The 67,513-nt window shown below is 33.4% G+C and overlaps 12 protein-coding genes and 1 long non-coding RNA gene across 17 annotated transcripts; 10 read left to right on the top strand and 3 right to left on the bottom strand.

Annotated features, from left to right (window-relative positions):
- Positions 1-3,606: 3,606 nt before the first annotated feature.
- Positions 3,607-5,025, top strand: LOC132804384 (UPF0481 protein At3g47200-like). Its single transcript, XM_060818675.1, has one exon. It carries the CDS (start codon positions 3,607-3,609, stop codon positions 5,023-5,025), a length of 1,419 nt encoding a protein of 472 aa, XP_060674658.1.
- Positions 5,026-10,897: 5,872 nt separating this feature from the next.
- Positions 10,898-12,625, top strand: LOC107422646 (uncharacterized). Its single transcript, XM_016032121.4, has one exon. The coding sequence runs from the start codon at positions 10,898-10,900 to the stop codon at positions 12,623-12,625; it is 1,728 nt and encodes a 575-aa protein (XP_015887607.4).
- Positions 12,626-14,894: 2,269 nt separating this feature from the next.
- Positions 14,895-17,216, top strand: LOC112491543 (uncharacterized). Its single transcript, XM_048470907.2, has 3 exons — positions 14,895-15,143; positions 15,941-16,089; positions 16,934-17,216. The coding sequence occupies exons 1-3, from the start codon at positions 15,044-15,046 to the stop codon at positions 17,009-17,011; spliced, it is 327 nt and encodes a 108-aa protein (XP_048326864.1). The 5' UTR covers positions 14,895-15,043; the 3' UTR covers positions 17,012-17,216.
- Positions 17,217-21,298: 4,082 nt separating this feature from the next.
- Positions 21,299-23,615, bottom strand: LOC132804531 (uncharacterized). 2 transcript variants are annotated; one of them, XR_009639719.1, is made up of 5 exons: positions 23,283-23,615; positions 23,068-23,162; positions 22,888-22,992; positions 22,686-22,736; positions 21,299-21,943 (listed from the first exon to the last, which is right to left on the bottom strand). It is a non-coding gene; the product is annotated as an uncharacterized LOC132804531 (long non-coding RNA). The 2 variants fall into 2 exon arrangements; XR_009639720.1 differs by lacking the exon at positions 23,068-23,162 and having other exon boundaries at positions 21,301-21,943.
- A 4,494-nt stretch (positions 23,616-28,109) lies between these two features.
- On the top strand, positions 28,110-29,282 carry LOC107433457 (UPF0481 protein At3g47200-like). The gene has a single exon (XM_060818674.1). It carries the CDS (start codon positions 28,110-28,112, stop codon positions 29,280-29,282), a length of 1,173 nt encoding a protein of 390 aa, XP_060674657.1.
- An 8,899-nt stretch (positions 29,283-38,181) lies between these two features.
- On the top strand, positions 38,182-38,913 carry LOC132804382 (uncharacterized). Its single transcript, XM_060818672.1, has one exon. It carries the CDS (start codon positions 38,182-38,184, stop codon positions 38,911-38,913), a length of 732 nt encoding a protein of 243 aa, XP_060674655.1.
- A 5,094-nt stretch (positions 38,914-44,007) lies between these two features.
- Positions 44,008-45,729, top strand: LOC107407164 (UPF0481 protein At3g47200-like). Its single transcript, XM_060818671.1, has one exon. It carries the CDS (start codon positions 44,314-44,316, stop codon positions 45,727-45,729), a length of 1,416 nt encoding a protein of 471 aa, XP_060674654.1. The 5' UTR covers positions 44,008-44,313.
- Positions 45,730-46,511: 782 nt separating this feature from the next.
- LOC107422691 (uncharacterized) lies at positions 46,512-48,507 on the top strand. Its single transcript, XM_016032174.4, has 2 exons — positions 46,512-46,800; positions 48,169-48,507. Exons 1-2 carry the CDS (start codon positions 46,552-46,554, stop codon positions 48,241-48,243), a joined length of 324 nt encoding a protein of 107 aa, XP_015887660.3. The 5' UTR covers positions 46,512-46,551; the 3' UTR covers positions 48,244-48,507.
- A 5,954-nt stretch (positions 48,508-54,461) lies between these two features.
- Positions 54,462-54,998, top strand: LOC132804381 (UPF0481 protein At3g47200-like). Its single transcript, XM_060818670.1, has one exon. It carries the CDS (start codon positions 54,462-54,464, stop codon positions 54,996-54,998), a length of 537 nt encoding a protein of 178 aa, XP_060674653.1.
- Positions 54,999-55,097: 99 nt separating this feature from the next.
- On the top strand, positions 55,098-58,369 carry LOC132804380 (uncharacterized). Its single transcript, XM_060818666.1, has 3 exons — positions 55,098-55,532; positions 56,494-56,874; positions 58,177-58,369. The coding sequence occupies exons 1-3, from the start codon at positions 55,098-55,100 to the stop codon at positions 58,249-58,251; spliced, it is 891 nt and encodes a 296-aa protein (XP_060674649.1). The 3' UTR covers positions 58,252-58,369.
- Positions 58,370-58,790: 421 nt separating this feature from the next.
- On the top strand, positions 58,791-61,273 carry LOC107422649 (transcription factor DUO1). The gene is made up of 3 exons (XM_016032124.4): positions 58,791-59,418; positions 59,576-59,813; positions 60,445-61,273. Exons 1-3 carry the CDS (start codon positions 59,240-59,242, stop codon positions 60,916-60,918), a joined length of 891 nt encoding a protein of 296 aa, XP_015887610.2. The 5' UTR covers positions 58,791-59,239; the 3' UTR covers positions 60,919-61,273.
- Positions 61,274-61,392: 119 nt separating this feature from the next.
- Positions 61,393-63,119, bottom strand: LOC107422704 (uncharacterized). The gene is made up of 3 exons (XM_016032205.4): positions 62,292-63,119; positions 62,059-62,167; positions 61,393-61,935 (listed from the first exon to the last, which is right to left on the bottom strand). The coding sequence occupies exons 1-3, from the start codon at positions 62,823-62,825 to the stop codon at positions 61,724-61,726; spliced, it is 855 nt and encodes a 284-aa protein (XP_015887691.3). The 5' UTR covers positions 62,826-63,119; the 3' UTR covers positions 61,393-61,723.
- Positions 63,120-64,628: 1,509 nt separating this feature from the next.
- LOC107422689 (MATH domain and coiled-coil domain-containing protein At3g58370) lies at positions 64,629-67,079 on the bottom strand. Of its 4 annotated transcripts, none has more exons than XM_048479463.2 (6): positions 66,851-67,079; positions 66,163-66,292; positions 65,828-65,997; positions 65,435-65,588; positions 65,165-65,322; positions 64,629-65,001 (listed from the first exon to the last, which is right to left on the bottom strand). In XM_048479463.2, the coding sequence occupies exons 1-6, from the start codon at positions 66,858-66,860 to the stop codon at positions 64,823-64,825; spliced, it is 801 nt and encodes a 266-aa protein (XP_048335420.2). In that variant the 5' UTR covers positions 66,861-67,079; the 3' UTR covers positions 64,629-64,822. The 4 variants fall into 4 exon arrangements, with proteins under 4 accessions (XP_048335420.2, XP_060675053.1, XP_048335419.2 ...); XM_060819070.1 differs by having other exon boundaries at positions 64,629-64,998; positions 65,435-65,720; positions 66,851-67,078; XM_048479462.2 differs by having other exon boundaries at positions 65,435-65,720; positions 66,851-67,076.
- Between the last annotated feature and the right edge of the window lie 434 nt (positions 67,080-67,513).

Below are 67,513 nucleotides of genomic sequence, written 5' to 3'. Positions count from 1 at the left end.
AGAGTCTGCAGATTTAGCAGTGGCCTACACTGACTTAGAGCCTGCAGAAGTTTTGGTAGTGTCCACAAGTCAAAATCATACTGAATGGGTGTTGGATTCTAGCTGTTCTTTCCACATGTGTCCTGACTTGAGTTGTTTCAACTCATATACTAAGTGTGATGGTGGCCAAGTGTTGTTAGGCAATAATTGATCATGTTCAGTAACTGGCATTGGTAATGTGCAGTTGCAATTAGTAGATGGTACCATTAAGACCCTCACAGCAGTAAGGCATGTACCTGATTTGAAAAGAAATTTAATTTCTCTTGGCATGTTAGATGAATCTAGTTTGTCCTGTAAAGCAGAGAATGGTGTCATGAAAGTGACCAAAGGATCACTTGTAGTAATGAAGGGACAGAAGAAAAATGGTTTATATGTCTTACTTGGTAAGCCATTAGTTAATTCGAGTAATGCTTCTATAAGTTCACCTGCTGATAAAACTGCTTTATGGCATAAGAGATTAGGCCACATTAGTGAAAAAGGCTTGTATTACTTGAATAAACAGAATGTTTTTGAGAAGGATATAGTCAGTAATTTGGAGTCTTGTGAAACTTGCATTTTGAGCAAATAGCATAGGCTCAGTTTTAATTTGAGCTCAAATAGGGCCAAATCTGTCTTAGATTATGTACATGCTGATTTGTGGGGACCTGCTAGAGTGCAAACATAGAGTGGAAACAGATATTTCTTGTCCATAATTAATGATTACTCTAGAAAAGTCTAGATATACTTGTTAAAGGCTAAAAGTGAGGTTTTTTCAAGGTTTAAAGAGTGGAAATTGCTGGTTGAAAATCAAACCAGCAAAACTGTTAAAATTTTAAGAACAGACAATGGTCTTGAGTTTTACAGTCGAGAATTTGATGACTTTTGCAAATCAAATGGTAATCTAAGATTTAATCCACAAATTCATCTTGCAAAGATCTGGTGTATGCATGAGGTCAACACTTGGAGAAGACTTAAGCTAATTTGATGGATAAGTCTCAGAAGAGCAAAACGCATCGTTTTATTTACTTGGAAATAAATAAGGACAAAGTGGTCATTTCCAGTATACTGTAACAGAATAACAGCAAGCTACGCGTCTTAATCTAGGTGAGTCTTCATAATAAGTTGGACGACGTCGTTTTGAAGCTGGTGTGTAATATATATGCACAGAACTCTTTCTCTTCGATGGAAGTACCAGATATAACAGTTTTCTTCAAGATTGTGAACGAGAGAGGAGCTCCAAGATTCATGTTTACCTTTTCTTCAATTGTATTCTTTTCTGAGTGAAAAAACATCTCTAAGTGAGATTGAGTGAATGTACAAAGTTGAAAGGGTGTAGAAAGGGCTTCGGGTTTGTGATTGTATTTTCTATGTGAAAACCTATTTGTATACAAGTGGTGATAGTTTGTGTAACTACTGCAAGATCAATAAGAGACCAGAAGCTCTCACCGGAGCAACGAGGATGTAGGTCATCTTGGCCGAAACTCAATAAGTTGTGTGGTGTTTGTTTTGTTCTGATTTTCTAACAATACCTCCCATGAACATATTAGTATACCATCAGTCCATTCAGCATATATTATATACATACCACTAGCCCAGTAGAAAACTAGAGAAGAGGATTATGACATATATTTTTCGACTAAAGAAAGACTTTGACTTAGTTGCCAATTACATACTTGGAAAGACTTTGACTTAGTTGCCAATTACATATTTGGTGCTTATCATCTAATATTTTGCCAATATTAATCTAGATCATATTCAAGCTTCTCTCTTTTTTTCTTTTTTCTTTTTTTTCTTTTTTTTTTTAATTTATACATCTGTTTATGTAATATACCTCTCATGTATATATTAATATACCACCAGTCCATTCAGCAAATATATATATATATAGAATACTAGAGAATTATGACTTTTATTTTTTCGACTAAAGAAAGACTTTGACTTAATTGCCAATTCATATTTGGTTCTGATGCTGTTACCGATCATGTGTGATCATGCTAGCATTTCACCCTTCTTAAACTTGAGCTTGAGTTTAAGATTTTTTTAGTCACAAAGATGAAATAAACTCAAAAAGCCTTTTCTTGCATCCTTTTAGAAGACAAAAACTTAGAACTTTTACATTTTAGTTTTTCTTATACTATTTTGTTTTATATATAAGGCATTGTTATATAAGACGCGCACCAAATCCTTATCATAACATATGCATTACCAATTTTTTCATAATAATAGACTGATTGAGATAGGTTGTGCACACAATATAATTGGATCTAAGCGTTTTTTAGTAAAACTTAGAATATATATACCTAAATTTTCTTATTTAGAAGTCTAGCAGATGCCTTAATAGGCGTCTATTAGCATATGAAAGCTGGACAATAGGCTTGTAAAAGCACATTAAACCAGATAAATCAATAGAGATCTAAATAAGAGAAAAACTATATATATATATATATATATATTTATATATGGATATAGTACTGCAAGTTCACAGATAATAATGCAAGGAAATGAATCTTAAAGAAAAAATGTAATAAATTCCTTACAATTGTATTAATTTGTTGTTGTTTATTGGCCTCCTTCATGAATATAAAAATAGTGATTGAGTTGGTGGATGGCATATGCAACAAAATATTTGGTCTTTTTGCCTCTAAATTAAAGAAAATAGGAAGTAGAAAACTCGGAAACATGGTAATCTACTGGCTTAGATCAACTGGGAACTGTTGACTTGACTCGACTCTTGTTATAAATTATGATTTTAAAGGGGATGTACACAAATATCCCCATTCCCCAATTTTTATTTATTAATTTTTTTTTTTCAAAAAATGAGGAGTTACACAGACCGTATCCCTCTGCCTCTAGCGCCCTTCTCCCAAGTCCCAACTTCTGATTCTTACTAGATCTTCACGGTCATTTGCAGCACCTAACGTCGGCTGAGATATTATAAACCAGTGGTTAGTCCTATCACTTGTTGTTATTGAAATATACTTTGATTCTTTATCTTTTTATTTTTTATTTGTAATCAGGTATGAGTCCTCATTTATATCATAGAAGTAGGCCTTAATTTTGTAGGGAGAGATGAGAAGGACACCTACGATGTTTATAAAACCATTTCTCTTTTCTACTAATTAATAATATTTCTCAGGTTCTTCACTTTGTTAAATTTTCTTCATGGTCTCCATTCTCTCCAATTCTTCACAAGTGAAGATAGCATGCACTTTTTAGCGGTAAACATTATATGGTTCATTATTTTACTATTTCCTTGTTAACATATATGGTCGATTAAGTTGCAATGCAATACAAAACTTATTACTTAATGAATAGCCTCAGACTGAATCAAAGGGGTTATGCTTGGATATAATATCAGAATTGATAATGGGAAATATATATATATATATATATATATTTAGTATAAGGAAATCAAAGTTAATAGTATGACCATGCATGATTCAATTATCTGTTATTCTTTCTACAAATTAAACAGAGTGGTGTTCTGTTCTTTTAGAACAAGTTTGCATTTTCTGATGATTTATTGTAATCTGCTTTATTTTCTATAGGTATCAGGGGAAATTAAGGATCTTCGAAAGTCGTTTATAAATGGGAGAAAAGAAGGCTTGCCCCGATGAGGCAATCTTAATAGACATTCCAGAGGACTTGGAACCTGACCTGAACTCTACATGTTGGATCCACAGAGTTCGTAGGAAGCTCCGTCAGGTACATGAAGCAGCTTACACTCCCCAGCTAATTTCCATAGGCCCTTTTCATTACGATGAACCGAAACTGAATGCCATGGAACAGCACAAAACCAAATATCATGATCAATTCTGGAAACGGGACTTCAGTAAACATATTAGGGATAATGACATCAGAGACTTCATCGAAGAAGGGGCTCGCCGAGAACGAATCTGGTGTAGCTATGCAGGGAGCTTTGAGCTTAGGAATAATCGGGACATGTTCTTCCGGGTTATTCTACGAGATGTCTGCTTCGTCTTTGAGCTATTTTTGAGAAACTATGAACATGTGCTTGATAATAATGACAAGCCTGAGGAAATGAAGAAGGACATACAGGACTACATATTGAAAACTCCATGGCTAAGGAAAGCTATAGAGCTGGACTTGATAATGCTCGAAAATCAGCTCCCTTATTTTATTTTCACAGAATTATTTGACTTCATCCTCAAAAAACAGCCAGAAAATCAAGGGAATATGAATATCCCTCCTTATCTATCAAAACATTGGAAGGAAAGCGAATCCCATGATTTCTTTATTAGGATTACATGTGAATTCTTCATTGATTATTACAGGAATGGAAAAGCTACAATAAAGAAGCCAGGAGAAGTGGAATTGCAACAGTTGAACGAAATCAAACATTTCACTGATTTGGTCAGACAGTTCATGTGTCCAGATAGTGGGTATCCTCGAGGTCCACATGTCAAAACCAAATGTCTATACACTGCAAAACAACTGGATAGAGCAGGGGTGAACTTTGTGCCGAGTGAAGACCATTCCTTAGCTGACATACACAGAACAAAGGTTACATACAACTGTTTCTGTATAGGTTGGAAGTATTTGAAACTGAAGGTTCCTAAACTCAAGATAGAAGACGACACAGAATGCCTTACGAGAAACATTATGGCTTTGGAGCAGTGTCTTTATCCATGTGAGGCTCACATATGCAATTATATTTCGCTGCTGGATCAACTTATCAACACTGCTGAAGATGTGGAATTACTGGTTGAGAAGGATGTTGTTCAGAACTTTCTAGGCAGCAATGATGCAGTTGCCAATTTGTTTAACAAAATCTGTGACCAAATTGCAGAAACATCTTTCTGCTATGGAACCCTCTGTGAAGATCTTAATGACCACTATAACAATCCGTGGAACGTTGCAAAAGCGACCCTTAAAAGCGTCTACTTTAAGGATATTTGGACTGGGAGTTCCTCTATCGTTGCTTTTTTTGTCCTTGTATTCTCAATTGTCTCGGTCATTGCAACCATCAAGGATTTGTTCTTCTAATTTGAAATAAAAACTGAGCATCGTAGGATATCCAAATGTGATCGGAAAAATCCTGATGAATGAAAATGATAATTAGCTAGACACAATCTATGTGAGAATAAAATGCGGTTTCTTAATACAAACAATTATGTTTGTTCCAGTAGTAAACGTGAATGATTTGTCAATTAAGAAATTTTAACAAAATGATAATAATTAAATTAACATTTCTCTCTCCCCCGCCCCCACCCTTTTTTTTTTTTTTTTTAAATGGTCTTGACTTAACAATTCCAAAAAAGATTGTGGTGTATATAGTTGATGTACCAAAAGTTAGGACTTTGGACTGGTTCACCTTAAACCCACTGTCCGTGTACAGCCCAAAAGAGAAGCCCGTTTCTGTTCTCGGACTGCCTCAAAGTAAGAAAGTGTAGGACAGAAGACAAACACAGATCAAAGGGAGGTCATCAGAGAAATTGAGAATGAATGAGATGGTGGAGGAAGAGGCGGTGGACGACAAGGAAGGCGTTGTCGTTGTCGTTGTTGGTGGTAGGAAACATGGGAGGCAGCCCAGTTGTGATGGGCCATAGTGTCTTTCAGAAGAGGTTATGAAGGGCACTCAGACCTCCGCCCTTCAAAGCCTTCGCTCTTGTCGCCGTCTACGTCGGCTAAATGTCATTTTATTCTTATTATTTTTTTTTTGGCACAAGAATGGAAGTAATTCTACATTTGAAGAAAACCGAGCTTTCTCTATGGAAACTACCATTTAAAGTAAAATTATAACTGTCAATTTATGGAAAGTTGCCAAGACAACTAGTGTAGAAGTAATTCTACACTATTAATTCCACATTAGTTGACAAGGCAACTAGTGCAACTAGTATTGTTGCACGATTAATTCCACATCTATTAAATTTGTTAACTAAAATTTTGATAAACCATAAATTAGCATTATACTATTAGTTTTTCCTTATATAATTGTAAAAAATAAATAATTTATTAACCATGCATATATTATTATATTATTATTTATTAAAATTTTGATAAATATAACATTGCTTATTGTTGCATATTAAAATATAAATATATATATATATATGTATAGATATAATATAAATGAAAATGTTCAATAAAAAAATGATAAATATCAACTTTTATGGGGCAAATTTTAAAACACAAAAAAAATAAAATAAAGGGAAATAGGCCATAGCCAACCCATAATATCCGGTTGTCAATTGAAAAAAAAAAAAAAAAAAAAAAAAGCAATGGTAACGTTTCCGGCATAGCAAGGAAGTACGATCCCTGTCTCATTCTTGATGAATTTTCTTTAGAGGAGCTGCCTCCTCTCTTTTGAACCCCCCAAAAAAAACAAAAAAAAGAGAGAGAGAGAGAGGAAGAAGATGCCTTCTGTCTTGTTCGCTCATGTATCAATTGAAGAGGGCGATGTCTGTCCTTTGCGCAAATCAGGTGATCCTTCAAATTCACATATAATATGAAAACATATGTGACGATCTTTTTTTCGTTTGAGAGAATTTATATATATATATATAAATATGACCATCTTTTTTTTATGATGTAGTGTCATATTTTGATTCGTACCAATTGATATTTAATATAATAATAATTCCACCAAACTCTCTCATATTATTGTGGCAAAAATAAATAAAACGAGGCCAATCATCTGTTTTTATAAGATATGTTAAATAGTATAACTAAACAAAAAAAAAAATATATATATATATATATATACACATCAATATTACATAAAACTATTAGAGATATACATCTATATTATATAGGCAATAAATCCTTCCAATTTTGTGCTGATTTTAAAAAAAAAAAAAAACAAAAAAAAAAAATCTTTTTCCATGGGTGTTAAAGGATATTTTTCATTCTTTAACCCATTTTGTAATCTACGTACTGATGGCAGATGCTCTAATTAAGGACTATCGAATAATTTTTTTTAATTAATATTTGTTTATTTTTTTTATTTATTCCACGAAAAAGAAGGACTGATTTTTACCCCAAAAAAAAAGAAAAAAAAAACACAGAAAATTGAAAAGGACTTTAAAGTCACAAAAATCCCTGCACAGTATAGAATATGTAGTAGTTGTAGTGTGTGTGTGTATATAAATGTATATATATATATATATATATATATTTTTATTTTTTTTTTGGTTTTTGATCCTGTTACATATTTGGAGTCGGTACTTTTTTCTTTTTCGCATTCATTATCTAGTTAGGAGACAGTACTTGTAACTCAATATATTGCGTTAAGTCTATGGGAAAAAAAGAGTCCTTCGGGAGAGCCAGTGGCAAAGAAATAATTATAAATATTAACTTTTAAAGAGCAAGTAATAAAAATTAATAACATAAACAAACAAAAATTGATGGGCCACCGTGATAACCGGTTGGCAATTAAAAAAAAAAAAAAAAAAACAACAACAACAACAACAGTAAGCTTGCCGGCACAGCAAGGAAGTGCGATCCCTCTTATTATATGTCAATTTGAAGAATCACCTGATTTACACAAAGGACTGGACATCATCCTCCTCCCGAATGGATAAATCAGCAAACAACATAGGAGGCAGCTTTCTTTTCTTTTCTTTTTTTCTTTGGTTAAAAGAGAGGAAGCAGATCCTCTTCAGAAAATTCATCAAGAAGGCACAGCAAGGAATTATAAGTGTTTCCTTACATATGTAATTTTATTTTTGATTTCTTAAATTTTGATACGGAGAAACGCATAATATGTAGAAGGTATAGTAAACTATTTTTTTAAGGCTAAATGGCATATTTTGACAAGTGATCATGATCTAGACTTATTTAATGGTAGTTCCAATCCCAAAAGATATGTATATCATGCTTGGTTAATATTTTCCATCATTTCTAAGTCATTTTAATCTGTTTAGCTGGCAATGGTGTGATTTGAATTTAAATTTTGCAGAATTTTAAATTTTGATATCATATTAAATTATCATCTGATTCTAAAAATTTAAACTATTAAAATGTAATTTATTATATATATTAAGTTTTGTTAATTGTAGTCAATTTGTGTAATTCAAATGTTATATTTAAAAATAAAAAAATATTTGTTTTCTTCATTTTCTGTTTTTTGCAAACATTTAATACATACCATGCTACATCAATATCATATATCATAAAGTAATCTATCCAGCCCACCAATGTAAAATTTTAAGCGAATCATTATTATTTTATAAAAAAAAAAAAAAAAAAAATTGTCTTACAAGGTGGGACAATGCAACTTGCAATATATGCTCTCTCTCTCTCTCTCTATCTATCTATATATATATATATATATATTTATTTATTTGTAGACCATTAAAGGTGGTAACTTAGTGAAAAGAAATCGATTTACTTTAATATTTTTGGATTTAAAAATTTAAATTTAAATTTTGACAAACTTCATTGTTATTTCAAATAATTTCATATCATTAATCCGCATGATATAGGATTTCCATTTTATGACTATGATACTATCGTGAGATATATTTTTTTATTATCAATATATATATATATATATGTATTTTGTCTATATATATATGTATACTTGTTGACAAAAGTTAAATTATGTTTATTGCCAATCCCATATGTAATTCTATTGGTTGGGGCTACTAGCGTGGTATGCTTGCGTAGTAAATAATTTCTCCTTATGGAGGGTGTAGACCCTTGAAAGCTGCTGTCTGCCTGTCTTTGGCCTTTTCGTCCCTATATATAGCTTCCCATTCTTGTCACTATACCTGGCAATTCGGGTTGGTGGGTCGTGTTCGTGTCAACCCGTTTAATAATCGTGTCAAAAATGCCTAACCCGAACACGACCCATTTATTAATCGTGTCAGGTACCTAAAACACTAACCCGACCTGTTTATAAACAGGTCAACACGACACGACCCGTTTAACACGATTATTTTAACGGCTCGTGTTGACCTATTAACCCGTTACCCTGAAATTGACCTATTAACCCGAAAACTTACCTATTAACCCGTTAACCCGAAAATTAACCTATTAACCCGAAATTGTTTTTTATTTTTATGTTTTTGTTTTATTAAAGATGTATTTTTTGTTTTTAAAAAATTAGTAATAGAAAATTATTTTTATAAAATTTTTAATTTATAATATTTTTTAGTTATTAAATATTATATTAGTGATAAAATATTAATTTAAAATTAAATTTAAATGGATTGTAATAGGTATATAATCGTGTCGGGTTGAAACTGACACGTTTAATAAATGGGTCGTAACGGGTCAATTTCGAGTTAAACAGGTCAACCCGAAAATGACACGATTAATAATCGTGTTAAACGGGTTGACCCGATTATGACCCGAACTCATTTATAATAAACCCAAACCCATTTATTCCGTGTCGTTTTCGAGTCGTGTCGCCGTGTCATGATCTAAATTGCCAGGTCTACTTGTCACCACTTCATCACACACTTGTGACTTGCGGCATCAAGGGACTCTGACAAGTTTTTTATCCAACGTCGGTTAGTCGTCTTATCATTTTTGTGCCATAAATTTCTGTCTGTTTTTCTTTTTAATTTTATATTTTTTTAAATAGTATTAGTATCCTATATGGCTTCGATGGATGGATTAATACTTTATTATTTTAGGTAGAAAAACTAAGCTATATGCCATTTTGCCTCCATTTACACAAAAATTTACTTTGTTCATAAAGAATGTTAAAAATGTCAAACAAAAATTTAAATTTTGAATTGTTTGTAGTCTTAAATTTCTCTATTTTAGCAATACTAATTGATACGTCAACCATAAACGGTACATTATTAATGCAAAATTATTTGTGTAAAATCCCTCTTATAAAATTGAGAGAAGAAATTTCACTTTATTAACAGTAAAGGAGCTCCTTCTCTCTATATCATTACTTATAAACCATTTTACTATTTCTACTGTTTTCAAACCTGTGAAGAATTTTATTTTATTTTATTTTTTGGGCGGGCGCGCAAGGAAAATACATATTCATTGTTTTAGTTGCAGGAATATTAGATGGCCGTTTTTGGTATAATGGTGGTGAACCAAAGTGGTTATTTAACTGTGATAGGATATATATGAATTTGGTGACAGAACTAAGAGAAAAATTAAAGGAACGAGAGTCACATAGTTCAATTTTCATTTCACCTTTTTCCTAATGTATTTAATTCCAACTGAGCCAATTTTCTGAAAAGTTGAGAATATACTTAGATTAAGCAAAAATCCTTTAGGCGTGTGAAGACAGAGACCACACCGGTCAGGTCATGACTCTCTGCAATTTGTGGGCACAGATTCTCATCTTTATTTATTTTTCTTAATTTGCACTTAAATAAATGCATAAAAAGAAAATGGGAACCAACTCATGCTTTTAATTTAATTCCTTCAATTGTATCGAATAACTGTGTTTTTTTTTTTTTTTTTTAATGAGTTGTATAAAAAATGTGGGGACAGAAATGGAAGAAGATTTTTGGTAAAAAAGCATAAAGTAATATGATTGCAAAGGTATTTTTATCTAAAAAAATTATTTTTATCAATGATTTATATATATATATATATTATATATTTATTTATTTATCAAATATCAATGATTCAATGTTGATTTCAATGTTTAAGTATAAATTTGATTCCATTTCACCTTCTTTTTTATTCCACTTTTTTCTTTTCCAATCCATTAATGAATCCTGCAACTAAACGTCATCTTATATTTTTCCAATTTTAAGGAATCATGAACAATAGATCATCTTTATAAAAATAAATAAATAAATAATAACTGTAATTTTTTTTGTTGGTCCATAAAATAAAGCTCTACCTTCATATATCTAGCGTAAGGTATCCCCTAATTAATTTACGTTGCTTGTTTTGTCATTTATGGACTTGTTGAAGCTGGGGAAAGGGAAATATGGAAGAAGAGAAGGTTTTAAAAGACTTCCCTGATAAGCAGATAACAATCGACATTAATCCAGAGGAATTGGAACGTGCAAGGGTGTCCCCTGATAGGCTTCCCATCATGAAGAGTCCAGAGATATTGGAACCGGAACATCACATTGACAAAGATCTGCGTGCAGCGCTGCAAGGTAGGTGTAGAGCGGTGCCCTCTGTTACATTTAGGCCTGAGGAATCGGAAGCTAACGGGGAAGATCCGAGTGATTGGATCATCTACAAGGTTCCCAATAAGCTCCGGAAGATACGTCCAGCAGCTTACACTCCCCAACTAGTTTCAATTGGGCCTTTTCACCATGGCGTATCAAACTTAAAGGCCATGGAACATTATAAAGCCAAGTACATGGAAAAATTCCTGAGACGGTCCATCTGTAATCATATTAACGAGGAGGATTTAATCCACGAGATCACGAACACGAAAGAAGATGGGAAACTTGTGGAAAAAGCCGAGCGTAGCTATAAAGAAGAGACCTTTGAGCCTGAGAATAAGAAAAAGTACAGAAGGGACTCGAAAAAGTACTGGGAGGACCCGAAAAATATTTTACGAGATGCCTGCTTCATCCTTGAGCTCTTCCTTAGAAACCACGAAAATCCATTTTCACCTCCCGATGAAGAAGATAATAAAGAAGACGAGAAATATTCAGGGGAATACATATTAAGTCCATGGGTTAAGGCATCTATAGAACAGGACTTGATATTGCTGGAAAATCAACTTCCCTTTTTTGTTCTCACTCGACTGTTCAACTTCATCTTCAATCATCCGTCGATAAATATTAATAATATCCCTGATTGTCCACCAGAGCTAAAGAATAATGAAGGTGATCAACTTGTCGATTTCTTAATACTAATTACCTGTGAATTCTTCAATGATTATTACAGTTATCGAAAATCTTGCACCGAGGAGAATTCCAAAAATAAACCTTTCTCCGAGTACTCCGAGGAGGAAAAGAAACAATTGGTGAGCGAAATGAAACCTATCAAACATCTCACTGATGACAAAACAGAAGAGTTTCCCAAGAGTTCTTATGGTTTGACCCGCTGTCTCTATTCTGCAAAGCAACTGGATGATGCGGGGGTGGCGTTTGGGCGTCCTAAAGATGCTACATATTTAACTCACATAAAGATTTGGCCTGATGTTAAGGACGATGATAAGTGCTGCTGGTGGAATTGCCGCGATCGCTGTTGGTGGAATGGCCGCGGTTGCTGTTGGTTAAATGGGTGCTGTGGGATTAATTGTTTGGAATTGAAAATCCCTCAATTGAAGGTAGATAACAACACCGACTGCATTTTCAGAAACATCATGGCGTTGGAGCAGTTTGTTTATCCAGATAAGCCTCGTATCTGCAATTATATTTTTCTGCTGGATCAACTCATCGACACCGTTGAAGATGTGGTTTTTCTGATTGACAAGGGAATCATTGAGAACTGGCTTGGCAGTAACAGGGACGTGGCTGCCTTGGTTAACAAACTCTGCGACCAAATTGTGACCCCGCGTTTCCTCTATACTGATATCTGCGACAAACTTAACAAGCATCACAACAAAAAATTGAATGTTGCCAGGTCAACTCTCAAGAGGGTTTACTTCAAGGATATTTGGACTGGCAGTTCCACTGTCGTAGGGCTTGTTTTCCTTGTGTTCTCCCTCTTCTCTACCTATTCTACCATCAAGAATCTCTTCTTTGTATGAGGGAAAATATGTCAATTAGCTACCTACCTAAAATATCAAGTGTGGTTCCTTACTAAGTCGACTGTTTTTATTTCTTTTTAATTTTGTCCAGATGTACGTGTCAAGTTTTGTTGATCTTGCAATTATTACTATTTATGTTCTTGAACCCAAAATAAATTATATAAATAAATAAAGCAATCAAGCATGAGCATATTTTCGCTAATAATTGTTTTTTATTTTCAATTTGCATCATATAAAAGGCTTGGGGAAAAAAGAAAGGGTTGATTGAATATTCACTGAAAAGAAAAGTGTAAATTTTTTAATTTATTTTTAATTCAAGTTAAAGAAAAGAGCCACATATGTGAAATTGAAAATAATTTTTAGAAAACTTAATTATACTAATAAGGGATTTGAAATCTATATGTTAAAAATTAAAATATTACTATTTTTCCCTACAAGCTTACAGAAAGTGGCTGATAATAAGTTTATATGATTTAAGGTGAAAAAAAAAAAAATTCCATCCCGACATTTAATCACTCTACAATCCAGAGGCAATCAAGCGTTTTGTTTGGTAATTTATGGCAACTGCAATGAGATTTAAAAAGTGCCATTTTTCATTCTTGGGGGCACAATAAAAGCTACTATTTTTTCAGTGTAATGATTTAAATTGAAATCCCCTCACCCTCACTATCCCCAAAAAAAAAAAAAAAAAATCAATTTTAACTGTATACTATTACAGATAGAACAGAATAGCGAACCCTTAAAAGTGTGTAATTTTGGGGTAGTATTTCTAAGTATCGTGGCATTTTTTTTAGTACCATTGTTCTTAGTTGTTTCGGTCATTGTAAGCATCAAGGATATGTCTTCTAATTAAATAACATTTGCCAATTTAATATCTTGAAATTTTCCATCTCCTTTTTTGCCAACCTAACCGAGTAGGATAAATGACGAACATTATACACTGCGCCCCCTTAACAAAAATTCAACTCTATGAGTATCGACTAAGTGTCTTATAGTGCCAAAACGGTATTAAAAATTCTCAATCATTATTCATGTGCTTTATTTTGTTATCTCTCTAGCTATTGTTTTTTCATACCACATTACCGCTACCGTCATCGAGTTTGGAAGGGATAAATATGTAAAATACAAACCACCTCGCAATCTTGTGTAAGTGTCTTGTTGGCTTGGGACTTGGGAGTTCACCAAATATATAACGAGTTTACACTGCTATTGTCAGATACTGCTAATTTTATTTCTAAGTCAGTTTTAGAAACCAAAATTTTTACCCAAAACATTTACCCCAAAAAAAAAAGTCTGTTTTAGGAAGTCGGTTTTATAAATATAACTTATATAATCATTTTAAAAGAAAATAAACAGTATGTGAGTAGAAAGATATTGAATTATAAAACAACAAAATAAAAATGAAACTAAAAGATAAAATTTTAAGAATCTAAAAATTGTATTTTTAGGGGGAAAAACAATCTGGTGTAGAACGAAGGTGGCATGCAGAAACAAAAAAAGAAAAAATTAAGAACACATGGCCACACTAACTTTTCTTTCCTACCGATAGCATCTCTGCCTCAAGTTCCTGTATGCAGCCTCCAAATAAAAAATAAAAATAAAAGAAAAAACGCAAAAAAAAAAAAAAATAACAACTTCCATTTCCAACTTTTTACGAACACATAAAAACATTTTTTGTTTTCAAAAAAAAAATAAATAAAAGCGAAATAGAAAAGGAGGTGTCATTTGATAGTATGATTACTTTTTATTTTTCTCTATTTAATAGTATATAATTAGCTCATATAAAATGTTATTTAAGGATAGTTATCGTTTTGTTAAACATATTAAACAAATAAGAACTGAAAAAAAATGAAAATAAAAAATATTAAATGCCAATACAATTTAAAATTATATTCAATTATATATATATATATTAACTTTATAACTAACTTAAATGCCTAATAAACTTTAGCAACAGCTAACAACATTTAGACATAGTAAAAGATAAAAACCGAAACTAAAAATCAACGCATATTATGTATCTAAGAAAAACAAACCACAAACAAAAGACGGACTTTAGTAACAAATGGGCCTGGACTCCAATAACAAACGGGCCTTATTAACAACCCGTTAATAAAAGGGGAATTTGGCCCAATACCCCCATAGGATCGAGCTTCATGAATTTTGCCCCCTCAATTCATTTCTTTTTTGATCTACCCCTTAATATCCCTTATAACCCTCAAACAAAAAACAATTACTTACATATCCTTTTATTTATTTTAAAATATAAAAAAAAACCACTTGGTGAGCGCAAAAACCCATGGCGTGAGAACCAGAGGCCGTATCATCGAGACCATTTTGTGGAGATCGCGGCTTTTCAGTCAGCCGCCGGCGCGGTACTGTGTGATCTAGCGCAGAGAAAGTTGAAGATTGAAGAAGATGGCATGGAGGCAAATGCTCTTCAAGGGGAGCCCAATTTCTCAACCCCTTTCACCAACTGGGTTCGCTAGATTCTTCTCCAAGCCATCCCCTTATGCAGGTTAGTGATTTTTTTGTCCTGGGTTTAGTAACCCATAAAAAGATTTTCTTACTTTCTGTTCGGTTCCCAGAGCAAGAAAAGAGAATTGATAAAGAAGAAAATTTTTCTGGGTTCTTGTGAATTTTGTGATTTGAACTTTGTAAAAAAATTGTCGATAGAAAGAGAGATCCAAGTAGCTGTTTTTGGCTGCTGAGTTAGAATCGAAATGGGTAAAATTGAATTTTATGTGTAAATCCAGGATTTACAGAGTGAGAAACTTGGCTGGTATTGAAGTTAATAGATTCACAGATAGGAAACATAGAGGAAAAAATGATGAATAAGGTTGATTATGCTTAGTTTCCCGCATTGTTTGGTTGGTGAGAAAGATGGGGAATAAAGGAAAAGGAAATATTGGTTTATAATTTATTTATCATTATTTGAGAAACTTATCTATACCAAGCTGATTATTGAATGCTGAATAACTCTTTAAGTTGGAAAAAGAAACATGGTTTTTGTTTCAACGTTATTATAGCATTGAAAAACCGTGTTCACTCTTGTCTGGTTGCTAAATGACTGATAAAGATGAAGAAAAGCAGAATTTGATGTTCTCTGTTTTGGTGATTTTACTTTTAGTGACTGGGAATTAATCCTACAAATCATGTTTTATGTTGGCTCAAGTGAGCAAGATTCATGCTTCCTGATGAGTGATGTACTTGAGCATGAAAGTTTATATGAAATAAAATTTGTTAGAATTAGATTAGATTACTGTGAAAGTGTTATAGTCAGTAGGAGATCTAAAGTTGTTGCTTTTGTTGCAGTGAAAGTTGGAATTCCAGAATTTTTAAATGGAATAGGCAAAGGGGTGGAATCCCATGCGGCTAAGCTTGAAACCGAGGTGGGCGACTTCCAGAAACTGCTTGTCACTCGGACGCTCAGGCTGAAGAAACTTGGCATCCCTTGCAAACAGGTATTTCCTAAATCTTTATCTACTATATATGCACATACTTGAAGCCCTCTGCCTTTTGGGTATATTATAATTCTTTCAGTATATCCATCAATACATCTGATAGTATTGCAGATCAGAAAATTTGGTTATAGATTGCTTGCTTAAATCTAAGTGAAAGATTTCATGAAAAGTAGGGTGATTAATTTATGTTTATGGTTTCTTAAACTCTTCTAACGAAGAAAGTTTAGGGATGCTTAAAGGAAACTCTGACTATCCGGGAATGGTTAATTTATCTTTTAGTTTGGCAATGGTACTGCAACTTGAAATCACCTTAGTTCTGGAGTTTTGTTCTTTGTTCTGTTCCAATGGTTGCAAATATTTTTGTTTTACTGGGCAAAAGTGAAAATGTTTCAGGAAGACAGCATGCAGAATTGCTTTGAGAGCTGTCATTTATATCATACTGGTAGAAAGAAAAGATGTTATTTAACGAAAATGTTTACCAAAATTGAAATGCAGTGCCGGAGTATGTGTTGCTTTATATTTGGTAATGATATAAACTTTCTAAATACTGACTCAAATGAGTTTAGGCTTCTTCCCTAAGTGATGTAATATTTTCTTGTCTTGTTGTACTGACTTTTGCTTCTGAAATACTGTAGGCCTTGTCTTCTTCTTCATTTCTCTATCTAAGAAGAAAGAGTTAAAAGTAGTGCATATATTTTTTGTTCTGCTACTTGTTAAATTTGTTGGTGAAAGGCGTAATGAAAGTTGCGGTTTTCTTTAGGATTAAGTTCTTTGGGACTTAGCTTCATTTGATGGTTTGAAGAGATTAGATTACTTATATCTGAATATGATTTTTGTTTTTCAGAGGAAGCTGATATTGACACATGCCCACAAGTATAGGCTGGGACTATGGAGGCCTCGAGCGGTACCAATGAAATCCTAACTAGTTTAGGACTAGCTTGGTTATTGAGAATGTATCAAATGTCACATTACAGGTGGAACTATGCAGGTTTTACTTTTGTTTCTTAGTAAAGATGTCATTGCAGAGTGATGTAGGAAACATGCAGAATTTGATGTCATCTGGTGTTCAACGTTCACAATGCCTTGATAAGCCCATTATCATTGTGAAGTTTCGAATTATTTTGATATCCTTCTGGTTCAAATTAATTTGTTTAATTGTCAACTTTATCCCGGATAACCAAATAATAGGATAAATGAGTTTTAATTAGTTCAACTTAGTTTAAAAAACAAGTAAGAAGTTGAATTAGTAATGAATATTCATCCAGCAATAATGTTTACAGTAGTAGCAGAGGCATAGACTATGCAATAGAATTCTCCGTTATTGTATTCTGCTGTTTCTGCTACATGAAGAAATAGCTCTTTAAAAACTCGTTACAACCTCAAACTTGGTACTCTGTTCTGTAAGCCAAATTCAGCTCTCTCTGTTTGTGTCTCGAAACATAATACTCATCTAAATGGTAGTCGAACTCGAGACCTTATGTCTAAGATAAATGGAAGAATTCAGAGCTCCTTATCATGCTCAAAGCCAAACAAGTTGCTTTCATCTATAAAATAAAAGCGAAAATCATATAGTAAACTAAGAAGCAACATAGGCATAGTATCTTCAAACTTAATCGGCCTCAAAACTCCAATTGAATGGAGTTGACTGAATACACAATTGGTTTTAAAGACTGCCATAATGCCAGTGACAACTGATGTACATGCTTGGAGTCTTAGGCACTTCAACATTCTCATCATATCTTCTGATGTATACAAATTCTACAATGGACCCAATAGAGGTACCTATAAGATAAAACATAAGGTAACTTCTGGTTAGAACTCACAAAATCCATGTTAGCAATAGCTGCAGACAGTTTATATGAGAACTCGACCGATATAGAGAAAACATACGTGGGTAGAGAGGAGCAAGGTCCAGATGGGTTGTTATGGGTACAAAACTTGCTTCATGCCATCGAAAACCACTACATTGCTCCCTGGTTTGTAGTTCGTTTACACTGCAATCACATCTGGAGCAAGTTCCCGAATTCATAAAAAGCCTATTACAATGTATCGTGTAGTCACAAAGATTATAACATGAAAACTATTCTCAAGCTTGCGAACAAAAAACATAGGAGAAAGTACTTGAAACAGGTCATACTCATGAACAGATACACAAAAGTACTTGAAACAGGTCATACTCATGAACAGATACACAAAAGGATGACAGAACATTTGGTTGCTAATTCATGCCTGCCAGTGCTACGTGTGGTGACAATATGTATGAGATTGGTTCCCCATACAGCCTGATCGAAAGATGAATTCATATTGCCCACTGGAGTAATTATAAAAAAATACAACAAAAATAAAGGAAAAAGATCGATGGGCAAATCGTACATGAATCCATATGGTTTTACAATTTTGAAGATGAACACAGGAAACTGCATCACATCATACACGAGAACCCAAGATACCTGAAAGTTAGAAAACAAATATACCAATACAGTTATCTTCACCTTGTAAAGTTACCCTAAAACAAGAGACATAACCCCAATAAGCAGAGGTATCTTTACCTTGTAAAATTATCACAAAGCAGAAGATAATGGTAACAGCCATCGCAATCAGGTTGATATTGGGTGATGATACACGTCACCTCCAATTGTAGCACCAATAGTTGGCGCTAAAGATGTTAGAGCTAAAGATGCGTCCAAAGCTGGGGAGCATTCTAGTGGCCCTCCAGATTCTAATTTCAGGGTATGCAATTGTTACTTGCACGCAAATTTATATTTCATATGTTGTACTAATATATGTTGACTTATGTTTTGGATATTGATATTGATTAGCTTGCTTGCTTGGAGGCAAAAGTTGATGAATTAAATAAAGAGATGGCAGCGTTAAGGAAGATGTTTAGTTCTGTTATTGACCAACAAAAGCATCAGGTATCATTTAGACAACTTAGTATACTTTACTTTAGTGCTTCAGTATTATTAAATTACATATTGTAATTCAGCAATTACAATTTTTCCAGAGGGCATTTGTAGTTTCCCGACAGTTTCGTCGATAATTTCCCGAGGGTGAACAGTCATCAATTTTTTGCAAACTTTGATACACTTTTATGAAATTTTTTGATTTTCTCTCCTTAGTACAATTATAGAATCCATGTTTTGCATGTTTTTTCATTCAACACACTTTAGGGGCCTTGTGGGGTCCAAAAAATTGGCAAAACAATACGTACTGTACATCATCGGGAAATTACCGGCGAAACTGTCGGTAATTTTTCCAGGGGGCATTTGTAGTTTCCCGACAGTTTCGTCGGTAATTTCCCGAGGGTGAACAGTTAGCTTATTTTTTGCAAACTTTGATACACTTTTATGAAATTTTTTGATTTTCTCTCCTTAGTACAATTATAGAATCCATGTTTAGCATGTTTTTTCATTCAACACACCTTAGGGGCCTTGTGGGGTAAAAACAATTGGCAAAACAATACGTACTGTACATCCTCGGAAAATTACCGATGAAACTGTCGGTAATTTTTCCAAGGGGCATTTGTAGTTTCCCGACAGTTTCATCGGTAATTTCCCGAGGGTGAACAGTTAGCTTATTTTTTGCAAACTTTGATACACTTTTATGAAATTTTTTGATTTTCTCTCCTTAGTACAATTATAGAATCCATGTTTTGCATGCTTTTTCATTCAACACACCTTAGGGGCCTTGTGGGGTAAAAAAAATTGGCAAAACAATACGTACTGTACATCCTCGGGAAATTACCGACGAAACTGTCATTAATTTTTCCAGGGGGCATTTGTAGTTTCCCGACGGTTTTGTCGGTAATTTCCCGATGGTGAACAGTCATCAATTTTTTGCAAACTTTGATACACTTTTATGAAATTTTTTGATTTTCTCTCCTTAGTACAATTATAGAATCCATGTTTTGCATGTTTTTTCATTCAACACACCTTAGGGGCCTTGTGAGGTAAAAAAAAATTGGTAAAACAATACGTACTGTACATACTCGGGAAATTACCGACGAAACTGTCGGTAATTTTTCCAGGGGGCATTTGTAGTTTCCCGACAGTTTCGTCGGTAATTTCCCGAGGGTGAACAGTTAGCTTATTTTTTGCAAACTTTGATACACTTTTATGAAATTTTTTGATTTTCTCTCCTTAGTACAATTATAGAATCCATGTTTTGCATGCTTTTTCATTCAACACACCTTAGGGGCCTTGTGGGGTAAAAACAATTGGCAAAACAATACGTACTGTACATCCTTGGGAAATTACCGACGAAACTGTCGGTAATTTTTCCAGGGGGCATTTGTAGTTTCCCGACAGTTTCGTCGGTAATTTCCCAAGGGTGAACAGTTAGCTTATTTTTTGCAAACTTTGATACACTTTTATGAAATTTTTTGATTTTCTCTCCTTAGTACAATTATAGAATCCATGTTTTGCATGCTTTTTCATTCAACACACCTTAGGGGCCTTGTGGGGTAAAAAAAATTGGCAAAACAATACGTACTGTACATCCTCGGGAAATTACCGACGAAACTGTCATTAATTTTTCCAGGGGGCATTTGTAGTTTCCCGACGGTTTTGTCGGTAATTTCCCGATGGTGAACAGTCATCAATTTTTTGCAAACTTTGATACACTTTTATGAAATTTTTTGATTTTCTCTCCTTAGTACAATTATAGAATCCATGTTTTGCATGTTTTTTCATTCAACACACCTTAGGGGCCTTGTGAGGTAAAAAAAAATTGGTAAAACAATACGTACTGTACATACTCGGGAAATTACCGACGAAACTGTCGGTAATTTTTCCAGAGGGCATTCGTAGTTTCCCGACGATTTCGTCGGGAATTACCGAGGGTGAACAGTATACTTATTTTTTGCAAACTTTGATACACTTTTATGAAATTTTATGATTTTCTCTCCTTAGTACAATTATAGAATCCATGTTTTGCATGTTTTTTCATTCAACACACATTAGGGGCCTTGTGGGGTCCAAAAAATTGGCAAAATATGCCGTACTGTACACCATCGGGAATTACCGACGAAACTGTCGGTAATTTTTCCAGAGGGTATTTGTAGTTTACCGAAGATTTCCTCGGGAATTACCGATGGTGAACAGTTATTGACAAGAGAATCATGTACAAAAACTGAAAACAAAATCTGAATATGGAAGAAATTGGATCCTTTCACAAATATGGAAGTTTCCTTTTTTTTTTTCTTTTTTGTTTATTACATTTTGGTATCTTTTTTTCTACAAAAATCCAGCTGAACACAACTCTATAATTCCTATGTTCCAAGATTATGTATAAGATTCGAAACATATTGGATACAAAGTCCTACAAGGTAGCAGACACGGCAAGACTTTGCTGACATACCTCATGCTGAACCAGAATCCTGATATCCCAAACAAAAATATATAAAAGAAAGAAAAAATTTGTGAAAAATTAAGTGAAAATTCAAACTCCAATGCCTGTTATCAACTGGCCCAGCGTGAAGGATTCTTTTCACATATACCAGGTTAGGCCATCTGCCTCTGTGCTAATAAGCCTTTGCAATTCAAATTTTTTTATGATGCTGAAGAATGATGCCTAAAATTCACACAGCAGCATGCATCTCTAGCCATCTTCGTGCTAAGATTTTCAAATTTGTTCAGAATGCTTTGAAGCAACCTGTGTGTCCACCGTTCTTGTGTCATGCTTTCTCTTGCTTCGTCTCTTTGATCTAGATGTGCGGGTCTTTGTAGGATGCTTTACAGCATGCTCTTGGATGCCCAACACTACATTTTCATTGGTAGGGAGTTCAGGAGGGGCATCAGGCCATGGTGTGCGTTTTGATGGTACATTGACCTCCAGAGGAGGATCAATTATCCATCTGTAAAGAGACCACACTAATGTCAAATGCATGTGCATAGGAAGAGATTCTGCTAAATGAATTTTAATTAAATAGGCAATTGACTGTCATGATTTTTGTGTGTCAATGATATATATTGAAATTTAGATGGCTTGATGAGGGGTGGGGGGAAAAAAAGCATTTCCATATGACAAAATTATTGACTAAAGGTAAAGATTTGCTGAACCAAAGTAAAATAAAAAGAAGCATGCTACATAAAATCATAGTACAATTATATAAGTCAATTGTTTAAAGGATTGTAGTCAAATTGCAAGTAAGAAAGCCCTTGGGAATGAGGTCAGAGGACTGAACAGAAATACATTGAAATGCCACACCAATACCACTTGACCACTTGAAACAATGCAATGACATTCACTTGAAAAGAGAAGTTGAGCATCATTGTCACATTCACAGGTAGGTTACTAATTTTAAGTTCTACCCATGTGTGATATTCAAAATCACAATTTCACAGCCACAATTTTATGCTTTGAAAATAAATTAGAGACGCATAGTACTTAGAAATTGAAGGATATAACAGCAGAAAGTTTAACATGACAAGATTATTACAAAACATTTCTACCAATTGTATATGATCATTGGCACTGTTGACTCCATCTATGCTTCAAATTTTTAAACAACCATGACAGCTTTCAGAATGCAAAAACCATATGCACTATAAAATGGAAAATGGATTGGAGACACAATAGGAAAGAAGATATGGTACCTGTAGGGCCAAACCATAACCGCCATTCACATCTTGCTCGAAATAAAGTAACTGGAAAATAAAGCAATTAGATTATAAATTTAATGTCACACCAGCAACACAAAAGAAAATGCGGATGCAGAGAGAGAGAGAGAGAGAGAGTTCATAGTCATCAAACATGGTATATAAACAATTTAAATGCAAAAATATGAAATATACATACCTTAAATTTGCTTTGTGCATTTGAAGTAACTCTTTCTACAATACCACACTCGGCTTGTTGCTCGTTGATCGTAACACCAAAGAAATGAGCATTTTGCTTATCCACCTGCAACAAAACAAAATCAACCAAACGGAAAATTCCAGAAAGAATGAAAGTCCATGATAACAAACATGAAAGCACCTTTCCACTAACTGATGATAGAATGGAATGTATCCCTACTTGGCTGTACTCCATCCAGCATCATATCATCATACATATCTCTCAGCAAGAAATGCCTACCACCACCGTTATTTAAAAAAAAAAAAAAACCAGAACACAACTTTCACAATTTCTCCCAAAAAAAAAAAATTTCCCAACACCACTAACAGAAAATCAAAATTAGAGCTGTTGCCTACCTGTTGCTTCTGCTTCTGCTCCTAGGGCTCTCTAAAATCCTGCAGTTTTCTCTCTGAGTCGCCTCTTCACCATCTCCTTCAAAACGCGCAGTCTCCACGCTTACAATCCGGCCGATTCATGAAAGGAAACAGAGGGCTCCTAAGGTCTGGTTATGGATAAAGAGATGGAGGGGAAAAGTCGAAGAAAGGAAAGAAAAAAACATATAAAAAAAAAAAAACACATAAGGGTATTTTGGGATTTTAAAAGATTGGAGGGGTAGATCAAAAAAGAAATGAATTGAGGGGGCAAAATTCATGAAGCTCGGTCCTATGGGGGTATTGGGCCAAATTCCCCTTAATAAAAATAAACAGATTAATGAAATGATGTAGAACAAAGAGATTAAGACTCTTTTTTGGATAACATATAATAATATAAGTTATATCACGCAAACCAAAAAAAAAAAAAGAAAAAAAAAAAAGATCGATCTGATCACCATATTGACCTTGCAAATGTAAATGCAAGTTTTTATTTTACTCATTTTTGTATTGTTCCTCTTAAAGTAAATTACCATAACCAACTACCATGAATTTCCCCTATTGCCACATGGCAAATTGCGTATTCCCCATTTTTCACATATTGTAAAAGAAGAAACACACTTGGTCAGTCCAGTCTTTGGACGCCTATAGGTAAAAATATTTATTGATGACTTTAATTTCTTCTAAATTATTTAGGACTTTATTTCATTTCTTTAAACATTAATACCACATAACTTGATTAGCTGTGCAGTTATATTTTCCTAATTCTTAAAAACAATGTACATTTAATTAACAGTTAAGATGTAATTTTCGTTTGCACTTTAATTAATGACTAAATATTTCTCAAAAGAAAAAATAAATAAATAACCAAATACTAGATTATAGGCAATAGCAAATAGGTGCAAAGTAAAGCAAATAAATTTGAACTATTTATAAGCAAAAAAATAAAAATAAGTCTTTTAACAGCTAATTAAAAATACACTGTACTTAAGCATTCCAACTAAAATTGCATGTTAAAAAAAAAATAAAATTAAGGACTAAAGTAATCATGAAAATTTCAGGAGCATTAGTACAAGAAATCTAAATCTTAATTAAAGTAACTTTTTTAAACCAAATTTTACATTAATTTTTTTCTATTCAACAAATTTTATTTATTCATTTATTTTATGTTACTTGAGTTGTACGATATATGAAGGTTCATGATAAAATAAAGTATGTATCCAATAGTGAGAATAATTTGACTTTTTTTTTTTTTTTGGTGGGTTAAAAAGTTGTGAGGACAGTAATATAGACTTAAGTTTAATCGATATTTCTAAATAAATAATTTATTAACCACATTGTTATTATTTATTAAAATTTTGATAAATATAACATTATTCATTGTTGCACATTAAAATATAAATATATATGTATATATATATATATAATATAAATGAAAAAATTCAATAAAAAAAGTGTAAATGTTAACTTTTACAGGGCAAATTTTAAAATAGAAAAAAAAAATGAAGGGAAACAGTCCATAGCCAACCCATAATAACCAGTTGTCAATTAAAAAAAAGCAATGGTAACGTTGCCGGCAGAGCAAGGACGTGCGATCCCTGTCTCATTCTTGATGAATTTTCTTTAGAGGAGCTGCCTCATCTCTTTTGACCAAAAAAATAATAAATAAATAAGAAAAATTTAAAAAGATGCCTTCTGTCGTGTTCGCTCATGTGTCTGTTGAGGAGGGCGATGTCCGTCTTTGCGCAAACCAGGTGATCCTTCAAATTCACATATAATACGAAAGCATCTGTGACAAGCTTTTTTTCGTTTAAGAGAAAATATATATATATATATATATATATGACCATCATTTTTTTCGTGCCAACTGATATTTAATATAATAATGATTTCACCAAACTCTCTTAAATTATTGTAGCAAAAAATAAATAAAATGATGGCCACCATCTATTTTTAGAAGATCTATATAATGGTATAACTAAACAAATAAATTAAAAACAATCCATATCAATAATAAAAACAATTATTATCAAAAATATATAATTTAAAACAACCAAAAAAAAACTAAATAAATAATATATATGTATACACATCAATATTATATAAAACTATTGAATATAAACATCTATGTCATATAGACAATAAATCCTTCCAATTTTATGCTTATCGAAAAAAAAAATATTTTTTTATGCTTGTTAAAGAATATTTTTCATTCTTCACCCCACTTTGTAATCCATGTAACTATTGTAGATGTTCTAATTAATGACAATCGAATAACTTTTTTTTTTTATTTTTTATTAACATCTGATTAATTTCTTTTATTAATTCCAAAAAAAGAAGAACTGATTTTTACCCATAAAAAAAAAAAAACAAAAACAAAAACAAAAGGGAAACACAGAAAATTGAAAAGGACTTAAAGTCACAAAGTCCCTGCACATTTTAGAATATGAAGTAGTAGTAGTTTATATATATATATATATATATATTTGTTTTTGATGATGTTATTTATTTGGAGTCAGCACTTTTTTTTCTTTTTGGCATTCTTTATCTATTATTATTATTATTTTGTTTTATTTATTATTTTTTTTTGGGGTTGTGGTAATGGCATTCTTTGTCTAACTATTGTAACTCGATATATTGCGTTAAGTCTATGGAAAAAAGAGTCCTTCGAAGATAGCCAGTGGCAAAGAAATAATTATAAATATTAACTTTTAAAAAGCAAATTATAAAAAATAATAACATAAACAAACTTAAACAAACAAAAATTGATGGGCCACCGTGATCACCGGTTGGCAATTAAAAAGAAAAAAGAAAAAAGCTACTACAACATCAACAAAGGTAAGGTTGTTGGCACAGCAACGAAGTGCCGATCCCTCATATTACATGTCAATTTGAAGAATCACCTGATTTACACAAAGTACAGGACATCATCCTCCTGAATCGATAAATCAGCAAACAACATAGGAGGCAGCTTTCTTTTCTTTTCTTTTTTTCTTTGGTCAAAAGAGAGGAAGATGATCCTCTTAAGAAAATTCATCAACAAGGCACAGCAAGGAATTATAAGTGTTTCCTTATATATGTAATTTTTTTTTTTCCCTTAAATTTTGATATGGAGAAACACGTAATATTTAGAAGGTATGGAAAACTAATTTTTTAAGGCTAAATAGCACATTTTGAGAAGTAGTTATGATCTAGGCTTTTTAAATGGTAGCTCTGATTACAAAATATATGTATGTCATGCTTTCTCAATATTTTTCTTATTGGTAAGTCATTGTTGGTAATGTTAGTGACTTGAACTTAAATTTTTGAAATTTAAAACTTTGATATTATATTAAATTATCATTTAATTTTAAAGACTTAAATTGTTGGAATGTAATTTATTATGCCTATCAAGTTTGATCAAAAGTAGCTAGCTAAGTCATGTAATTCTAATGTTATATTTGAAGCTAAATTTTTTTTTTCTTTCTCATCTAATCCATTAAATTAAAATTTTAAGCAAACATTATTATTTATTAAAAAAATAAAAGAAATTTTCTTACAAAGTGGGACAAGGCAAACTGCAATATATATATATATATATATATTTGTAGATCATTGAAGATGGTAACTTAAAGAAAATAAACCGATTTATCTTCATATTTATGAATTTTAAAATTTAAATTTAAATTTTGATAAATTCTATTATTGTTTAGGATAATCTCATCATCAATTCCTATGTTACAGTATTTCGGCCTGATGGCTATAACGAAGGCTATTAGATCAGCAGAAGGCATCTTTTTTTATTGCCAAAAAAATATATATACATATTTGTAGACAAATGTTAAATTATGTTGATTGTCAATCCAATGTGTGATTCTATTGGTTGGGGTTACTAGCATGGTGGTATGCCTGCGTAGTAAATAATTTCTCCTTACCTTGAAAGTTGTTGTGTGCCTGTCTTTTACCTTTTCGTCTCTGTATAATTAACTTTCCATTCTCGTCACCACTTCATCACACTCGACTTGTGGTAGGACTCTGCAAAGGGACTCTGCCAGTTTATTATCCAACGTCGGTTAGTTGTCTTATCATGTTTGTGCCATAAATTTCTATCTGCTTTTCTTTTTAATTTTTTTAATTTTATTTTTATTTTTTTAAATAGCAATAGTTTCCGACATGGTTTCCATAAATGGATTAATACTTTATTATTTTAGGAAGAAAAACTAAGATATATACCATTTTGCCTCGATTTGCACCAAATTTGCTTTGTTTATATAGAAAGTTAATAATGTCGAACAAAACTTTAAAGTTTGTACTGTTTCTAATCTTAAATTCCTCTATTTTAGCAATACTAATTGATACATAATTAATGCTGAAGAAAATTAATACTAAATTTCTCTTTTAACCATAAATGATACATTTTTATTTAAAAAAAAAAAACATAATGTATATTTAGTTTTTTGGTCAACCATAAATGTTGCATAATTAATGCAAAATTATTCGTGTAAAATCCCCTTATAAAATTGAGAGAAGAAATTTTAATGTTTTAGTTGCAGGAATCTTAGATGGCCGCTTTTGGTACAATCGTGGTGAACCAAAATGGTTATTTAACTGTGGTTGGATATATACTAGGAATTAGGTGACAGACCTAACAGAAAAATTGAAGGAACCAGAGTCATATGGTTCAATTTTCATTTCACTTTTTTTCCTAACGCATCAAATTCTAACTGAGCCAATTTCCTGAAAAATTGAAAACATATATAGGTTCAAATTATTTACTCTGCCTATACTAAATTGATAAAATATTTTCAATTCGTTTTATGCATGTCTACAGACATGGGAGAGATAAAGCCTTGTATAATAATTGACATTCCAGAGGAGTTGGAACCTGACTTGAAAAAAACATGTTGGATCCAGAGGGTTCCAAGGAAGCTTCGACAGGTAAACGAAGCAGCTTACACTCCCAAACTGATATCCATAGGCCCTTTTCACCATGGAAAACCAACACTCAATGTCATGGAAAACCACAAAACCAAATATTACCACAAATTCTGGGAAAGGGACTTCTGTAAACATATTAGGGAGAAGGATATTATCAGAGATTTCACCGGAGAAGTAACCAATCGCCGACAACGCATCCGGAATATCTATGCGGGGACCTTTGATCATGTGAAGGACATGAACCACTTCTTGGAGGTGATTTTGCGAGACTCCTGCTTCATCTTCGAGCTCTTCTTGAGAAACTTCGAAAATCGGCTTCACGATAAGAAGCCAGAGGATATAACTGACTATATATTGAGAACACCATGGCTGAAGACAAGTATAAAACTGGACTTGATAATGCTGGAAAATCAGCTACCATATTTTGTTTTCACCGAACTATTCGACTTCATCCTCGAAAACCAGCCGCAGAATTTGAATAACATCCCTCCTTATCTATCCAAAAGCCAAAGTGAAAGTGAACGCCACCATTTCATTATGAAGATGACCTGCGAATTCTTCAGTTATTATTACTACTCGTATGGAAAAGTAACAACATCCAAATCCCTTGTCTTCATTGCTGATTCGTTCGAATCCGACGAAATGCAACGCTTCAAGGACATCAAACATTTCACTGATTTGGTCAGGCAGTTCATGCGTCCAAGTAATTATGTTCCTAGTTCTGAACATGCCAACTGTCGCCATAGTGCAAAGGAACTAGACAGAGCAGGGGTGGACTTTGTGCCATGTAGTAACAGGTTCTTAACTGACATAAAGTTTAATGAAAAGGGTAACATATTGGAGGTCCCTACATTTGAGGTGACAGACTTCACAGAGTGCCTAATAAGGAATGTCATGGCGTTGGAGCAGTGTCTTTATCCTTTTGAGGCTCAAATCTGCAATTATATTTCCCTGCTTGATCAACTTATCAACACCGATGAAGATGTGAAATTGCTGGTTAAGAAGAAGGTTGTTGCTAACTGGCTAGGCAGCAATGATGCCGTTGCCCACTTGATTAACACGCTTTGAGACGAAACTCTGTTTTGCAAGTCCCTACTACGGTGAAATCCACAAACAACTTAACAAGGTTCACGAAAATTTTTGGAATGTTACCAAGGCAACACTGAAGAGAGTTTACTTCACGGATATTTGGACTGGCAGTTCTACTATTGTCGCTGTTGTTGTTGTTATATTCTCAATTTTTTCAGTCGCTTCCAACATCAAGGATTTGTTCTTCTAATTAACTCGCAGCATTCAAGGTCATCAATTCCTTATGAATGAAAAATGGGAATTTAGCTGGATATGATCAAATAACAGCACGTGTTTCCCCTTGAACGGTTAAATTTGTTTGTTTCTTTGTTTAATCTAAGACGTGTGTGTGTTGTTTGATGATTTTGGTTCTTTTTTTCGGATGTATGATATCGTAATTTGTCAAAAAACATAAAAATAAAAATAAAAAAACAAATGTAATGTTTTTTTATTTATTTATTTTTTTGATGAATAAATGATTTTCTATTCTATGACTTGAAGAATAAATAAAAGAAAAGGAATTGAACTTGGACAATCTAGTCATAGTCTAGTCTGAAAAATGTCATTGGGTCCGCTACTGTACATAATTGGGATGAGCCCAAAATATAGCAGTGCCTGGGTCGGAAACTTTAGTCTTTAGACCCAAGTTAATTCGTATGCCATTGATTCACCAATGTTCTTTTATTTTTCTATTTATTAGAAAAAGGTTTTCGGGAAATCAGGAAAATAATTATAATAAAAATCAATCTTCTCTTTTTAAATATTAATATTTTTAATTAGTTCTTGAAAATAAAATCTTCGTTATGTTCAAATCCTTTACTACTATTCCAAAAGACTGAGGTGTGTATATAGTACAGTTTTAGTTGGTCTTAAGCCCATTCTAGGTGGAGGGCCCAAGTTCAGCATGAGCCCGCTTAAACCTTACACAGACAGACAGGCCTCGCTTTGACAAAGAGAAGAGGAGGAAACTGAGAGAATGCATAAAAGGTCGAAGGGAGGGAGAGCAGAGAAATTGAGAGAATGAATTGTTGAATGAGATGGTGGAGGAGGAAGAGGTAGTAGACGTAGACAACAAGGAAGGTGGTGGTGCTGGTGCTGGTGCTGGTAGTGAGTCGCATTGGTGGTGGGGTATGGCAAGCGCAGCCCAGTTGGGATGGGGAACAGTGTCGTTGAGAAGAGGGTATACGGGGCACTCCAACCAAGTGCCCTTCAAAGCCTTCGCCGTTGCCTCCCTCTTCATTGGAGATGCTGTTAGAGCATATCCAATAGGCTTTTTAAAAGCTTCAATTTCTCCATTTTAAAGAATCACATTCATATGTTATAACTTTAATAGAATTTTTAAATTAAGAAGTTAAGTTAGAGAGTGAGGTTTAACTCTTTATATTTAGAGTCAAATCTCACTTTATAAATAAAACTTTTAATACAATTATTTATTATATCTATAATTTTCAATGCACAATTAATAATTTTATTTAATTTCATATTTCTTTTTTTACTTACACATACACACACACATATATATATATATACATACACACACATATATAAGCAATTTGTTGTTGTTGGATGTTGTAAAAATAAAAAATAATTATTTATTAAAAAATAAAAAATAAAGGGTAATGATATAGAGTGCTTTTGGAGTTGGATAAAAAATTTTACTCTTTATTTATTATATTCTCTCATATGTTTTTTATTTACAGTATCTTCAATAAAAAGCATTTTTTTTTAAATTAAAGAGCATCATAAAAAGAATAAAGTTTTATTAGGTTGATCAAAAAACTCTTTTAACTCTTCGTTTTGGTATTTTCTATAATCATTAATTATTGAATACTACAAAATAAAATAGTAAATATATGTTTCTATAAAAATTGTGCTCATGGTGGTGTTGAAATTTGTGTAACACCAAATAAAAAATGATATAAAATACAAATAGAAAATAGTTTTCACAATCTATATTTGAAGAATCAGATCCAATCAAAAATAAAAATACAAATATAATGTAATAAAACAAAATAAAATAAAAAATAAATTGAAGGGCTCTTTTTTAAGATTAACTTTTTAAAACAAAAAGTATGAAGAAATAAAAAGTATGACGGAAATACTCCAACCCTTTTGGATTGATGCTGATCAGAAAGCTGCTTCTCTCATCGCCCATTTTGATTTTTCTATAAGTAGTACATCTCATACACTGTCCTCACCACCAGCTTTCTTATTCATTATCATGCATTTTCAGCATTAACAATTTATCAAGTTCACTACATTTTCCCATTATCGGTATGCTATCTATAAAAATATATAGACACATAGTTTTATACATATAGTATACACATAGACCTGCATTACAATATGGGCATCGGTAATTTCTTAGCATCGAGAGATTGATCCACTCATATCATAGCAAAATTATTATTATTGTTTATTTATTTTCATCTCTAAGTTTCCATTAAATGGAGGGTTAAACATCAAGGGTCATGGTTATATGGCATATCCCATTAGGAATGGGAGAGTCAATTTATAACATTGCTTATTGCTAACATGCTCTGATTTGTTTACCTTAATTTGTTAATAATCTAACTTCTCAGTGTCATGATGAAAGTAGATTATATGACCTCAATTTTGTGTAGGGAGAGGGAAAGACTAAAGCAGCCTCCTAACACAGCGTTTAGAGTGATCAGGAATTTCAAGTTACTTGACCATTTACTTTAAGAAGAGTAAGGACCTCCTCTGCTCCCTGTCACTCTAGATAAAACCATTTTACTTAATCGTCGTTGTTTTGATCTGGTGGAGTCGACAGTTTCTTTTAAGCAAGGAAAAATAACACATATTCATTACTTTAGTTTCGATTATCTCAGCTGGCCATTTTTGGTAATAGTTGTGATGAACAAAAAGTATGTTTTGATTGGATGCCAAGAATTTGGTAAGAAAACTTTTGGTAAAAATTGAAAGAATGAGAATCATGTAGTTCAACTACTTCCGTTTCATTTTTTTCCCACTGCATATCCAATGGAGCCAATTTTCGAAAATGTAATAATACTAAATTGATTTGTTGTTGATTTGTTTTCTGTATGCTCTACGGATATGGAAGAAAAGGAGGCTTGCTCTGAGCGGACGATCATAATTGACATTCCAGAGGAGTTGGAACTTGATTTAAACAAAACATGTTGGATCCAGAGGGTTCCAAGGAAGCTTCGACAGGTAAATGAACCAACTTACACTCCCGAACTGATATCCATAGGCCATATTCACCATGGAAAACCAACACTCAATGCCATGGAAAACCACAAAACCAAATATTACCACAAATTTTGGGGAAAGGTGATGCGAATCTGTCCGAGCCCGCACAATCAACAACTCGTTGGGGTGCTGATCCGATACGGATGAAGACTAGGCCAATCACTAGGACTCAACCTAAGAGTTTTAAGGACAACCTTGCTGCCTTTATCTAGGGGACTTCATAATCAGCCTATTTGGCATCCTAAAAAGCATATGGAAGCTGATTTGGAGCCTAAATTGGTTAACGATTGGTCAATGTCAACTTAGTCAAAAAGATAGTATTTTAGTTTCCTAATTTGGTTTCTACTTTTTGTTTTAGGAAATTACCTTTACTTTTTTGTTTTTATTTATTTATTTGTTGGAAAAATAAGTTTAGAAAAGTTATTATTTTATTATTTTCATTGTAAATTAATTAATTTATAATTCAAAATAAAAGAATTAATTAATCCAAATTAATTTAGAAAAGGAGAGAGAAAATTCGACCATGCTTAGTTTCCTAATTCTATTGGCCGGTTTTTCCTTTAGCTTTTAGGGTTTTATTTTGTTTTCTTTTAGCCTTTAAAAGGGCTTGTTTTTAGGAAGAGTACACCATTAATAATATTCAGAATTTATTTTGTGAGATTAAATTTCTCTTTGTTCTTTTGAACACCTAAAACACCATTAGTGAATGATTATTTTAATTTGACTTATCAATAGGATATCCATCACCTATTGTGGCATATTCATTATACCAAGGTTTCTAATCATAGGTTGATTAGGGGTCAAGGTAACCATTAGAACTTGAACATAATTAGATCCGAGCTAATATAATACAGGTTTAGGCATAGGTCATCCTAGGTTCGTATAATTTGGTATCAGAGCCGAATTTTGTGCAGGTTTGATCTATCTTTATTTGCTTTATTTGTTTTTGTGTATTTTAGCATTAGGTTGAGGTTACTTCTACCATCATCACGTTCTGCATATTCAAAAAAAAAAAAAAATCTCATTCCTAGTTGAATTATGTTCTCTAGGTTTTATCGTTTTTTTTTTCCCCTAGTTTGTTGGTTGTTTTTCATCATTGTTCTTGTTAATTTGGTTTTTTTTTATTTTTCTTTGCTGTTTTAGTCTCAAACATTTGCATTCATATATTAAAAGAAAAAAAAAAGAGAGAGAGAGAAAAGAAGTGTGTTTGCGGCAACATATTAAAAAAAAAAAAAAAACTGCACATTTGTATTTTATTTTGGAGGTCAAGGGTTTGGTGGTTATTTGGTGTTGGAATTGCAAATTTTGGTGTTAAATCTACCTACTGCAGTTTTTTTTTAAGTTCTGCGAGTTAAAAAAAAAAAAAAAAGAAGAAAAAGTCGAATATAAAAAAAAAAAAATTGGTTTGTTGATTTTGGTGATGAAAATTTGTTGCTGGAAATTTTCTTGAAGCTGATGATTTGTTGATATTTATTCAAAATTTGGAATTTCTGGAGAATTATTTTTGTTTTTGGATATTTGAATTTTGGGTGCTTAAATTATTTGGATTAAAATTAGTTAAAGGATTTGATACAAAACTTGAATTACAAGAACAACAACCAACACTATTCTTTAATTTTGTTCGAAATGATTCTTGTTCCTGTTTGAAATTCTTTTTCTAAACTTTTATTCTTGAATCCTAAAATTCTTACCATCTGGTCCAGTTCTTCTTGATTCCGAAATTTCCCTTGTTAATTTGCTTTATTTTGCCTAAAAAAGCCAAAAACTAGAATTTGCCAATTCATTCAATATTGCTTGTTTTTGCTACTAGTTTGTTGATAAGTTAAATTAAAATATACTTGTGATCTAATTGCTGTTTTGTGGGTTTTTTAATTAGAGCTTTGAGATAATTCATTGAGAGGTAAAAGGCAAGAGTGTGTGAGCTTAAAAGAGGGTAAAAGCCAAAACTAGTGTGAAAACACGATTGTCGAGACCTTGATTGAGTGAAACACGTAAGGGAGTGACTTTGATGAGGTCTTATTTTATTTTTGTATTATTCATACTAATATGGCAGATTCAAGAGTGAGAGGAGGAGATCAACCAATGAGAATTAATGAAGAAGCATCCATAGGATTAAAAGGAGATTCCCAAGGAGGGCTTAATACAAGGTTTGATGCTCATGGGAGCCGAGGTCGAGGGTGAATTAAGGAAGAATTCAGGGAAGACAACTTTGGAGATGACTTGGATGAGGGATATGATAAAATTTTTGAACCTCAAGGAAGACCAATCCATGGGAGACCAACAAGGAATGATAATGATAATCTTGGGAATATAAAAGTAAACATACCACCTTTCATGGGAAAAAGTGATCCAGAGGCTTACTTGGAATGGGAAAAGCATATGGAAATGATTTTTTATTGTCACAACTATTCGGAGGCTAAGAAGGTGAAATTAGCAGTAATGGAATTTGGACATTATGCCCCCCAATGGTGAACCAATGAGCAAAACACCCAAAAGAGAGTTGGTGATGACTTGATCACTACATGGCGACAAATGAAAAAGGCCATGAGGAAGTGACTCGTACCATCACACTATCATAGGTTGCTGCATCAAAGACTTCAATCTTTATTTCAAGGAACTAGGTCCTTGGAGGATTATTACAAGGAGATGGAGATACTTATGATGAGATTGAGCATGAATGAAGATAAAGAAGAAACCATGGTAAGGTGTCTTAGTGGTTTGAATCATGAAATAGCCAATCAACTAGAATTGCAACAATATGTGGAATTTGAGGAGATGTTGCATGTGGCTATTAACTTAGAGCATCAATTTAAGAGGAGGGCTGTAGGCTCACGGTTTGGAGATGTTTCCAACAACGGAAGATCAAATCCAAGTGGCTGAAAAAACAATCCTACCTTTGAAAATAAGCCAAAGCTTAAAGTTGGAGATGAAAGTTCAAATCGGCCAAAAAGGGAGTCCAAAGCCGAATCTGTCCAAGCACCAAAGAAAAGGTAAAATCTGATCCTAAACCTTCAAGATCTAGAGAAATTATTTGTTTTAAATGCAAGGAACAAGGACACATCACTAGCCAATGCCCAAATAGGAGGATTATGGTGCTGAAAGGTAATGGCGAACTAGAATCCGAAAGTGAAGAAAGTGATGCTGAAACTGAAATTGAAGATGAAGAAGTTGGAGATGATGGGCATGATGAATCCAAAACTCTCAAGGCATTTAGGGCTGATTTGATTTTAGTAGCAAGGAGGGTTCTAATTGTGTACAAGGATGAGGAAAATATCTTCCACACCCGATATGAAATCCAATGTAAGATTTGTAGTATGATTATTGATAGTAGAAGTTGTACAAATGTAATTAGTAACATGTGGTTGATAAATTAGGCTTAAAAACTATTAAATATCCTGAACCATATAGATTACAATGGCTTAATGATAGTGGTGAAATGAACGTCAATAAACAAGCCAAGGTAAAATTTAGCATAGATAAATATGTGGATGTTGTTTTGTGTGATATTGTGCCTATATATTCCGGACATATTTTATTAGGTAGACCATGGCGATTTGATAAAGACGCTACTCATTATGTTTGACAAAATTGTATTGTTTTTAGATTTGAAGGTAAGTTGGAGCCATTGACTCCCAAGGAAGTATATAGAGACTAATTATAAATACAACAAAGGAGGGAGGCCGAAAAACTCAAGGAGAAGGCTAGTATGTCACCAACGGCTTCACCATCCATCCAGAAGGTAAGTCCGAGCTTGCTATCTAAGGTAAGCATTCTAAAACACAAATTAAGTGGAAAAAAATGAGAGAGCAAAAGTAGAGTGAGAAAAATAGAGAAACCCAAGAGCCATAGTGAGAAACCCGAGAGAGAGGAAAGATGTGTGGTGGCTGAAAGAGAGAAAGGAAAAGAAAGAAAAGAAAGAAAAAATAAAAATTTTTATTTGAGTTTTGGGGATGTTAATAAAGATATTTTGAGTAAGAAACCATTGCTAGTCATGAATTATAAAGATGCTTATTTAAAAATATTTTTGTTGCATAGAACTTTATCTTCCTTGTTGAGAGCTTTACTTTATGGAAATTCAAAGTTTTAGGAAAGATTGTTTGCTACTATTAAGTGTGATTTTAGCCAAAATGAGCTTGTATTTCTAGTATTTGTTGTGATAGTGTTTGACCCAAGAGATTTTGTTTGGTTTCATTTAAGAAAGGAGAGGTTTCCCAAGCAAAGAATGTCCAAGCTTATACCGCATGGAGATGGTCCTTTTCAAGTCTTGGAGTGGAATAATGAAAAAGCCACAAGCTTAATTTATCGGGTGAGCATAATGTTAGTGCTATATTTAATTTCATTGATTTATCTACTTTTGCTGTAGGTGATGACTTTGATTTGAGGGCAAATCCTTTTCAAGAGGAAGGGAATGATGCAAATCCGCCCGAGCCCGCACAACTGACAACCCGTTTGGGTGCTAACGCGATACGAATGAAGACTGGGCTGATCACTAGGGCTCAAGTTAAGAGTTTTAGGGAGACACTTGCTGCTTTTATCTAGGGGGTAATTCATTCTCAAGAGGACTTGTCCATATCCAAAGATCTAAGACCTGTTTTGGGCATACAAATGGTGGAAGCCGATATGGACTCGGGTAGCGGTTTTGGTGCATTTATGGATTCTGGACAGTGGGAAATGGGGTCAAATCTTCTTGAATTTACTTGATATCACTAAGAAGTCATGGCAACTAGTCAAGGCCGAAGCTAAACTGGTCATTTAAGTGGTATGCGCATGAGAGAGAAATTGGCCGGGTTTTGTCGTATTTTCTGCTGGCTTTACTGTGTTTTGCTAAATTGGATTTTTCTCTTTCCTCCAAGTGAGAGCAATGTGTGAGACATCATAATCAGCCTATTTGGCATCCTAAAAAGCATATGGAAGCTGATTTGGAGTGTAAATTGGTTAAAAATTGATCAAAGTCAACTTAGTCAAAAAGATAGTATTTTAGTTTCCTAATTTGGTTTCTATTTTTTGTTTTAGGAAATTACCTTTATTTTTTTGTTTTTATTCATTTATTTTTTGGACAAATAAGTTTAGAAAAGTTATTATTTTATTATTTTCATTGTAAATTAATTAATTCTTAATTCAAAATAAAGGAATTAATTAATCCAAATTAGTTTACGAAAGGAGAGAGAAAATTCGGCCATGCTTAGTTTCCTAATCCTATTGGCAGGTTTTTCCTTTAGCTTTTAGGATTTTATTTTGTTTTCTTTTAGCCTATAAAATGACTTGTTTTTTAGGAAAAACACACCATTAATAATATTCAGAATTTATTTTGTGAGATTGAATTTTTCTTTGGTCTTTTGAACACCTAAAACAGCATTATTAAATGAGTGTTTTAGTTTGACTTATCAATAGGATATTCATCACCTATTGTGGCATCTTTATTATACCAAGGTTTCTAATCACAGGTTGGTTAGGTGTCAAGGTGACCATTAGAATTTGAACATAATTAGATTCGGGCAAATATAATACGAGTTTAAGCGCATATCGTCCAAGGTTCATATCAAAAGGGACTTCTGTAAACACATCAGGGAGAATGATATTATCAGAGATTTCACCGAAGAACTAAGTGATTGCGAACCTCGCATCCGTGGATAGCTATGGGGGGACCTTTGATCATGTGAAGGACATGGACCACTTCTTGGAGGTTATTTTGCGAGATTCCTGCTTCATCTTCGAGCTCTTATTGAGAAACTTCGAAAATCTGCTTCATGATACGAAGCAAGACGATATAACAGACTATATATTGAGAACACCATGGCTGATCGATTGTATTGGGCTGGACTTGATAATGCTCGAAAATCAACTACCATATTTTGTTTTCACCAAACTTTTCGAATTCATCCTAGAAAACCAGCATGAGAATTTGAATAACATCCCTCCTTATCTATCTAAAAACCAAAATGAAAGTGAACGCCACCATTTCATTATGAAGATGACCTGCGAATTCTTCAATGGTTATTACTACTTCTATGGAAAAGTAACAACATCCGAATCCATACGCTCCATCTCACAATGCTTCCAAGACATCAAACATTTCACTAATTTGGTCAGGCAATTCATGTGTCCAAATAATTATGTTGCTAGTTCTGAATTTGCTGGCTGTCGCTATAGTACAAAAGAGCTAGACAAAGGAAGGGTGGATTTTGTGCCATGTGCTAACAAGTTCTTAACTGACATAAAGTTTAATAAAGAAGGTAACATATTAAAGGTCCCTCGTTTTTTGATAGGAGACAACACAGTGCCTCATGAGAAACATCATGGTGTTGGAGCAGTCAGTAGTGTCTTTATCCATATGACGCTCATATCTGCAATTATATTTCGCTGCTGGATCAACTTATCAACACTGTTGAAGATGTGAAATTGCTGGTTGAGAAGAAAATTGTTGATAACTGGCTATGTAGCAATAGCGCAGTTGCCGACTTGGTTAACAAGCTTTGCGATGAAATTTTTGCGGCGAAATTTTGGAATCAAGTTTCCGCTATGGTGATATCTGCATACAACTTAACAAGCTTCATGAAAATTTTGGAACGTTACCAAGGCAACACTGAAGAGAGTTTACTTCAGGGATATTTGGACTGGCAGTTCTACTATTGCTGCTGTTGTTGTTGTTATATTCACATTTGTCTTAGTCATTACCAACATTAAGGATTTGTTCTTCTAATTAGCTCGCAGCATGCAAGTAAATATATCAATTGGACAAATCTTCATGAAAGAAAATTTGAATTTAGCTAGATATGATCAAAATGAAAATAATTTTTTAAATGTTTTCATTAGAACAGTTATGTTTGTTTAATTTGACAATAAGTACTTTCAAAATTGACTATTTATTCCTTTGTTAGAGGTTTTCTACAAATGTCTGCAATCGAATAAATATCTTTACAAACGAATGGATCAGATCGAATTGGAAAATGGAAAGATTTGTACAAGTTATACTTTTCATCATCATTTTGTAGAAGACGTGCGTATAGTTGGTCGATTTTCTTGTATGTATGAAATGGAAATGTGATTGGGTAGTTGCTGTAAGGTAAGATGGATTGAGTCCAACAAAGCATTAGCTAGGTTGGAAACTCTAGCTTTTGACCCAAGCTAATTCGTATGTTAGTCATACTCTATTCTTTTTAATTATAATTATTAGAAAAGGTTTTCAGGAATCAGAAAAATAATAATTAAAAAAATCATCCATCTCTTTTTTTAAATAATTAAATATTTGTGATTTGTTTGTAAAAATAAAATCTTCATTTATTTCAAAATCCTTTACTATTATTCCAAAAGTTGGGGTGTATAGAGTATAGATTAATTTGTCCAAAGCTCATTCTATGTGGAGGGCCCAAATCTAGGATAAGCTCCATTAAACCTTACACAAACATACAGGCCTTTCTGACCTCATCCGTGTACTAAGAAATACAAGGAGGAAATGAGAAAATACCAAAAAATTAAAAAATTAAAAAAAGAGCAAAACAAAGGGAAAGCACAGAGAAATCGAGAATGAATGTTGAATGAGATGGTTGAGGAGGTAGTAGACGTAGAAGACAAGGAAGGTTGTGTGGGTGGTGAGTCGCATTGGTGGTGGTGTGGCGAGCGCAGCCCAGTAGCCTTCAACCTAATGCCCTTCAAAGCCTTAGCCGTTGCCTCCCTCTTCGTCGGCTCCGCTGCCTCTACCTCCATCGCTTCCCTCCAGGCTTTCGGCATCCACAAGGTCAAGTATGATTGTGTTAGAATGGAAGTAATTCAGCATTAGGACAATCAGAAAACTGAGCTTCCTCTAGGGAAACTATTATTTAAAGTGCCTAGTGAGTATTATCCAAGAAAATTAATACATATATATATATATATATATATCATATAAATGAAAAAATTCAATTAAGAAAAGTGTGAATATTATCTTTTATAGGGCAAATCTTAAAATAGAAAACAAAAAAAAGACGGAAAATATGCCCATAGACAAGTTGTCAATTTAAAAAAAAAAAAAAAAGCAGTGGCAACGTTGCCGGCACAGCAAGGAAGTGCGATCCCCGTATCTATATATATATATATATATATATAATATAAATGAAAAAAATTCAATAAAAAATTGTAAATATTAACTTTTATAAGGAAAATTTTAAAATAGAAAAAACAAGACGGAAAAATAGGCCCATAGCCAACCAATAATATCCGGTTGTCAATTTAAAAAAACAAAACATAAAAAATAAAAAGCAATGGTAACGTTGCCGGCACAGCAAGGAAGCGCGATCCCTGTATATATATATATATATAAATGGAAAAAAATTCAATAAAAAAGTGTAAATATTAACTTTTATAGGGTAAATTTTAAAATAGAAAAAAAAGAACCTCACTTTTGACCAAAAACAAATAGAGCCAAAAGAGAAAAGATGCCTCCAGTCTTGTTGGCTCATGTATCTGTTAAGGAGGACGATTTCTGTCCTTTGTGTAAATCACGTGATCCTTCAAAAAGTCACACATAATATGAATATGTCACGAGCTTTTTTCGTTTGAGAGAAAATATGCTACCATCTCTTTTTATGACATGGTGACATATTTTTATGACATGGTGACATGTTTAATATAATAATAATTCCACCAAACTCTTTTAAAATATTGTGGCGAAAATAAATAAAATGAGAGCCACCATCTATTTTTACAAGATCTATTAAATGGTATAACTTAAAAAAAAAAAGGTTAAAAACAATCCATATCAATAATAAAAACAATTATTATCAAGAATATAAAATTTAAAACAAAAAAAGAAAAGAAAATATATATATACACATCAATATTACATAAAATTATTAGAGATAAACATCTATTTATATCATATTAGACAATAAATCCTTTTAATTTTGTACTTATCTTAAAAAAATATTTTTACATGGGTGTTAAAAGATATTTTTCAATCGTCACCTCACTTTGTAAGTAGATGCTCTCATTAATGGCAATCGAATAACTCTTATTTTTTAATTAACATTTGATTTATTTCTTTTATTTATTCCACAAAAAGAAGAACTGATTTTTACCATAAAAAAGAAAAAACGAAAAAAAAAAAAAAAAAACAAAAACAAAAGGGAAACAAAGAAAATTGAGAAGGTCTTAAAGTTACAGTGTAGAAAATACAGTAATAATAGCTTTTATATATATAAGGCATGGTTATGGTGCGTGCGGTGCGGATCCATATGCGGATGGGTAAGCCCCGTAGCATTATCCTATATATATATATATATATATATATATTTGTTATGTGTTTTGCTTTTTATTGTGTTGCTTATTTGGAGCAGTATTCTTTTTCTTTTTGGCATTCTTTATTTATTTATTTATTATTATTATTATTGTTTTTTTAGGTAGTGGCATTCTTTATAGGACACACAATACTTGTAACTCAATGCATTGCGTTAAGTCTATGGAAAAAGAGTCCTTCGTAGATAGCCACTGGCAAAGAAATAATTATAAATACTAGCTTTTAAAGAGCAAATTATATAAACAACAACAACAAAGGTAAGGTTGCTGGTACAGCAAGGAAGTGCGATCCCTCATATTACATGTCAATTTGAACAATCACCTGATTTACACAAAGTACAGGACATCATCCTCCTGAATGGATACATGAGGCAGCGCCCCGCCTTCTCCATATTTTTTCTTTTTTTGAAAATGTTCAAAAGAGAGGAAGCAGATCCTCTTAAGAAAATTCATCAAGAAGGCACAGTAAGGAATTATAAGTGTTGAATTATAAGTGTTTCCTTATATATGTAAATTTTATTTTATTTTTTTCTTAAATTTTGATATGGAGAAACGCATAATATTTAGAAGATATGGAACACTAATTTTTTAAGGCTAAATAGCATAGTTTGAGAAGTAGTTATGATCTAGACTTATTTAATGGTAGCTTTGATCCCAAAAGAAATGTATCTCACGTTTTGTCAATATTTTCCATCATTTGTAAATCATTTTGGTATGTTTAGTTGGCAGAGGTCTAACTTGAATTTAAATTTTTAAAATTTGAAACTTTAATATTATATCAAATTATTATTTAATTTAAGAATTTTAATTTATTAGGATATAAATTATTATGTATATCAAATTTTATCAACAGTAACTAGTTAATTTATGTAATTCTAGCATTATATTTAAAAACTAAAAAAAAAAAAATTTTTTTGCATTTTCATTTTTGTCACATCAATGTCATATACTATAAATAAACTATTTAGCCTATTAGATTAAAATTTTGAGCAAATATATATATATATATATATATAGGGCTTTTACGATGCGGATATATCCAAAACTAATATTTTTTTAGATGAAAACGTCGGTTTTACTGTACACTGTATATATCAAAATCGACGTTTTCATCTTGAAAACGTTTATTTTGGATGTAGTCCACATATGTACCACCCACACCGTAGAATTTCCATATATATATATATATATATAAATTTGTAAATCACTAAGGTAGTAATCTAGTAGAAGGAATCCAATTAATCTCTATATCTATAGATTTAAGAATTAAAATTTAAATCTTAATAAGTTTAATTATTGTCTAGAATGATTACATTTCATTAGTGCGCATGGCACCGTGCTTTGGCCTATGGTATATGAGGCATATTTTTTTATTACCAAAAAGTATATATATATATATATATATTTGTAGACAAATGTTACATTATGTTGATTGTGAATCCAATGTGTAATACTATTGGTTGGGGTTCCTAGCGTAGTAAATAATTTCTCCTTAAGCAGGATGTAGACCCCTGCAAGATGCTGTGTGCCCGTCTTTTACCTTTTCGTCTCTGTATATAACTTGCCATTATCGTCACTACTTCATCACACTCGACTTGCGGTACAGGGGACTCTGCAAAAGGAACTCGGCCAGTTTTTTATCCAACGTCGGTTAGTCGTCTTATCATGTTTGTGCCACAAATTTCTATCTCTTTTTCTTTTTAGTTTTTTAATTTTGTTTTTTTAAATAGTATTAGTTTCCAACATGGCGTCGATGGATGGATTAATACTTTATTATTTTAGGAAGAAAAACTAAGATATGTACCATTTTGCCTCGATTTACACCAAATTTACTTTGTTTACCTAGAAAGTTAATAATGTGGAACAAAACTTTAAAGTTTGAATTGTTCTAGACTTAAATTCCTATATTTTTTAGAATAGTAATTGATACATAATTAATACCGAAGAAAATTAATATTAAATTTCTCTTTTAACCATAAATGATGCATTTTCGGTTTAAAAAAAAAAAAACCCATAAATGATATATATATATATATATATATATATATACACACATAATTAATGCAAAATTATTTGTGTAAAATCCCCCTCATAAAATTGAGAGAAAAAATTTCACTTTCTTAATAATAAAGGAGCTCCTTTGCTCTATATCATTACTCGTAAAACCATTTTACTATTTCTACTGTTTTCAAACGTGTGGAGACTGCTGCTTTTTGTTTTTTTAAGCAAGGAAAATACATAATCATTGTTTTAGTTGCAAGAATCTTAGATGGTTGTTTTAGGCATAATCGTGGTGAACCAAAGTGGTTAATTAACTGTAATTGGATATATACTAGGAATTTGGTGACCGAACTAACCGAAAAATTAAAGGAACGAGAGTCATATGGTTCCATTTTCATTTCACTTTTTTCCCAACGTATCTAATTCCAAGTGAGCCAATTTTCTGAAAAATTGAAAATATATATAGATTCAAATTATTTACTCTGCATATACTAAATTGATAAAAGATTATCAATTCGTTTTATGCATGTCTATAGACATGGGAGAGATGAAGCCTTGCGTCATAATTGACATTCCAGAGGAGTTGGAACCTGACTTGAAAGAAACTTGTCGGATCCAGAGGGTTCCAAGGAAGCTTCGACAGGTAAACGAAGCAGCTTACACTCCCAAACTGATATCCATAGGCCCTTTTCACCATGGAAAACCAACACTCAATGTCATGGAAGACCACAAAACCAAATATTATCACAAATTCTGGGAAAGGGACTTCTGTAAACATATTAGGGAGAAGGATATTATCAGAGATTTCACCGGAGAAGTAACCAATCGCCGACAACGCATCCGGAATATCTATGCGGGGACCTTTGATCATGTGAAGGACATGAAGCACTTCTTGGAGGTAATTTTGCGAGACTCCTGCTTCATCTTCGAGCTCTTCTTGAGAAACTTCGAAAATCGGCTTCACGATAAGAAGCCAGAGGATATAACGGACTATATATTGAGAACACCATGGCTGATCAAATGTATAGAGCTGGACTTGATAATGCTGGAAAATCAGCTACCATATTTTGTTTTCACTGAACTATTCGACTTCATCCTCGAAAACCAGCCGGAGAATTTGAATAACATCCCTTCTTATCTATCCAAAAACCAAAGTGAAAGTGAACGCCACCATTTCATTATGAAGATGACCTGCGAATTCTTCAGAGAGTATTACAAGATGCATGGAAAAGCATCCAAATCTGAAGGCTTCATTGCTGATTCGTTGGAACCCGGCGTAATACAACGCTTCAAGGACATCAAACATTTCACTGATTTGGTCAGGCAGTTCATGCATTCAAATCATGATGGTGCTAGTTCTGAAAATGCCAACTGTCGCTATAGTTCAATAGAACCCAACTGTCGCTATAGTGCAATAGAACTAGACAGAGCAGGGGTGGCCTTTGTGCCATGTAGTAACAAGTTCTTAACTGACATAAGTTTTAATAAAAAGGGTAACATGTTGGAGGTACGTCCATTTAAGGTGACAGACATCACAGGGTGCCTTATAAGGAACGTCATGGCGTTGGAGCAGTGTCTTTATCCTTTTGAGGCTCATATTTGCAATTATATTCACCTGCTTGATCAACTTATCAACACCGATGAAGATGTGAAATTGCTGGTTGAGAAGAAAGTTGTTGATAACTGGCTAGGCAGCAATGATGCAGTCGCCCACTTGATTAACACGCTTGGCGACGAAATTGTGTTTTCAAGTCACTACTATCGTGATATCCGCATACAACTAAACAAGGTTCACGGAAATTTTTGGAATGTTACCAAGGCAACACTGAAGAGGGTTTACTTCAAGGATATTTGGACTGGCAGTTCTACTATCGTTGCTGCTGTTGTTGTTACATTCTCAATTTTCTCAGTCGCTTCCAACATCAAGGATTTGTTCTTCTAATTAACTCGCAGCATTCAAGGTCATCAATTTCTTATGAATGAAAAATGGGAATTTAGCTGGATATGATCAAATAACAGCACGTGTTTCCCCTTGAACAGTTATGTTTGTTTGTTTCTTTGTTTAATCTAAGACGTGTGTGTGTTGTTTGATGATTTTGGTTCTTTTTCTCGGATGTATGATACCGTAATTTGTCCAAAAAAAAATAAAAATAAAAAAACAAATGCAATGATTTTTCTCTTTTTTTTTTTCCTTTATTTATTTATTTATTTATTTATTTTTTTTTTTTTTTTTGAGATGAATAAAAGATTTTCTATTCTATGACTGGTGACGCTTGAAGAATAAATAAAAGAAAGGGAATTGAGCTTGGACAATCTAGTCATAGTCAAGTCTGAAAAATGTGATTGGGTCCATTATTGTACATAATTTGGATGAGCCCAAACCATAGCATTACCGGGGTCGGAAACTTTGGTCTTTAGACCCAAGTTAATTCATATGCTATTCATTCACTAATGTTCTTTTATTTTTCTATTTATTAGAAAAAGGATTTCAGGAAAATAATTATAATAAAAATCATCCTTCTCTTTTTAAATCTTAATATTTTTAATTTGTTCTTGAAAATAAAATCTTCATTTCATTCAAATCCTTTACTACTGTTCCAAAAGACATAGGTGTTGTATATAGTACAGATTTAGCTGGTCTTAAGCCCATTCTAGGTGGAGGGCCCAAATTCAGCATGAGCCCGCTTAAACCTTACACGGACAGACAGGCCTCTCTTCGACATAGTGAAAAGGAGGAAACTGAGAGAATGAATTGTTGAATGAGATGGTGGAGGAGGAAAAGGTAGTAGACGTAGACGGCAATGAAGGTGGTGGTGGTGTTGGTAGTGAGTCGCATTGGTGGTGGGGTATGGCAAGCGCAGCCCAGTTGGGATGGGGAATTGTGTCGTTGAGAAGAGGGTATACGGGGCACTCCAACCTCATGCCCTTCAAAGCCTTCACCGTTGCCTCCCTCTTCGTCGGCTCCGCTGCCTCTGCCTCCGTCGCTTCTCTCCATGCCTCCGGAATCCACAAGGTCTGACTTCCTATTTTTCTCTCATGTCCTCATACCTTTCCGTCTTTGTCTACCCTAGGCGTATTTTAGTGGATTGCATTATGAATATCATGTTTCTGAAACACTGCTGCTTGGTTGGGGGCAATGTCTTAATTTCTGCTGATTCTTACCGTAATTGGTTCTCGACTGCCAGTTTAGCAAAGTGGCAACGCAAAATAATGACTGATTTACAGTGTCATCATGCTTTTTTATTGTTTCTATAAGAAAGCAAGTAGATTGTGTTAAAAATAAATGGGTTTTTTTTTTTTTAATTAATTAATTTATTTTTTATTGCATCAGTATGTAAGTAATTCCTCATTGGAAGAAAAATGAGCTTCATGTATGGAAATTCTAATGTAAGTGATAAGTGGGTATTGTCTAGATTATTAGCATTGGGACTCGATATTTTGCATAGACCCTATGTTAGCGTATGAACAAATCTGATGATGTCTGAAGGGATTCAGGTTATGATTGGTTAATGGTTGAAGCAGGTTTAGGACCTCATTTTGTGGGTCTACGACTCATTTGTTTGCTTAACTGTTGTGGTGTATATGGTGTGAATTATTTGCCATATAAAATTCTTTGCTCCTCTTGATCCAAGTTATTCTAGTTGGATATAAATACTTGAGTATGCTAGTCTTTTAGCTGACTGCATAATTTTTTATTGTAATTATATTTATTGCTTAGGATTAAAAGTAGGATGCTGATTTCGATTCCTTCCTTTTATGGAGAAGTGAGGAAGATGAGCTTTAAGTTTTTTATTTTCGTTTCAATCACTTAATAGGTGGAAAAACCTAGATTTTACCTCACATTTCAATTTTTATTAGTTACTTATAGATTTCCTACTTTGCTAATTTTGCAAGAACATGTCACCTCTGTTAAAGCTTGATCCTTATATACTAATTTCTATGTCTCCATTTCATGAGCGTTTACTCATTTTAGCTGTCCTAGAACTACTGCTTGCTATGGATGGTAAGAAATCCCTCATAATTTTAGAGATGTTCTTCGCGTAGAAGTAAAACTGGATATAACAGATCAAATTTCTTAGGCTATCAGTGGATGTAGAAACTGAGAGGACTAATTTTAAGTGCGAATTTTACCTGCATTTTAAACTTTAATCCCCTTTTTATGTTTTTAGAGTCTGGCTGTTTGATTTTCTTCCTCTTTTTAACTTTTTCTGACTCTGAACATCATAATAACTTTTTCAAGATTGTACAATCATATCTTGCAAACTGTACAGTCATATCTTTGCAAACTACTTTTATCAAAATTAACATTCAACATCATTGCCGTCTAATTGAAATTCCATTTCATATTCTTGGTAATGCTTACTGGATGTCTGTCCTATAGGTGGAAGATTTAATGGAGGTGGGTGCAAATATAAGGACTGGACTTGGGATTCGTCCACGGACACGAGAAGAATAACAATTTATCAAAATTATTATTGTTGCTTCAAAAATCGTAAATTTTCATGTACTTGAAATCATTGTAAACTGTCGGTTTTAAAATTCATAGCTTTCCTTTCTTGCTGTGTTTCCATAAAAAATCATTGTATTTCTGTCTTCAACAGCTAAATTATAATTGACCCAAAATGCAGATCCTTGTATTATTTTTAGTTTGGAAATTTTGTGAACATCTTTATTATGTGATAACTTAAGCTTTGTCTACCACCTAGAAGGGTGTTGTATTGATGATGTTTTAGTCGGTGGTGAGGTCAATTCCATGGCTTCAACTTTTCCGGAATTGTAAATTACAAATTTAATTCATGAGTTGTCTAAATAATGTATTCTAAAAGATTGCACCATTTTTCTTTTTCTTTTTGGGAAAACTACTAGGTATTGATATGGATATAGGAAATTGCAAAAGCAGGAGATTTTGTGAAGATCACTCCATTCCTCAAAATAATAATAATAATGATAATAATAATGTCGAATAAAAGAAGAAGTGGATTATGAGGAGTTTATTTAGCGATTTACAAATCATAATAATTTGAAAAACTGATTTTAAAATTTAAAAATTCGGATTTAAGCAAAAAAAATTTAAAAACTCGGAATTATTATTATTATTTACACATGCTTAATCTTTAGAAAGATAATTTGACCAAACGAGGTTCATATTCTGTCGTCTTTTCATTACAAGTGTCATTCTGTGCCCCATTTATGTAATTTCTGCATTTAAACTAGAGAAAATTTTGGGGGCATGGCCTGTTTAGTGGAAGGGAGTGGAAGTAACCGTCTCAACCGTCACTACCCCATGAAGTAAAATTTTTTCAAAAAACGAAAACAAAAGTGTTGCAGAACTTAAAAAAATATATAACAAAAAACGAAAACCAAAACAGATTTTTTTGCAGGAAAAAGATATGAGCGGTTAAAGTGCAGGGGAAACAATTATTTCCGAGTATGATTGAGAAAAAAAGAGTTTTGAGGAATGGAAGAGGGTATAAGAAAAGGGCCATGGAAAGCAGAGGAAGATGAAGTTCTACTAAACCATGTCAAAAAGTATGGCCCCAGGGACTGGAGCTCCCTTCGATCCAAAGGCCTTTTGCAGAGAACTGGCAAGTCATGCCGTCTCCGATGGGTCAACAAGCTTAGACCCAATTTGAAGAAGTAAGAGCACTGTCTCCATCATTTCCTTCTCTCTCATTCCTTTCTGAATCTCAATCTCAGTTGGGTCTCTCATTTTCTTCCATTAGTTTCTCAATTGGTTTCTTAAATTGCAAGGCATAGTTATGACATGGGCTTTAAGTGGTTTTGTGTTTGGCGGCGGTTGCAAATTTTCACTGGAGGAGGAGAGACTGGTGATAGAGCTGCAGGCAGAATTTGGAAACAAATGGGCGAGAATTGCTACCTATTTGCCCGGGAGAACTGACAATGATGTGAAGAACTTTTGAAGTATAGTAGGCAGAAGAGTCTGGCGAGGATTCTACAAACATCACCAACTCCTTCCAGATCACAGAAAAACAAACAAGTACCTGTTTATCATGACCTTCCCACTTTGGAGGTAAACCCTACCAAACAGATTGTTACTTTAATCTTTTTGGTATATTCCAGATGTCGTTTTATGGTCAACTTGTCTGATTGTAGTCCTTCATACATACCCTAGAAACTACAGATTTCGTCTCTTTTGATATGTACTTTGAATTTGGAAGAAATGATCTGGGACAGTAACTACATGAAGGATGTGACAAACATGTCTGATTCTGGTCCTCCATACATACCCTAGAAACTACAGATTTTCTCTCTGTTGGTACGTGCTCTCAATTTGGAAGAAATGATCTGGGACAACGACTAAATGAAGGGTACGACAAACATGTCCAAGGAAACGAAAAGTCCCATGAAAAGATTATTCTTTTGGTCCTTTTTACACTGCTATTCTTCCCCATAATCAGTTTTGTTTTTCTTACATTCTCAGTGAGGCACCAGGACATTTTAAGATTGAAATAAATATAATACAGGAAAAGGTATAAAGAGCTCTATTTACCTATCAGAAAAGGGAAGGTGAATCACCAAGTTTTGTTTTTTTCTGCATTTTGCAGTTAGAGATGTTCTGTTCCACTTTAGTGTAAAAACATTGATAATGCTTACATGCTGATCGATTGTATAGGGCTGGACTTGATAATGCTGGAAAATCAGCTACCGTATTTTGTTTTCACCGAACTTTTCGACTTCATCCTAGAAAAACAGCCTGAGAATTTGAATAACATCCCTCCTTATCTATCTAAAAACCAAAATGAAAGTGAACGCCACCATTTCATTATGAAGATGACCTGCGAATTCTTCAATGGTTATTACTACTTGTATGGAAAAGTAACAACATCCGAATCCGTACGCTCCATTTCGCAAAGCTTCCAGGACATGAAACATTTCACTGATTTGGTCAGGCAGTTCATGCGTCCAAATAATTATGTTGCTAGTTCTGAATATGCCGGCTGTCGCTATAGTGCAAAAGAGCTAGACAGAGCAGGGGTGACTTTGTGCCATGTACTAACAAGTTCTTAACTGACATAAAGTTTAATAAAGAGGGTAACATATTAAAGGTCCCTCATTTTTTGATGGGAGACAACACAGAGTGCCTCATGAGAAACGTCATGGGGTTGGAGCAGTGTCTTTATCCATTTGAGGCTCGTATCTTCAATTATATTTCGCTGCTTGATCAACTTATCAACACTAATAAAGATGTGGAATTGTTGGTCAAGAAGAAAATTGTTGTTAACTGGCTAGGCAGCAATAATGCAGTCGCCGACTTGGTTAACAAGCTTTGCGACGAAACTTTGCAAACAAGTTTCTGCCAATTATCGGGCAAATTTTAAAAATAGAAAAAGAAAAAAAAGAAAAAAGAAAATTGGCCCGTAGCCAACCCATAATATCCGGTTGTCAATTAAAAATAAAAAAGCAATGGTAACGTTGCTGGCATAGCAAGGAACTGCCATCCCTGTCTCATTCGTGACGAATTTTCTTTAGAGGAACTGCTTCGTCTCTTTTGACCCAAAAAAAAAAAAAAAAAAAAAAAAAAGCAAAAGATAAAGGATGCCTCCTGTCTTGTTTGCTAGTGTATCTGTTGAGCAGGACGATTTCTGCCCTTTGTGTAAATCACGTGATCCTTCAAATTCACATGTAATATGAAAACATATATGACAATCTATTTTCCGTTTGAGGGAAAATATATGACCATCTTTTTTTATGATGTAGTATCATATTTTGATTCGTGCCAACTGGTATTTAATATAATAATAATTCCACCAAACTCTCTTAAATTATTGTGGCAAAAATAAGTAGAATGAGGGCCACCATCTATTTTTAGAAGATCTATTAAATGATATAACTAAACAAAAAAATTACAAACAATCCATATTAATAATCAAAACAACAATTATTGTCAATAATATATAATTTAAAAAAAAAAGAAAAAGAAAAAAATATGTATACAGATCAATATTACATAAAATTATTAACGATAAACATCTATCTCATTAGACAATAAATACTTCCAATCTTCTGCCTATTTTTTTTTTTAAAAAAAAAAAAATCTTTTTCCATGGGTATTGAAAAACATTTTTCATTCTTCACCCCACTTTGTAACCACGTAACTATTGCAGATGCTTTAATTAATGACAATCGAATAACAGTTTTTTATTTATATTTGTTTGTTTTTTTTATTTATTCATGAAATAGAAGAACTAATTTTTATCAGGAAAAAAAAAATAAAATAAAAAAACAAAAGAGAAACACAGAAAATTGAAAAGGACTTTAAGTCACAAAATCCCTGTACAGTGTAGAATATGTAGTAGTAGTAGTAGTAGTAGTGTGTGTGTGTGTGTATATATATATATATATATATATATATGTGTGTATATGTATATTTGTTTTTGGTTTTGTTTTATTAAAAAGCAAGTTATAAAAAATAATAACCAAAAAAAAAAAACATAAACAAACAAAAAATTGATGGGCCACCGAGATAACCGGTTGGCAATTAAAAAAAAAAAAGGAAAAAGAAAAAGAAAAAACAACAACAACAACCTCAAGGTTGCTGGCACAGCAAGGAAGTGCGATCCCTAATATTTTTTTGTGAATTTGAAGAATCAACTGACTTACGCATAGGATAGGACATCATCCCTCCTGAATGGAAAATGACCAAACGACATAGAAGGCACCTTTTTCTTTTCTTTTTTTTCTTTGGTTAAAAGAGAGGAAGCAGATCCTCTTAAGAAAATTGATCTCGAAGTCGCAGCAAGGAATTGTAAGTGTTTCCTTACATATTTAATTTTATTTTATTTTATTTTTTCCTTAAATTTTAATATGGAGAAACGCACAATATATAGAAGATATTGTAAACTAATTTTTCAAGGCTAAATGGCATATGTTGAGAAGTGGTTATGATCTAGGCTTATTTAATGGTTGCTCTAATCCTAAAAAACATGTATATCATGCTTCGTTAATATTTTCCATCATTTCTAAGTTATTTTAGTCGGTTTAGTTGGCAATGGTGTGATTTGAATTTAAATTTTCAAAACTTTGAGAATTAATATTGTATTAAATTATTATTTGATTTTAAAAATTTAAACTATTACAATATGATTTATTATATATATCAAATATCAAATTTTATCAACAGTAATAAATTTGTATCATTTTAATATTATATTTATAAAAAAATATTATTTTTATTTTCTTTTTTGCCACCAGTTAATATATACTGCACCACATCAATATCATATATCATAGAATAAATTATATAATCCATTAGATTAAAATTTTAAGCAAATCATTATTATTTTATAAGAAATAAAAGAAATTTCCTTACAAAGTCGGATAACACGAATTGCAATATATGCTCTCTCTCTCTCTCTCTCTCTCTATATATATATATATATATATATATTTTTATAAAGCACCCCATACTGTCAATCCGCTTCCATCTGATGACTATGATGACTATGATACTACTTTGAAATATCTTTCTTTGTTATCAAAACATATATATATATATATATATGCAGATAAATGTTAAATTATGTTGATTATCAATCCAATGTGTGATTCTATTGGTTGGGGTGATTTAACAAAAAAAACGATTCTATTGGTGGGGGCTACTAGCTAGGTGGTATGCCTGCGTGGAAAATAATTTCCCCCTGTGCAGGGAGTAGACCCGTGACAGATGCTGTGTGTCTGTCTTTTACCTTTTCGTCTCTATATGTAACTTCCCATTCTCGTCACCACTTCATCACACTCGACCTGCGGCATAAGGGACTCTGCCAGTTTTCTATCCAACGTCGGTTAGTCGTACGTCTTATCATTTTGTGCCATAAATTTCTATTTGTTTTTCATTTTAATTTTTTAGTTTTATCTTTTTAAGTAGTATTAGTGTCCTACATGGCTTCGATGGATGGATTAATACTTTATTATTTTAGATATAAAAACTAAGATATACACCATGTTGCCTCAATTTACACCAAAATTTACTTTATTTAGTTATATTCAAATTTTGAATTGCTTCTATTCTTAAATTCCTCTATTTTAGCAATACTAATTGATACGTGATTGATGCTAAAGAAAATTAATACTAAATTTCTTTTTTAACAATAAATGATACATTTTCATTTTTAAAAAATTAAAAAAAAACATAAATGATATATTTTTTTGGGTCAACCATAAATGATGCAAAATTATTTGTGTAAAATCCCCCTTATAAAATTGAGAGAAGAAATTTCACTTTATTAACAGTAAAGGAGCTCCTTCGCTCTATATCATTACTTATAAAACCATTTTACTATTTCTACTGTTTTCAAACCTGTGGAGACTGCTGCCTTTTTTTTTTTTTTTTTCCCCCCAAGCAAGGAAAAATACATATTCATTGTTTTAGTTAGCTGGCCGTTTTTGGTATAATCGTGGTGAACCAAAGTGGTTAATTAAATGTGATTGGATATATACTAGGAATTTAGTGACAGAACTAACAGAAATATTAAAAGAACGGGAGTCATATGGTTCAATTTTCATTTCAATTTTTTCCTAACGTATCCAATTCCAACTGGGCCAATTTTTTTTTTTTTTCCGAAAAATTGAAAATATATATAGATTCAAATTATTTACTCTGCATATACTAAATTGATATAGTATTATAACGTCGTTTTATGCATGTCTATAGACATGGGAGAGATCAAGCCTAGCGTCGTAATTGACATTCCAGAGGAGTTGGAACCTGAATTGAAAGAAACATGTTGGATGCAGAGGGTTCCAAGGAAGCTTCGACAGGTAAATCCAGCAGCTTACACCCCCAAACTGATATCTATAGGCCCTTTTCACCATGGAAAACCAACACTCGATGCCATGGAAAACCACAAAACCAAATATTGCGAAAAATTCTGGGAAAGGGACTTCTGTAAACATATTAGGGAGAAGGGTATTATCGGAGTATTCACCGGAGAAGTAAGCAATCTCCGACAACGCATCTGGGACATCTATGCGGGGACCTTTGATCATGTAAAGGACATGGACCAATTGTTGAAGGTGATTTTACAAGACTCCTGCTTCATCTTCGAGCTCTTCTTGAGAAACTACGAAAATCGGTTTAAGGAGAAAGAGGATATAACAGACTATATATTGAGAACACCATGGCTGATCAAATGTATAGTGCTGGACTTGATAATACTGGAAAATCAGCTACCGTATTTTGTTTTCACCTAACTTTTCGATTTCATCCTCGAAAACCAGCCCGAGAATTTGCATAACATCCCTTCTTATCTATCCAAAAACCAAAAGGAAACTGAACGCCACCGTTTCATCATGGTGATGACCTGCCAATTCTTCGGTGGTATACCCCTATTCAGCAATGAAGCTGCTGAATTGTCGTTGGAATCCAACGTAATGCAACGCTTCAAGGACATCAAACATTTCACTGATTTGGTCAGGCAGTTCATGCTTCCAAATAATTATGTTCCTAGTTCTAAATTTGTCAAATGTCTGTACAGTGCAAAAGAGCTACACAGAGCAGGGGTGGACTTTGTGCCACGAAGTAACAAGTGCTTAACTGACGCATTGTTTAATAAAAAGGGTAAGATATTGGAGGTCCCTACATTTATGGTGGAAGACACCACAGAGTGCCTTATAAGGAACGTCATGGTGTTGGAGCAGTGTCTTTATCCATTTGAGGCTCATATCTGCAATTATATTTCCCTGCTCGATAAACTTATCAACACTGATGAAGATGTGGAATTGTTGGTTAAGAAGAAAATTGGTTAACAAGCTTTGCGACGAAATTTTGGAAGCAGGTTCCTGCTATAGTGTTATCTGTGCACAACTTAACAAGCTTCATGAAAATTTTTGGAACGTTACCAAGGCAACACTGAAGAGAGTTTACTTCAAGGATATTTGGACTGGCAGTTCTACTATTGTTGCTGTTGTTGTTGTTATATTCTCAATTTTCTCAGTCATTACCAACATCAAGGATTTGTTCTTCTAATTAACTTGCAGCATTCAAGGTCATCAACTGGAAATATATATATATATATATATTCCTTGTGAATGAAAAATGAGAATTTAGCTAGATATGATCAAAATAACAAGACGTAAAAAGTGTTTCTCCTTGAACAATTATGTTTGTTTGCTTCTTTGTTTAATCTAAGACGTGTGCATGTTGTTTGTTGGTTTTGGTTCTTTTTCTTGGATGTATAATATCGTAATTTGTCAAAAAAATAAGAAAAAAAAAGACAAATGCAATGATTTTCTATTTGTTTTTTTGGATGAATTAATGATTTTTCTATTCTATTACTACTGATGTTTGAAGAATAAATAAAAGAAAGGGAATTGGGCTTGGACATTCTGGTCATAGTCTAGTTGCAAAGATGATGTTGGGTCCGTTACAGTACATAATTTGGATGAAGCCGACCATAGCATTACCTGGATCGGAAACTCGTCTTTAGACGTAAGTTAACTCGTTTGCTATTCATTCACTAATTTTCTTTTATTTTTTATTTATCAGAAAAAGGTTTTCAGGAAATCAGGAAAATAATAATAATAAAAATCATCCTTCTCTTTTTAAGTATAATAATTTTTAATTTGTTCTTAAAAATAAAATCGTCATTTCTTCCAAAATCCTTTACTATCGTTCCAAAAGATTGAGGTGTTAATAGTACAGGTTTAGTTCTTTTTAAGCCCATTCTCTGTGGGGGCCCAAATTCAGCATGAGCCCGCTTTACCTTACATAGACAGACTGGCCTCTCTTCGACAAAGTAGGAGGGAGGAAACGGAAAAAATTACGAAAGCAGATAGAAGGGTGGGAGAGCAGAGAAATCGCGAGAATGAGTTGTTGAATGAGATGGTGGAGGAGGAAGAGGTAGTAGACGTGGACGACAAGGAAGGTGGTGGTGTTGGTGGTGACTCGCATTGGTGGTGGGGAATGGCGAGCGCAGCCCAGTTGGGATGGGGAATAGTGTCGTTCAGAAGAGGGTATACAGGGCAATCCAACCTCATGCCCTTCAAAGCCTTCGCCGTTGCCTCCCTCTTCGTCGGCTCCGCTGCCTCTGCCTCCGTCGCATCCCTTCATTCCTCCGACATCCACAAGGTCAAACTTCCTATTTTCCTCTCATACCCTCATACCTTTCCGTCTTTGTCTACCCTAGGCGTATTTTAGTGGATTGCATTATAAACATCATGTTTCTGAAACACTGCTGCTTGGTTGGGGCAATGTTTTACTTTCTGCTGATTATTTCCTTAATCGGTTCTCGATTATCAATTTAGCAAATTGGGAACGCAAAATAATGAGTGGTTTTTAGTGTCATCATGTTTTTTTTTTTTTTTTTTTTTTTTTTTTTTTTTTTTTTTTTTTGTCTCTCAATTGCATTGGAATGTAAGTAATTCAGCATTAGAAGAAAAATGAGCTTCACGTATGGAAATTCTAATGTAAGTGATAAGTGGGTATTGTCTAGAATTAGCATTGGGACTCGATATTTTGCATAAACCCTATATTAGCATATGAACAAATCTGATGATGTCTGGAGGGATTCAGGTTATGATTGCGTAATGGTTGAAGCAGGTTTAGGACTTACATTTTGGGGGTCTACGACTCATTTGTTTGGTTAACTGTGGTGTATAGGGTGTGAATTATTTTCCATATAAAATTCTTTGCTCCTCTTGATCCAAGTTATTCTAGTTGGCTATAAATACTTTAGTATTCTAGTCTCTTAGCTGACGGCATAATTTTTTATTTGTAATTATATTTATTGCTTAGGATTAAAAGTATGGTGCTGATTTCGATTCCTTCCTTTTATGGTAGAAGTGAGGAAGTTGAGCTTTAAGCTTTTATTTTCTTTTCAATCACTCTATAGATGAAAACACCTCGATTTTACCTCCCTTTTCAATTTTTATTAGTTACTTATAGATTTCCTGCTTTGCTTGTTTTGCAAGAACATGCCACCTTTGTTAAAGCTTGATCCTTATGTACTTGTATTTATTTCTCCCTTTCATGAGCGTTTACTCGTTTTAGCTGTCCTAGAACTACTGCTTGCTATGGATGGTAGGAAATCCTTCATAATTTTAGAGATGTTCTTAGCGTAGAAGTAAAACTGGATATAACAGATCAAATTTCTTAGGCTATCAGTGGATGTAGAAACTGAGAGAACTAATTTTAAGTGCAATTTTTTCCTTTTTGTGTTTTTAGACTCGGGCTGTTTGATTTTCTTCCTCTTTTTCTTTTTCTGTGTCTTTACGTTGGCTCTCACTCTGATCATCATAATAACTTTTTCAAGTTTGTACAATCATATCTTTGCAAACTACTTTTAGAAAAATCAACATTCAACATCATTGCTGTCTAATTGAAATTCCATTTCATGTTCTTGGTAATGCTTACTGGATGTCTTTCTTATAGGTGGAAGATTTAATGGAAGTGGGTGCAAGTATAAGGACTGGACTTGGGATTCGTCCACGGACACGAGAAGAATAACAATTTACCAAAATTATTATTGTTGCTTCAAAAATCCTAAATTTTCGTGTACACGTACTTGAAATCATTGTAAAACTGTCGGTTTTAAAAGTAATAGTTTCGATGTCGTTTCCTTTCTTGATGTGTTTCCATAAAAAATCATTTTATAAATTATAATTGACCCAAAATGCAGATCCTTGTATTATTTTTAGTTTTGAAATTTTGTGAACATCTTTATTATGTGAAAACTTAAGCTTTGTCTACCACCTAGAAGGGTGTTGTATTAATGATGTTTTAGTCGGTCGTGAGGTCAATTCCATGGCTTCAACTTTTCCAGAATTGTAAATTTACAAGTTTAATCCGTCAGTTGTCTAAATAATGTATTCTAAAAGATTGCACCATTTTTCTTTTTCTTTTTGGGAAAACTACCAGGCATTTATATACTTGAGACATAGTTAAACTATGGATATAGGAAATTGCAAAAAGAAGAGATTTTGCGAAGATCAATAAATTCCTTAAAAATAATAATAATAATGTCGAATAAAAGAAGAAGTGGATTATAAGGAGTTTATTTAACGATTTACAAATCATAATAATTTGAAATAGTGTTTTTAAAATTTAAAAACTCGGAATTATTATTATTATTTTTTACACATGCTTAATCTTTAGAAAGATAATTTGACCAAACGAGGTTCATATTCTGTCGTCTTTTAATTACAAGTGTCATTCTGTGCCCCATTTATGTAATTCCGCATTTAAACTAGAGAAAATTTTGGGGGCATGGCCTGTTTAGTGGAAGGGAGTGGAAATAACCGTCTCAACTGTCACTACCCCCATGAAGTAAAAAAATTTCAAAAAACGAAAACAAAAGAGTTGCAGAACTTAATAAAATATATAACAAAAAACGAAAACCAAAACAGATTTTTTGGCAGGAAAAAGATATGAGCGGTTGAAGTGCAGGGGGAACAATTATTTCCCGAGTGTGATTGAGAAAAAAGAGTTTTGAGGAATGGAAGAGGGTATAAGAAAAGGGCCATGGAAAGCAGAGGAAGATGAAGTTCTACTAAACCATGTTAAAAAGTATGGCCCCAGGGACTGGAGCTCCATTCGATCCAAAGGCCTTTTGCAGAGAACCGGCAAGTCATGCCGTCTCCGATGGGTCAATAAGCTTAGACCCAATTTGAAGAAGTAAGAGCACTGTCTCCATCATTTCCTTCTCTCTCTTCCTTTTCTGAATCTCAATCTCAGTTGGGTCTCTCATTTTCTTCCATTAGTTTCTCAATTGGTTTCTTAACTTGCACGGCATAATTATGACATGGGCTTTAAGCGGTTATGTGTTTGGCAGCGGTTGCAAATTTTCACTGGAGGAGGAGAGGCTGGTGATAGAGTTGCAGGCAGAATTTGGAAACAAATGGGCGAGAATTGCTACCTATTTGCCCGGGAGAACCGACAATGATGTGAAGAACTTTTGGAGTAGTAGGCAGAAGAGGCTGGCGAGGATTCTACAAACGTCATCAACTCCTTCCAAATCACAGAAAAACAAACAGCAAGTACCTGTTTATCATGACCTTCCCACTTTGGAGGTAAACCACACCAAACAGATTGTTACCTTTAATCTTTTCGGTAAATTCCAGATGTCGTTTTATGGTCAACTTGTCTGATTCTAGTCCTTCATACATATCCTAGAAACTACAGATTTTGTCTCTTTTGATATGTACTTTGAATTTGGATGAAATGATCCGGCACAGTAACTAAATGAAGGATGTGACAAACATGTCTATTCTGGTCCACCATACATACCCTAGAAACTACAGATTTTCTCTCTTTTGGTACGTACTCTCAGTTTGGAAGAAATGATCTGGGACAATGACTAAATGAAGGGTGCGACAAACGTGTTAAAGGAAACGAAAAGTCCTATGAAAAATTATTCTTTTTGTCCTTTTTACACAACTATCCTTCCCCATAATCAGTTTGTTTTTCTTACATGCTGATTGAGGCACTTGGACATTTTAAGATTGAAATAACTATAATACATGAAAATGTATAAACAGCTCTATTTACCCATCAGCAAAGGGAAGGTGAATCACCAAGTTTTGTTTTTTCTGCACTTAGCAATTAGACATGTTCTTTTCCACTTCAGTGTAAAAATATTGAGTTTCATGTTTTACCATTTTTAATATCTATCATTGGGCAATTTTTGTTTTCTTATTTCAGGCTTCAGTATTCACTTCGTACGCAGAGGGAGAATCATCAAGGGCTCCATCGTGCTCATCGTCCTGCATTGACACCTCTGAAATGATCAAAATGGCGCCACTTCCGGAACTCGTTGAGCCCAAGCTGATCACTTTTGAATCGCAACTTATTCAACCAGAGACAGAGTCCCAATTACCAATCCCATTCCCTCCAACTTTACAACCCCAACCAGACCTCATATTTCCACCAGAAAACCAAGACATTTTGGCCAGACTTGACGACCCCTACTTTGACATGTTTGGATGTCAAGAATCTAAGCTTGAAAGTGCAGCACAACTTCCTGTGGGGCCACCATTTCTTGAACAACTCGACAACAGTGGAGGTGGTGTCACGGTTAAAATTGACGATTCTATTACCCCAGACTGCTTTTTCGATGACTTCCCAGCTGACATGTTTGATCACATTGATCTATTTCCAAGCCCGCCAGGGCTGTGATTGAATTGACTATTAGCTTTCGTCTTTAACTTTGTTTTTCTTAGTTAACTAGAACAACGTACTCGTGCAGCGGCATGGTAATTCTTATTACCGATATTCTTTGTATCGAAAACTCTATATGATGGTTTTCAAATTTGCTCTTTATGCTTACAATTTACAATTTCCTGTTCAAAATAGCAAACATGACATGGAGCTTAAAAGTAGTGCACAGAAATATGTTGACTTTGCTGTAAAGTTCCATTGACTTTATTATTAAGAAAGTTCCAAACATTGATCTACTTCCAAGCCCGCCATGGCTGTGATTGAATTGACTATTAGCTTTCGTCTTTAACTTTGTTTAAGTTTTCTTAGTTGGATGGTTTTCAAATTTGCTCTTTATGCTTACAATTTACAATTTCCTGTTAAAAATATACCCCCAACGCGAAGCAAACATGAAATGGAGCTTAAAAGTGGTGCCCAGAAATATGTCGACTCTGCTATAAAGTTCCATTGACTTTATTAATAAGAAAGTTCCAAACATAGTAATCCATTATCACTTATTCACTTCGTTTATCAAGAGAAAAATAGATAAGGAAAAGAAAAGCTTTTTGTGCCATTTCTTTCTTTATCCCACAACCCGTCATGGAAGGTACACAGTACAACAATGATGAAATCCAAATAAAAGTCAAATAAAAAGCCAATGTCTGATTAAACTCGCACATCCTCTATGGAACCCTCACACAAAGAATTTCGATCATAGAGGAGTTTCCTGTGGAGATGCAGACAAAATAAGGGGGACACAAATCGATGGGAATAATCATTCTGATTATTGATTGACAGCAACAGCAGAGGAATCCGAGGGGCAGAAACTGATACCAGTTTGTCCATTTTGTGTGAGAACCTCAAAGTTTCCTGGAGTTGAAGATTGGTCTTTGTTGATGATGATGGGTCTTCTTAGTTCCGCAAATGCACAATACTGCACCTCATATACAGTGACACCTTCCTTGTGAGCAGATACTGAAACCCCAACTCCTTCCCCTGCTCTTCCATTAAAACCCATTATAAAAAATTAAATAAAAAAAAAAACCAACTTTAATACCAAAATTCAGCTAACAAACACTATTGCAACGAAAAAGAATAAAAAAAAAATTGAAAAATTACCATGAGTAACAAGAAGCAAATTTTCAGTTGGGTATCTATCTGCAAGGGTCTGAACAATTTTAGCATATCTTGTTCTTGCACCTATCACCGTCTCTCCCCACTTGGGAGGCTGACAATTTCCAACATAAAAAATTTATTTTAAAAAAAAAAAAAAAAAAAAAGTCTCCATCAGAGAAAATGATTAATTTTATCGAATCTTAATTTATGACCAAAGAGATTTGAAAAAAAGTTACCTCTTTGTATACTGGTTCAACAGAGTGATCCACAGACCCAGATGGTAAAATAGGTTCGAGCTCTGAGATTTTGAAACCAAATTCCCCATCTTTAGGTGCCGATTCAGCACGAATGGCTTCCCTGTTCAGCATCTCGCAGAGTCCGTACTCAATCGAGACCTTAATGTTGGAGGGACCGATGGTGTCTTCACGGCAGCTTACGCCGTTGGAATCGTCGTCAAGCGGAGCAGAGAGACCGGAGACCACCTCGGAGGCTGTCTGGACGCAGCGGATGAATGGGGAAACGAAGACCCGGTGGATCGGGAAGCCCAGATGGGTTCGGAGCTTCTGGCCCGTTGCGAAAGCCCGTTTCTTGCCCTCATCGACCAAGGGCGGGTCCCAGGGCCTGGCGGCCTTGGAAACCCAGAGGGGATCGAAGTTGTCGAGGCGGTCTCCATGGCGCATGACGACGACGTTTTGGTAGTGATTGGCGGTGGTCGTGTTGTCATGGTTGTTGCTGCCGTTGTTGCTGTGGAGAGCTTCGGAGGAGTCCATTGCCAATAGATGGTTGAAAAAAATTTAAAAAAAATAAAAATTCAAAAAAACTTTCTCCGTTCGTGTCTCTGCTAGTGATGATAGCCTGTACTCTCTTCTCTTTTTTATTTTTTTCTTTTTTCTTTTAATATATAGCGTGAACTCTATTTTTTTTTTATTTTTTATTTTTTTTTTGTTTTTTTTTTGTTTTTGTGTTTTTGGCAATGAAGCGTGCACTCTTTTTAATTTATGAAAACAAAGGAAAAAAACATTCCAATTGAACTAGTGTCCTGTATAAACTAAGAAATATATGACAGTGACACGTAAAACTTAATTGAGGAAAACAAGTTTATATAGAGACAGATTTGTAGAAGGACCGTGGAAATTGACTTTGATTAAATATATATATTTTCAAAGTTGATGATCCAATGGAACGTGTCAACTTTATCCATATTTTGTTTTTTTCAAAATGAATTTTCCAAAAATTATTATTTTTTATTTTTGGTTCCAAATTTCGAAGAAATTGCAAGGTGGTTCTTAATTTTCTTGGTCTTTGATTGGTTGGTAGGCGGAAAGTCTAGTTGTTAATTTCCAAAATTTCGGTCAATTCACATGCATCCTCGTGCACGTCCCTCGTTTATTTTCTGGTTATTATTTATTATTATTTTTAGCTGCAACTTCGTTTCATTTCCCCATTAGTGATTACACAACGAAAGTTCAATCCTGCAAATTGTTCTGGAGGCCTCAATACATTTTATTTTATTTTTTTACTGCTTGTTAATAGGTCAGGTGGAATTTTATATGGCATAGACCACGACTTTTGGTGGATAATTTTCATAGTTGTAATGGTCTATAAATTTATTGTTTTCACTCTTAATTAAATTTTACATTGTGCCACGTTAATTAGGAGTTTTGAGCCCAAACTACCCCTTTAAGATAAAGTAGTTCAACATTTTTATTTTATTTTTTTAAATTGTAATTTCAAGATTGCAACTTACACAGCTTTTCCACCAGATTATCCTTCAGAAAAGTGTAAGCTATGAAGCTAGCCAAAATGGAACTTTAACCAAGAAAAATAATTATTAATCATTATAATTATGCAAAAGGTAGAAAAAGGCATTTAGCTTACAATCTAAAATTGGAATTTTTAAATTCCTTTGTCCATGAAAAATCAAAATCCCATACCAGTTTTCGTCCACTACTGCCAACTACGTACTGGAGTAATGGAACATTAAAAAAAAAAAAAATGTAATATTATTATTATTGTTATTATTTTATTTTATATAAGTGGAGCTTAAGAGTTCAAAAAAAATGGTTACCCGTCCGCATGGTCACTGACTGTGAAAGCACAAATTAATTAAAGTTCATGGTAGGATGTCTGTGCAATGTATTGAAAGAGTAAGAAGTACCGGCAAAAAAATATATACATACATATATATATATATATATTGAAAATAAGAACCAGTTGAAGGAAACTTAAGAGGAAACTGTTCATAGATACAATTCCGAGTATTAGAGTTTAGAGAATGATGATCCACTTTGACCGATCAAATTATTTCCTGTTAATTTGGAGTGAACCAATAAATTAATCGGCCATGAATTGCGACCTATAAACTATGGAATGCCCAAAGGCCTAAACTCTCAAAAGGACAAATGCATCGTGTGTTCAATCATATTGGTTTTAATTAAGAAATTTAATTATTAAAATTAAGCCCTCATTCATTCCATCAGGTTATTGGTGGTTCTCCAGTAGTTATTATTGGGATTTTTCTTAACATATCAAATGCCTGCATATTTGATATACAAAAATTAATGATGTCAGGATTTCAAAGTGTATACACTATTGTATATCACATACATCCTCTTTACAGCTGATGCTTAAACAAAAATAAAAATAAAAATAAAAAGTGCAACTTCAATTGACTACAAACACCCACAAAATATGTAAGTCATTTCCATTTCATTTCAAAATGCATTCCAAACCATAGAGGACGTAAGCTAGTATATATAGGACGGGTTTAGGCTTCCTCTATATTTTCCGAACGAAAAACCTTAATCTCAGACAGGACAAGGATTTCAACTTCAATTGTTATAGTATCGTTGACAATGAATCCATTTGACGCATTATTCAGCTCCTTCAATGAAATAAAGCTTACAAAACCCCAGTTCTTAGAAGAAGCAGAGAACCAATGCTTATCTGCAAGTAAAAATAATCATCAGCTGAGATTACAAAAAGTAGTTTAATTACTTGAGATTGTCCAATAATTTCAGGAAACCCGCAAGAAGAAAGAGTAGGAAAACATAGTTAAGGACCCAAAATATATACATATATAAATATGCACACTTCATAATAGTGTCACCTGATGAATGTTCTTTCTTTCTTTTAAGCGTGCCCAGTATTCGCAGGATGTAATCTGCATAAATTGCCCTGTTAGCAGGAATGTCTTCGCACTCTAAGAATATGGATAACGACACCCCATTTGCAGTACCGTTTCCTTTTGGATAAACAGTTAAAAACCTAGAACCCATTTCAATAACAATAAATAAATAACACCATCAAAGCAGTTAGATATCTAGTAAATACTATGTAAAGGATTAAAAAAAAAAAAAAATTACTGAAATGTGTATACCAGTTTCTCTCTCCAACCGAGAAAGTAGGAGACACATAAGATGTTTTATTCAATGTAGAGAAGTTTTCAAGCTTCCAAGTAAAGGTACCATTAAGTGGTTTCTTCACCATGGAAAGCGATTCCCATGTGTGTGTGTGGTTTATCACACAAACCTCTGCTCCAAACAAACAAGAATCATTAACAAGGTATCCATTCGAAGAATTATTGAAAATTTCTTCGGAAATTAACTGTCCAAATCCCCATTCAGTGTTCATCTCATTAAAACGCCTGAATGCACCATCAGCATCTATATTTATAACATAAAAATGTGCGTTAATAACACGAAGCATAAATAATTTACATTTTGCATGCATATATAGCGTTCCATACAGAAAAAAGAGATAAAATATATACCTTGAATAGTGAGGTACTTATCTAGTATTTGATCAAACACAAACAGTTTTAAATCCACTAGAACCTCCCAACCATGAGGATACGTGTCTGTCTCCTCAATTACCAAGTAGAGCGAGATGTAACCATTCCCATTGCTTTTCTTGTTTCCATTTGGATAAAGAGACAAGCTCCTGCACGTGGTAGAAATACAACTTCAAGATTACTTGTTGGTGAAGATCAAAAGTACCCAATGGTTGTTAACCCAACTTATAGGCATATAAATGTAAAATGAAGGTGGAAAATTAAGGTCCAAAATTATAAAAACTAGAATAGTTAGCAAAGTAGTAGAAGCTAACCATTTGTGTCCTCCAGTTTCAAACACACCAGAATCATACTTTTCTGCTTCTGACTGTAATAGTAAGGAGTAGGATTTAATTTTTAATTTGTAGTGAGCTGGTGGAAGATCTCTTTTGCGTCGAGAGATTCCTACATCCAAAGAACCAGAATACATAAAGTTCAAGAGAATGTTCTACTTAATTACACTACCAAAATAAACTGTAGACAGTCCCTATTTTTAAAATTTCTCTTTCACCTTCAAGCCCTTTCACTTGCTTTTTCTAAATTTTATTTTTCTTTTAAAAAATAAAATAAGATAAAACAATTCTCCCCCAACCGCTTGTCAGCGGCCACCATCATTAATGGAGGACCGGTGGCGATATGCTGCTGGAGTCGTGATAGTTCCTGGGCGGCTACTGTTGGGGGAAGAACCCTAAACTTAATATGAATAAAGGAAGAAGAAAATAGGAATATTAGAGGGGTTTTTGGTAAAAATATTGTTTACGGGCATGTACATAGTTAATTGGTTTGGAACTGCAGCAAGAACTAATCGAAGTTCAAATAAATCCAACGAGCTCAGCACAGAAGAAACAAACAAAAAAGATGGATCTTGTTGTTAAATATTGCCAATAACATAAAATAGGGATGCTAATTTCTTGTACTAAATAACTGTAAACTTGATATTTAACGTCGTGTATGGAATGGTACCTGTCTCCATGTTTGCTCTGCAGAGTGCTGTGGAGAGGAGACGAGTTGAACGGTTCGTTCAGCAACACCTAAGCCTGTTAAAAATAAGTGATTTGTAATTTAGGAAATTGCTCTAATTAGCTTCTCCAATAAGCAGGCCGTAGGTTCTTGAAGACAGTGTAGTTACTTTTTACTTTTTGAGTTTTTGCTTTTTCGTTTGATGAAATGTTAGTTTGGCTGCCCTTGTTTTTGCCCTTTCTTTTTATTTTTATTTTTATATATAATGAAAAGCTAGTTTAATTACTTAACCATGAAGATATAGGTGATGTAAAAATATGCAGGTCTCTCGAATCATTCAGAGTATCTTTTGCACCACGATGAGCCTTGGAGTTGATGGAGAAAAATCTACTGCCTGTATAATGGATTAACTATTAAATAATGTTGATTTGTTTCACACGTTCATATTTGAAGTTAACGGGTTCGACACATTTTATTTTTTATTAAATTAGAAATGATTATAGTAATAATAATTAGAAAACAATATTCTAAGCGACTTTGTATGCCGAACAAATAGCCAAGGTCACTGTTGTGGTGATGTAAGACAAAAGGCCTGCAAACCTTGCAATGCAAAAGCAGCATATATAATTCCACAAACAGTTAAAATACAAAAGGCCTGCAAACCTT

This window comes from Ziziphus jujuba, chromosome 7 (genome assembly GCF_031755915.1).
Source record: "Ziziphus jujuba cultivar Dongzao chromosome 7, ASM3175591v1".
NCBI classification, from domain to species: Eukaryota; Viridiplantae; Streptophyta; class Magnoliopsida; order Rosales; family Rhamnaceae; genus Ziziphus; species Ziziphus jujuba.
Note: the sequence above shows the minus strand (reverse complement) of the source record. Positions and strands in the feature narration are given on the sequence as shown.

Excerpts from the sequence above, each read along its gene's own strand:
- LOC132804384 (XM_060818675.1), top strand. The coding sequence starts at position 3,607 with ATGGGAGAAAAGAAGGCTTGCCCCGATGAGGCAATCTTAATAGACATT.
- LOC107422646 (XM_016032121.4), top strand. The coding sequence starts at position 10,898 with ATGGAAGAAGAGAAGGTTTTAAAAGACTTCCCTGATAAGCAGATAACA.
- LOC112491543 (XM_048470907.2), top strand. The coding sequence starts at position 15,044 with ATGGCATGGAGGCAAATGCTCTTCAAGGGGAGCCCAATTTCTCAACCC. Across the intron at positions 15,144-15,940 it reads CAAGCCATCCCCTTATGCAG|TGAAAGTTGGAATTCCAGAA; the intron begins GTTAGTGATTTT and ends CTTTTGTTGCAG. Across the intron at positions 16,090-16,933 it reads TTGGCATCCCTTGCAAACAG|AGGAAGCTGATATTGACACA; the intron begins GTATTTCCTAAA and ends TTTGTTTTTCAG.
- LOC107433457 (XM_060818674.1), top strand. The coding sequence starts at position 28,110 with ATGGGAGAGATAAAGCCTTGTATAATAATTGACATTCCAGAGGAGTTG.
- LOC132804382 (XM_060818672.1), top strand. The coding sequence starts at position 38,182 with ATGGACCACTTCTTGGAGGTTATTTTGCGAGATTCCTGCTTCATCTTC.
- LOC107407164 (XM_060818671.1), top strand. The coding sequence starts at position 44,314 with ATGTCTATAGACATGGGAGAGATGAAGCCTTGCGTCATAATTGACATT.
- LOC107422691 (XM_016032174.4), top strand. The coding sequence starts at position 46,552 with ATGGTGGAGGAGGAAAAGGTAGTAGACGTAGACGGCAATGAAGGTGGT. Across the intron at positions 46,801-48,168 it reads ATGCCTCCGGAATCCACAAG|GTGGAAGATTTAATGGAGGT; the intron begins GTCTGACTTCCT and ends TCTGTCCTATAG.
- LOC132804381 (XM_060818670.1), top strand. The coding sequence starts at position 54,462 with ATGGGAGAGATCAAGCCTAGCGTCGTAATTGACATTCCAGAGGAGTTG.
- LOC132804380 (XM_060818666.1), top strand. The coding sequence starts at position 55,098 with ATGGTGATGACCTGCCAATTCTTCGGTGGTATACCCCTATTCAGCAAT. Across the intron at positions 55,533-56,493 it reads ATGAAGATGTGGAATTGTTG|CATGAGCCCGCTTTACCTTA; the intron begins GTTAAGAAGAAA and ends GCCCAAATTCAG. Across the intron at positions 56,875-58,176 it reads ATTCCTCCGACATCCACAAG|GTGGAAGATTTAATGGAAGT; the intron begins GTCAAACTTCCT and ends TCTTTCTTATAG.
- LOC107422649 (XM_016032124.4), top strand. The coding sequence starts at position 59,240 with ATGGAAGAGGGTATAAGAAAAGGGCCATGGAAAGCAGAGGAAGATGAA. Across the intron at positions 59,419-59,575 it reads CTTAGACCCAATTTGAAGAA|CGGTTGCAAATTTTCACTGG; the intron begins GTAAGAGCACTG and ends TGTGTTTGGCAG. Across the intron at positions 59,814-60,444 it reads ATGACCTTCCCACTTTGGAG|GCTTCAGTATTCACTTCGTA; the intron begins GTAAACCACACC and ends TTCTTATTTCAG.
- LOC107422704 (XM_016032205.4), bottom strand. The coding sequence starts at position 62,825 with ATGGACTCCTCCGAAGCTCTCCACAGCAACAACGGCAGCAACAACCAT. Across the intron at positions 62,168-62,291 it reads TTGAACCAGTATACAAAGAG|CCTCCCAAGTGGGGAGAGAC; the intron begins GTAACTTTTTTT and ends GGAAATTGTCAG. Across the intron at positions 61,936-62,058 it reads TTTGCTTCTTGTTACTCATG|GGGAAGGAGTTGGGGTTTCA; the intron begins GTAATTTTTCAA and ends ATGGAAGAGCAG.
- LOC107422689 (XM_048479462.2), bottom strand. Across the intron at positions 65,323-65,434 it reads TCGGTTGGAGAGAGAAACTG|GTTTTTAACTGTTTATCCAA; the intron begins GTATACACATTT and ends AATGGGTTCTAG. Across the intron at positions 65,002-65,164 it reads AAAGAAAGAACATTCATCAG|ATAAGCATTGGTTCTCTGCT; the intron begins GTGACACTATTA and ends TTTTACTTGCAG.